Genomic DNA, 71,325 nt, shown 5'->3' on the forward strand with positions numbered 1-71,325 from the left:
ATCTCCAGTACACTCTAGCCATACAGTCCCCCCTGTGGAGGAGGGGCAGGAACTGAGAAGCATGTGTAAAGTTCACAGTTCAGGGGCACAGACTCGTGAAAAAACAGACCTAATCATAAGACTATAGGATGCTTCCCTTCTTCCCACACCTGATCACCACATTACTAAAGGTTATTTTCAGCAGCTCATTTTACCCAGTGCATCATGTCTGGCTCTCGAGAAAAAATTACAAGGCTTACTACAAGGCAAAAACACAGCTTAAAGAGACAGAGCAAGCATTGAAACCAGACCCAGATACAGCAAGGATGTTGGCATTATCAGACCAAGACTTTAAAATAACTATGATTAATAGGCTAAGAGCTCTAATGGATAAAGTAGACAGCATGCAAGAGCAGATGGGCAGTGTAAGCAGAGAGATGGAAAGCCTAAGAAAAAACAAAAAAAGAAATGCAAGAGATCAGAAACACTGTAACAGAAGTTAAGAATGTCTTTGATGGGCTTATTAGAAGACTGGACATGGCTGAAGAGACAACCTCTGAGCTTGAAATAGCTCAATAGAAACCTCCAAAACTGAAAAGCAAAGATAAAAAAAAGACTGGGGGGAAAAAAAAAGCAGGACAGAGTATGCAAGAACTGTGGGACAACTCCATATGATGTAACATAGATGTAATGGGAACATCAGAAGGAGAAGAAAGAGAGAAAGGAATAGAAGAAATATCTGAAACAATAATGACTAAGAATTTCCCCAAGTTAATGTCAGACCCCAAGTCACAGATTCAGGAAGTACAGAGAACACCAGGCAGGATAAATGCCAAAAAACCCCTACACCTAGACACATCATTCTCAAACTGCAGGAAATCAAAGATAGAGAAAAAATCCTGAAAGATGAAACCAGAGAGGGAGAAAACCCCACCTTCTCTATCCAGGAGCAAACATAAAAAATCACATCTGACTTCTCAGAAAGCATGCAAACAAGGAGAGAGTGGAGCAGAGTATTTAAAGCATTGAGACAAAAAACCCATCAGCCTCGTACCCTGTGAAATTATCCTTCAAAAATGAGGAGAAACAGCGACTTTCTCAGGCAAACTGAAACTGAGGGAATTTGTTGCCTGCAAATTCGCCTTGCAAAAAAAGGTTAAAAGAAGCTCATCTGAGAGAGGAAAAATGAGATAGTTCAGAAACTCAGCTCTACATAAAGAAAGGAAAAGCATCGGAAGGGGCATAAGTGAAGGTAAAATAAAAACTTCTATTTTCTTATTGTTCATTGATCTAAAATATAACAGTTTATTCAAAATAATAAAAATATACCTGAGCTTATATATACATACATATATATATAGTATATGTGTGTATGTTTATGAATAAGTGAAATGAAGAACAGCAATGATCAAGGAAAACCACAAAAAGGCAGAAAGATAGTGCGAGACAAAAATAGGAACAAAGGACAAGAGGAAGAAATGGAAACGAGTAACAAATATGGTCGATACGAATCCAACTGTGTCTAATTACTTTCGATGTTAATTGTCTAGATACACCCATTAAAAGACAGAGATAGTCAGAATGGATCAAAAAAAGACTCAACTATATTTTGTTTAGAAGAAACCCACTTTAAGTATCAAGACCCCTTAGATTAAAAGTAAGTGAATGGAGAAAGATATACCATGCTAATGAAAAGAAAGTGGGAGTAGCTATATTATTTTCAGACAGCACAGATTTCAGACCAAGGAATGTTCTGGGAGATAAAGAAGGGCATTCCATAACGATAAGGAGTTCAGTTCTCCAAGAAGACATGGCAATCCTTGATGTGTATGGGCCGAAAGACAGAGTGTCAAAATACACCACAACCTCCAACTTCAGTTCTCCCAGAAATCAACATAGTGCCATGGCTTCTGCCTGCTTTCTTTTGTTCCGTTGCTAAAATTCTCCAGAACCCAAATGGGGTGGAGGGCTTCTATTAGACACAACTCTTACAGGACACGTGTGCCTGGGGTTGGTTAGAAACTCCACACGGATTTTTTAATGCCACACCTTAAGAGTCCCCTTTGAGGGTGGAAACCCAAGGGCAGGGCTCATGCTGTGGTTGATTTTCCATCTCTCTTGATCCCATGCCCAACAGAAAGCCTGGCCCAAAGTAGGCACTGAGGAAATGCTTGCTGATGAGATGATGCTTAAGGGAATTAAGGTCTGGGGCAGGCCTCACTGGGACGGGAAGAGAGGGAAACCTCTGGATTTCCTTCTTTCTATCAGAAACTGGAGTAGGTGTCTGTCCATTTCACCCTCTCCCTCCTCACTGGGGACTGGTGCAGAATCTCATGAGGAGGAATGGAACACCCCATCTCCAAGGCTCCCAGAACTTGGAGAGAGTGGCAGAGCTTGCAAGAAGAGAGACAAGCCCCTTGCTCCGCAGGAGAAGCCTGCTGCATCCAGGACACCAGAGCTGGGGCCTGGTGAGGGTGCCTTGACCTTGGGAGCACAGGTGGGCGCTGGTTCCGGTGCTGACCGCCCCCAGGGAATTGTGGAGGTGGGAAGCTGAGCCTGGAGCAGCTTGAGATGCAGGAGGAGGAGAGGGGCAGCTGGGACCAGCCAGCTCACCCCCTGTTTGGTGGATCAAGCGCCAGTGGGCCCCACGAAAGGAAAGTGGGCTCAAGCCATCATGAGAGCACTTCCAGTGCAGTTAGCCGTAGTGGGGTGAGTCTCCTGGGGCTGAAACTGAGGGCCGTGTTGCCCCATCATGGACCATGTAGGGCAGAAAGCCTGCCTTTACACCCCAGTCACACAGAGGACCTCAGCGGCCAAGCTGTTGTGTTCCTCCAACTCCGGCGGATGCAGCAATAGGAGGGGCAGGGGGATGGAAGACAGGAGTGCGTGAGGCCTGAGCTGAGCACAGGGCAGATGCTTCGAGCTGGGTGTGAGGTGGAAGCTTCCGTGTAGCCTGGACTGGCCCCTTAGATTCAGAAAGCGAGGCACGATTGCCAAAATGGGATTCGTCAGCACAAGCGACAGGAAAGCTATGGACTCTGCTTGGGGTCATTTCAAGGGGCGAAGACTGGGGAGCCATCAGAGCGCGTGGGAAGGCAGAGAAAGTTCTAGCTGAGTTAGCAGGGCTGTGGCCTCCTGGCTGCAGGAGGGGCAGTGTGGCTCCAGGGGGGAAGAGCCCCATGGGAGCAGAGGTGGGGCCACCACGGGGGCCTGCTCTGCAAAAGGGTTCCAGAAAAGATTCTGCTGTCCTTTCTCGCTCTGCTACCTGCAGAGTTTGGCCGCCAGCCACACAGAGAGTGCTCGAAGCCTGCCTGGGACGAGATGCTCCCTCTCCAGGCACCCTCCTCATCTATGTTTGGACATCCTATTAGGAAGGTTTCCTAAATTCACTTGAACTGTCTCTCTGGTTCTGCCCCTGGATCCACACAGGGCAAGCCCGCTCCCTTTGGACGTTGGCATGTGGGGAACAAGGCCCCTTTGGGGTCCCCCTTCTCCCGAAGAACACGGCCCCCACCCCTCTTTCTCCTCCACCTCCTTAGGCAAAGCCGCAGTCTTGGAGAGCCCATGCTAATTTCGTTCTTTTTATTTTGAGTGTAAAGACGTGAGCGCCGACCATCCCCCTCCCCCCACGGTGGCCCGAGGGGGGCGTAGGAATGTCCCAGCTGCAGGCTTGGGACCAGCAAAGAGTCTGTCTTCTCCCCCGTATCCATTCAGAGAGTCGCTGGGTCAGGGGCCACTCTGTCCCGCAGTGCTGATGGGCTGGAGGGCCGAGCAGGGCCCTGGGGCTCCTGGGGATGTGCAAAAGTGAGCAAGTGCCAGGCTGGGGTGGGGCCCGCCCAGCCTGGGAGTGAGGGAGAGGGCGTGTGCCCGAGGCTGGGGGTCCAGTCCAGGCCATCTTGGGGGGTATTGTGGGTTTCCTAGGCCGGACAGCGTGGGCAGGGGGCTCACTCCACAGGTGAGCCCTGCCTGCTCCGTGTTACCCAAGTTTGTAGGGGGGCCCCTCGCGCCCTTCACTCGGCCACGTCGACGGGCACCACGGCCTTGATCGCGGGGAACTTGTTGCAGGAGAAGTCGGCGAGCAGCTGCTTGGTGCCGCTCCTGGTGGGCAGGATCTCAAAACACACCCGGGACCGCTCCTTGGGGCGCAGGGCCGGCACGCTGGCGGGGGAGGGCATGGGTCAGTGTTGATGGGGAGGCTCATGGGACCTCAGGCAAGGTGGGCCCTCTGTGGCCCTCAAGTCCTGTGCTGGTGAGGTGGCCCCCTCTGGCCGCCTCCCTGGGTCATGGACCCCGCGAGGCCTGGGGCCCCTCAGCAGGGGAGGGAGGGAGTTCCGTGAGCTCCCACAGACGCTGAGCCCTGAGCACCAGCTCCCAGCTCTGCTGATCTCGACTTCCCGGGAGTTTGCGTCTGGCAAACCCCCAAACCAGAGGCAAATGTGCAACCCCACACGCAGGTTGTCCCTGGGGCTGTGGGGAGGCCCCCTGGGACGCCCTCCCGCCATCCCCCACTGGCCCCTCAGGCCCGGGACTCACTCGATCCGGAGGCTGCCCATCAGCAGGCCACTGCCCTCCACCATCAGCACGCAGTCTTTCACCGGCTCGTCCAGCGGGTTGGAGAAGAGCATCTGGACGTTCACGGGCTTCTGCACCTGGGCCTGCTCCAGCACCTGCGGGGAGAGGGGTGACCGCGTCGGTGAGAGCCCACCCGGCTGGGCGGGTGACGTGGGGATGGGGAGACATCGTGCAGGGGGTTCCTGGGAAACTGCTATCATCCCCACGCTTCGGACGGGACCCCCGGGGTTAAAAGGAAGAGGCGGCACATTGTGTGGCTGAAAGCACTTTAGCTTCCCCGCCGGGTTCACGGTCGTCCTGGGGAGGGCAGCCCCGCTTCCCAGGAGAGCCGAGCTCCCTGTGGGCTGCTCAGAGGGCTGGGGACTATTTCATTCTGAACTTAGTGACAGTACTTTCCTTGAGGCTCCTACTCATGGGTCCTGTTTCTCCCCTTCTGGCCTGGAAGTGCCCTCCCCAGGAGGCCTGAGCCGGCTCAGACACCCCCTCTCCTCAGAACCTCATGCTCTTCTCCACAGGCCATGGCATTGGGCCCCCACCTCAACTCAGGCCACTCTCCTCCGATGACACCCCAGTCTATCGCTGTCCTTCGAGCCCAAAGCTTCCCTGTGTGCCCTGTGGGGTCTGGACCGGGCTCCTGCACCCCACTGTCTTGGTCAGAGGCCGGAGAAGGCTTGGTTTCCCGTCAGAAAAGCCACCTGGACTATATGTTTGCTGTTGAAGAGAAAGCTACGCTTCTGCCAAGAAACAGCCTTGACTGAGCAGACACGTCATCTCTCTGGGCCTCAACTCCCTCATCTGATAAAGAGGGCTAATCGTCCTTCCCTGCCCTGCATGGAAGGAACCGAGTGAGATCATGGATGCAGAAGAAAACGTCTGGGAAATAGAACCTGGATCGGTGTGGCTACTGGATTTCTTTTCTCCTTCTTTGAGGGATCATCTGTTGTTAGTGTGGTTTTCCTTTTCTTGCCCCTCATCCGCACAGCTACCATTTGGTAGCAATAAAGCTTCAGTTCAGATAAATTCAACAACCAAGGCCTCTCTGGTTCCAGAGCCTTTGCCCTTCTTACCAGGCCCTGGGATATCTACCAATACTTTGTGCATACCATGATCTCTACCGTAATTCTTCCCCTGGAACTCACTCACGGCTGGGACGTGATGCTCAGTGTGAAGCATAATTTTATGCCATTGGGATATAACATGGCTACATAAACAATGCCATATTTTTCACATTGATATTCACTTTGAGATTTTCATGTATTTGTTCTTCATGGTTGCTTACCACTGTGGCCCATTGACCCATATCTGTAAATGCACCCAAAAGAGAGGATAAGAGCCACCAGAAATCTGTGTCTGATCATCAGTGGTTCATGGGCCAACATGAAGGACATCACCCTTTGGAACAAAGTTCACATTTCATGGTCTGATTCCAATAGAACATCCTCAATGTCTGCTGTCAATCAGTGCCAGATCAGATCATGGGATTTCACCCAAATTATTATTTTTTCATAGAGATTACCCTCATGAGTTTAAAAATCTGTGCCTTGCTCCGAGTGAGCTCTGTGCTGATTCTTTCATCAAGACAAGAATGTGTTGATGCCCTGAAGGCTGAAGTAACGGTGAGGTTGTGTTAGGAGGAAATTCACACAAAGATGTCCAAAAGAAGAATGATCAGATGCCTTTTTTTTTTTTTTTAGAGGGGGGGAGAGGGGCAGAGGGTGAGGGAGAGAGAGCATCTTAAGCAAGTTCCATGCACAGCATGGAGCCCAGTCTCACAACCCTGAGATCATGACCTGAGCTGAAATCAAGAGTCGGATGCTTAACCGACTGAGCCATCTAGGCGCCCTCAGATGCCTTTTTTTTTTAAAAAAAGATTAAGTAAGAAAGTTCTTGGTGGCACCTTTTCAGCCTGTTTATATTCTGATCTCCTTTCTAAAGATATTATAGTCTCTTTAAAGACAGAGCTGACTTGATATGGAAATCCGAAAGATGTAGAGCAAAAGTGTTGAATAAAAGATAAAGCTATAAGAATGTTTGAGGATAAAGGAGCATAATGGGGAAAAAACTACCTTCCCTTAAACACTCATCATTTTAGCACGGAACGTTTTCCTAACTGAACTGGTTGCTACCCAGGGTCACCTCCCAGCCTCAGGGGGGCATCAGCCCTTGGCTGTCCATCACGTCTGCAAGGACGAGGCACAGTTCTTGGACCTGTCTTAGGAAGCAGGAGAGGCTTCAGCATGCAGAGGACAAGCACGGACTGACAATGACAACTCTTGTGGGTGGGGCAGAATGCACGAGGGCTCGGCTCCAGTCCTGGTTATTTTACACAATCAGATTAGTTTCCAAGATACCGTACCAGGGATGGCAGTGATGGGCCCGGAATGGGGCAGTGCCTCCCCTGTTGGAGCTGACCGTCTGGTAGGAGACCAAGACCAAACAAGTACATGAATAAAGGTATGACTTCCACTAGAACCAAGTGAGAGGACAGAAGGCTCTCAAGGGCATGTAACTGGAGACCATGCCTGATTTGGAGGGGCTGGGAGGGGGCACGTAAGGGAAAGGCTTCTCTGAGGACAGGACACCTGCAAGGAAGTATTTTATTATCCCCGTAACAGCGTTGGGGCACCTGAGACACAGAGATCAAGGGCCACTCAGTGTGGCTGTTGATTCATCGTGGTGATTCAAGGGCTGAACTCGTGCCCTTCTCTGCTTCCCCTCAAACTGCCTGTCCGGTTACTGGTTCTCCCTCTGAGGTAGGGGACCAGTCCCCATTCTGAAGCACAGACCGGACCAACTGGAACAGCAAAAGAGCTCAGTCCCAGGCTAGCTGCAATGGGAGTGTGCACCCTTGGTCTCTGCCCTCCGAGGTCAAGAATCCCTGCAGCTAGGGTGCAGCTTAGGGAGGGGTGGGACTAGGGTGGCCACAATTAGCTGGCTTCTCTAGAAATCTGGGGCTTGGAATGCTGGTGGCATTGTGATGGGACGGAAAAGGCAAGCACTGTCTTGGCAGCTGGGGCAGATGGTAGATACAGCAGATGTGGGTGGACCCGACCGTGAGGCTCTCCGTGGGACCTCGCAGGAAGATCCATCTCCTCTGCGCATCCATCCTCCTGTCCTTGCCTGCCAGCACCTCACCCCTCAGATCCGTGCCTTCTGCCTCTGGTGGCCTCTGCCCTGGGCTGGCGGGAGGAAAGGGTGAGTAGGTCCTAGGTAGGCTGGACAGGAAGGGACGGGCTTGGAGTCAGCGCAAGTACTGGCCTGGTGCTCAGGAAGGGACAGAGTGGTCCCAGGTGCCTCAGTACACCTCCCCCCCCCCCCCACCTGGGCTCCTGGAAGGACCCTGGGAGCCAAGTCACAGCCAAAAGCAAACCCTAAAAGCAGAGACAGAAACATCCTCATCCTCAACCACAGTGAAGATGCTGTTGCTGGCTGTGGACACACCCAGACACCTGGAAAGGGCCCTGGGCTGGGAGTCCCAGGGCCTGAGGTCCAGCCCTGGCTCTGGGCAGGGATGGCAGTTCTCTTTTCTTCTCTGGGCCTCAGTTTACTCATGTGTGAAGCGGCAGGGTTTGGGAGCATGAGAGTGGGCTCCTAAGAGTCCATGATTCTGTAACTCTGGCGTCTTGAATGTGGAGAGAGGCAAGCGAGTGGTGCCCCATTCTCCACCAACACGGCCAGGGGCTGGGCCGTGGGCTCCCTGCGGGCAGGACCCTCCCCTTGTGACTCTTCGTGATTCCTGAGCCTGGCAGAGCCCAGAACACAGCAGGTGCTCAGAGCTGAGTGTGCGAGGGAGCCGAGGAGTCCCTCTAGCTGTTTCTCAGTGGATGTTCCCGGTGCATCTGGGACCAGAACCAAAGAAGCCCATGGGCAAATGTGCCTATTTATCACAAGGAACAAGGACGCCGGTCTGAGCAGGAACTCTGGCCAATTCATGTGGCAGAGGCTGGACCCGAGCTAGGCCCAGTTCCCTGCCCCTCTCAGCAGGGAAGGAGATTCCTGGTGGCTTGGGCGTGCACCCCTTCACCCCCCTTTACCTCCAGGGTCAGGCTGGGGTTGTCCAGGATGATGTCCCTTTCTATCAACACCTCCGCCTCGTCAGACACCTGGCACACAGCTGTGGTCCGGATCATGTTATCTGTCTTCAGGTACTTCTCATACTGAGCATATGTAATCTTCAAGGGATGCCGTATTTCTGGAAGGAGAAGCCGGCGAGGGCAGAGTGAGAGGGAGGAGGGCTGACTTCTGGAACCTTCAGAGCTGAGGCCAAGCCAAGGAGGCAGGGAGCTGGCCGGGAAGGTCTGCAGCCCCGGGCTTGACTGAGCCCTCCCTGCCTGTTCTGTGGGAAACGTGCCCCCGTTCTGTGCAGCCTCCAGGGCAGAGGCCGGGGAGGCCCTGGGCCTCTGACTGGCTGGGCAGCTTCACAGGAGAATGGGATGGTAGGGACCAAAGCTTCCTCCCATTCTGGAAAATGTCAGAGGGCAGGAAAGAATACAGAGGCTTACGGATTGCCTCATGATGACAACAAATAATAACTAGGAAGGGAAGCCAGGGATTGGCTCCATATGCGCTTAGGATCCTCCCGGGCCAACTAATAGTCTGGTATTCTGCTGTGACAACACCCCGATCTGTCTCCCCACCTCTGGTCTCTCCCGCTTCCCAGTCATCCCCACACACCTGGCAGACGCGGCTTCAGAAGCCTCCCCCGCTCCCCAACACCATGCTCCTCCTCTTCCTTGTCACTTGAAATTTTCCACGACTCCTTGCTGCCTCAGAAATAAAGTTCAGACCCCTCGATCCGGCCCTGTGTCACTGCAACCTAACTCCCCTCTCCCTTGAAGGAGTCCTCGGTGTTTCCCAATGGTCCCTTGGCAACACAGGTATATGGTCACCTCCGTGCTTGGACATGCATGGTTCCCTCACGTGGAAATGCCTTCCCCGGCTTCTGTCCCTTTACCTGGCTCCCCGCAAGCCTCAGGGCCCCTCTCCTGCCTCTGTGGTCCAGGTCACTCCCACCTCTCTCTCTCGATGGTCATGCTGGGTGGCCTGGGGTGCTCCGGCACCCACAGAGTCATCTGCTTTTCGAGGAGGAAGTAGCCTCTGCCGTTCCCACTCGAGAAATTAGCCTGGCCTGCCCTGCGTGGGCAGATGAATGTGCAGAATGGATTTTTAAAAGAATTTTTTTAACCATTTCCCTCATGTGAACTATTTTTGGCCTGCAAAAAATAGCTCTCCCCTTGGGCTTTGAAGGTAGCTAGCAGCCTGGCGGTTGCTTCTGGTGTGGGGAAGATTTCTGCTACAACTCCGCCAGAAGCCAGGTTGCTAGGGACGCTGCCTTCTGACAGGTGTAAAACATCTCAGTTTCCCTACAGACAGAGCTCTTTCAAGATGGGCTGTATAATTAATCAGTTTTTATTTATGTGAAGCAAAGAGCCACCCCACCCTTGTTAATCTGCTTTGTAAGGCTCAATTTTTCATAACAGCGTGGAGGATTTTGCCAGTGTGAGCACACCTGCCTGCTAATCCTCCCAGGGCGCCAGGCTCTTGCTGCTCCACCTCGCTCCTTTCCCAGCAGCCGCGAGTCTCCGTTCCTCCCAAACTCTCAGGCATCACTGCCCTGGGGAATCAGGAGACTCCCCAGCTGGCGGCTGTGCGGGGAGGAACACTGGACAAGGGTGTAAGACCCTGCTGTATGTTGCATCCCTTCCGGGGTCAAACCTGAAAAGTGATTCATTGTGGGGAGGGGGTGGAGAGTCCCTGGGGCGGGGGTGGCAGAAATAGAATCTAGAAGATGGGGGGTGGGCCTGGATTTAGCATTAGGAAACCCAGGACCAAGACCCTGCTTTCGCCACTTACTAGCTATGACACTTAATCTCTTAAGCAAGTCACCATCTCTCCAAGCCTCAGTTTCTGCCTCTGTAAAAGGTGATACTGAAATCTGCCCTTTTCAGTAGGTCAAACGAGAGAGGATCTAAGGAAGCACCCTGTGCGCTGAGTGAAGTGGTGTATACCTCTAAGGGATATCACAGTGGGGCTGTTAACTGCCAAAGCCTCCCTCCTTCCTCCCCCCTGGTGTGGAAGGATTCTGGTTGGCGCCACCCTGATTAGCACTGTTCCCCATGACAACTTTCAAGCCTTCAAAACCCACGGCTTAACCACAGTGATGGTGCGCTCCTCCTCTCTTAGCTGAATCCGTTCCAACAGGAACTCTCCAACCCCAAAAGAACATTAGCCATCTTGGATGAGTGGCGTCCCCCACAAACCACAGGACGAGTTACCTTCTTTGGGTCCCAGGGACATGGTGATGGAGTCCTTCCACACCTCGTGTACCAGCTTGCCGTTGTAGACAATGGTCCAGGCCGTCATGTTCACGGTCACCGTCTTTATGTCACTCGTCAGGTTTTTGAGCAACAAGGCCAAGCTGACTGCTTTGCCCACCTCCAATAGGCCAGTGACCTTGAACCTCCCCGAGATGCTGGGCTGCTTTTCCTCTCCTGCCAAATGTCTCGCAGATGTGGCGCTAAAGGACGCGTGGGGTTTAAGTTTCCCCAAGGCCTTTTCAAACACTTGTCTCTCCTGGCTGGAACCTGCATGGTAGGAAAAGAGGGAAGCTTCTCAGGGACGGGGTGGCAGCCTGGGACTCGTTGGCTCTGCAAGGATTCTGATCCAAGCAAGTGTCCCTGCTCTCCGGGTCTCTCCATTTCATCCTCCTTAGTGCGAGGCTCACTGACGAGCCAGTCTGTGCGCTCTCGCAGTCAGCTCTGCATGTCCAAATGAGCTGTAGGGAAAGCTTTATCAGCACCTGCACCAAGTTACCATATGGCCTGATATTTCTAACTAGGTTAGATTTCGTCTTCCTTTTCTTCGTTTTATTTTTGGAGAAAAGATCTCTTGTGAGAACACACAGCTCCTTTAAACATAAGTAACAAAACATAAGTAACAAAAACTGAGTGGAAAAAAGGTTATAATGAGATTATAAGCAAAAAAACAAAAACAAAAACAAAAGGTTATGGTTTAGAATTTTTTTTTCAAACCACTTTTCCATGTTATTCTGCTTTGTTTCTAAAGGTGCTTCGAGGTCAAAGAGCAGAGCTTCTGCCCTTGTCAAAAAGGAACTCTGCACGGTTCGTTTGGTCCCATGTTATGACTGGTTTAAGTTGTCGAGAGACTTCAGGTTTTAAAAACACAAAGGACGGATTTTCTGACTCTGACTCAGATTGTGAGGGCTGTGGAATGTGAGCATGGCCATGGTATACCCTCAAAGTCATGGCTCTTGGGCACTAAGGTGAGTAACTGCTTGCAAGTCTCTGGGCCCGTGGTGGCCACACGGTTCACATAAGGCTCCCTGCCTTGACCCAAAGACAGATCTACTATTAAGGAGAAGGTGTGTTGACCTTCCCGGAACATGGGCAGACATACACAGAGAAGAATTACCATGTTTATATCTGCAAACCATACTTAGGGCCCCCATCTTCCCCAACTACCGTGAAATTTTGAAGACACCAGATGGCTTATTATAAGCACTTTACAATTTAGCGAGGCCTTTCCGTAAGTTCCATGTAACAACTGGCTGAGACCTCAGAGGCCAACTCATCCAAGCCCATCACGTTAAAAGTAAGGTCCTAAGGACAAGAAGTAACTGGTCCAATCAACTGGTCTAATCTTGGAGTTAGAGGCAGAGAGGGGGCAGCCCCCAGGTGTCTACACCCGTAGTCCAAGGTTCCCTGCCCCCCAACATCCTCCTGAAAAGGAGGCAGGCAGCCAGATTACCCAAGCTGATAGCTCTTGGTGGGCTGGGTTCTTTCTGGTGCCTTTCCATCCTGTAGCAGAGTTGTAAGTCCACACCCAGGGCTGATGTCTGTGCAGGGAGCTGAGCCTTCTGTGCCCGGGAGACCTCAAAGCAGGCGTGTTTGCACCATGAGGCTCAGAGCCCAGATACCTATATAGGTCACCTGATGGGTTGACTCAAGACTAAGCTTCCTGCTGCTGTTTTCTCCTTTGGTGTTGCCATTGCGAAAATGCTTAGCAACCCACTTTATGAGCTTTTCCTCCCTGGGGCCCTCGCAGACAAGCTGGCATCACTCGGTAAGGAGAACAGGCAACAACAGGCAGGGTGACCAGCTCTGCTGTCACGCAGAGAGAGGCTGGTGCATCGCCAAGAGTCTTGCCGGAACCACCCCCAACATGGCCATGGCCTGGCCCCGCTCCGTGGCTTAGGAGATTTGCCTGAGACAGACAGAGCCCCTCAATAAGCACAATCAAGGTATATCAGTAAAGGAAGGACCCCCACAGGACATCTATCCCAGTAAGCAGTGCACTTCAAAAGGCACCTCGGGAGGTCATTATTCCAGCGACGCCGCAGATGTCCGAGTTGATAAGCATCACCACTATTTCAGAAGTCCTCTCTCGGTGCCGGGCCCTGCACTTGGCACTCTCTGTACACCAGCTCATTTAAATCCTACTGAAGACAGGCATTGCTGTTGTCATTTTACAGGTGAAGAAGCAAGGGGTCCGAGATCCTAAGACTCCTCCTTGCGGTCTCCTGGTGATCAGTGTAGGACTGGAGTTGACCTCCAGCCCCTGGTTATTTGTTTCCTGGCCCCTACACTTGTTTTTCTATCGTGACAGTGTTGAAAAAACTTCTCCTACATCTGTGAGCTCGGGCGGGGGGGGGCAGGAGTCAGGCAGGGGCCCCATCTGCCACGTCCCTCATTGCCTCCCCAGAGCCGAGCATGGAGTGGGCACTTGGGTGGGTCTCAGTACGTGTGTATTGACCAACAGAAGGGCTGTCTGACCCTAGCCATGGGAGGGCCTGCACAGGCAGATTGGGGACCACCCTGAGGCCACCAATCTCATGACCCTAGGCCCATGCCTCCAAATGTCCACATGTACCACTCCCCGGAGGGGTTACCTACCTGGACCTGGAGTCAGACCTCATCTCCTGAGCTCTTTCTCCAGCTTTTCTCTTTCATGAACTGTGGCTGACACCAACAGCCAGCAGTAGTGAGAGCTTTGGGGTTCACTTTAGGGTGTGTTCTGGGTGCCTTTAGGAGAGCACTTTGCTTGGCCCCTCAGAACCTGTGTTGTGTGAGGATCAACCAAAGTGTCTATTTCCAAACACACTAGAAAGAGACAAGGGACACGTTACGGAGTGACTGGCTTGCTAGAGCCAGCGTTCATTTACTTTTGGCTGTTTCTACAAATGAACGTCACCTTCACACGTGGAACTTTGTCACTCTGGAGAGTGGCCAGGTTGGGGGTGGTTCCGGCAAGACTCTTGGCGATGCCCCAGCCTCTCTCTGCATGACAGTCCCCAGCGAAACAGGCTGCTGACCCTGAGAGCAGCTTCCAAACTAGAGTAGCTAATGTAATTTGCGGAGAGGCAGCTTTGTAGAAAAACGAGCCTTCCCCGTGACTCATGTGGGTGCTTCAGGCTTCTTGGAGAGACTCTGATGCATGCATGGCATGAGCCCACCTCTTCAGGGTCTTTGTCCATTTCTTTGTTCAGATAGTGTTTCCTGCCTGTCTTTCTTGGAGGCTCAGAGAGCAGACTGACCGAGAAATTTCTGCTAGAGCCCTGGGCAGTCTCGGGGCGGGGTGAGGAGAGAGGCATGTTTCTTCCTGTGATGTCCAATCACAGGGCTGTCACCCCAGTTGTGGGAAAGGGACACAGCTGGAGAAGAGCTGGGCTGACAGCTGCTGGGTCCCATGGCAGAATTCCACCGGCACCGCATCTGCTTGTGACAGTTCTGTCCCCACTGGAGATAGTCTGTGGAGCTGGACGTTAGGTGCCAGGGAGCAGTCCTACCATTCAGGCAGAATGCGCAGAGAACACAGGAGGAGTAGGAGGGATTTTCCCTTCTCCACCCGCAAAGCTGTCTTCCTACCGTCAAGCCCCGGGTCGCATAGCCCCACCAGTGCCCTGCCTACCTTCTGGATATTTGTACTTCTCCGTGATGTCCATGCGAGAGTAGCTGCCCACCGCCTTGGTGCTGATGTACTTGCCAACACTGTGAGTGTCCGAAGCATTCTGCCTCGGAGTGTTGTAGTAGTAGTCATAGATCCAGGTGATGCGGTCGGCGTTTACCTCCGCAAAGACGAAGGGCGTGTCGAAGTCCAGGTTCACATCGCCCTCTCGGACGGCAGCAACGGAAGTGGGGCCGCACTGGAACACCCCTGGTAGTGAGGTGCAGAGACTGTGTGCATGCCAAAGCCAGGTGCCACAGCCCACCCCAGCACCTGTCCCCTAGGAGCCACCCCTAGCGACACCACTCCCCTGCCTCTCCCCCCAGTACCCCTTCAGCCCCCGCTGCCTGCCCCCCTTATGTGGCACTCAGCATGGACCCTCCTGTTATCTTCTGCATGGCACGCCACACAGAGTGTCCTTCTGCAGAAGACTGGCCCCATCCTGCCCTCCGCGGGTGCGCGGTGGCTGCTGACCTGCCACCCTTGGGCTGTCTCCTTTCTTACCTCTTCTGCTCACGGCTGCCTCTTTTCTATCCCTACAAATCATCCTTCCCAATTCCTCATTCCCTATTCCTGGAAGTATTCCCTAAACCCAGCCCATAGGAGTCTTGCTCCTCTGAGCTCCCAAGCCCTGTCTATCACCTTCCTCTTCTAGCACTTGGCACAGAGAGGTCAGATAGATGGATAGACATGTAGATGTAGAAATAGATACAGAAGATAGAGTTTCATTCACGAAGTGCCCAGCTGAAAAAAGTAAGGTGCAGCAGAATAGAAAGAAGGGGATTATTCTGTTTGTGTTTACAAGACAAATAGACAAAAAAGACACATATGGGGCACCTGGGTGGCTCATTCAGTTAAGCGTCCAACCCTTGATTTTGGTTTAGGTCATGATCTCGGGGTCGTGAGATCAAGCCTCATGCCAGGCTCCGCACTGAGCATGGAGCCTGCTTAAGATTCTCCCTTTCCCCTCCCTCTCTCTAAAAACAAAACAAAACCCCCCAAAACCCAAAAAACCACATACATGTATTTTTATATGCCTGGAAGAGTGATTTTCAACCTTTTTTTTTTGATTTTTTTTTTTTGTGCCATGATCTCTATATTATGGCACATAGATGGTCCTAAGACAAAAGTTTTACAGGACAATACTTGTTCTTATTGTGTCCAATGCACCCTGAGATTTTTTCTTTTCCTCTAACCCCACTTTCCATGCCATTTCGCTTCATTTCTTTTTTTTGTTTCTAAAAGATTTATTTTTAAGTAATTTCCACACCCACTGTGGGGCTCAAACTCACAATCCCGAGATCAAGAGTCATACACTCTATCGACTGAGCCAGCCAGGCAACCCCATTCTACTTCTTTTTTTTTTTTTTTTTTTAAGATTTTATTTATCTGACAGAGAGAGACACAGCAAGAGAGGGAACACAAGCAGGGGGAGTGGGAGAGGGAGAAGCAGGCTTCCTGCCAAGCAGGGAGCCTGATGCGGGGGTCGATCCTAGGACCCTGGGATCATGACCTGAGCCGAAGGCAGACACTTAACAACTGAGCCACCCAGGCACCCCTCTACTTCATTTCTTAAAATGATAGTCACAACTCACTAACTTGATTTTATAACCATTAATGGGTTGCAGTGAAAAGTGTGAAATACAGAGGCCTGGAAAATATCTGGAAGGTTACCCCCACCCCAAATCTAGTAATGCTTATTGCTTCTGGTAGAGGGGTTGGGTTAGGGTAGGGAGGTATGACTTAGCTTTTATTGTTAATCCTTTTAGAATGGTTTGAAATTTTTTTAACCATGTGCACATATTATTTTTATAATAATAATTATTATTTTTAAAGTAGGCCCCTCACCCAGTGTGGAGCCCAACGCGGGGCTTGAACTCACGGTCCTGAGATCAAGACCTGAGCTGAAATCAAAAGTCAGATGCTTCACTGACTGAGCCACCTAGGTGCTCCATAATTTTTTTTTTTTTTAAGTTTGAGAGAAACAATTCAGAATGAAGGTAGTGAACAAGATACGCCCTGGAGGTCATAAGAAGGGAAAGAAAACTTCCTGAGTGTCTGGGACCCAAGCTCAGAAGGGAGTGGCTAGAAGTGAGAGCAGAAGCCCTGGGTACAGGAACAGGGACGGGGCCAGACAGCACGAAGGCGAGTTTGGTTTGCCAGAGGGACACCATGGATGGGACGGAGGTGCCGGGAGTCGTGATCACGGAGACCTCCAGCCGAGCGGGGGAATTTGGGCTAAATCCCCGGGCGATGGGGACCACATTGTGTCTGTGCTGGGAGACATAGGCTGCCAGAGGTGGTGTGGGGAAATCACTGTCGGCGGATCGCGGTTTCTTTCCCTTGCTGCCTGGCACGTGCCAGGGCCTCCACAGTGGGGACAATACTTGTGTGGGAGCGGGGAAGCCACTCATTTAAATAGCAGCCTGAGCCAGGCAAAATTAGGATGAGAAGTCTACTCTGAAAATATTTTTGGTTTAATTCCATCGTGCCTTCCAGAGATGGAGAGCCGCTGTCCGCTACTGTAAAGAATCGAGAGGCCAGGACAGAGAGCGAAACCCAGAGAAGGGGGTGGTCAGCGGGGCCAGTAGAGGGTTACCTTGGCTCCTCTCCTGGGGTGTGGCGTCCAGAACCTGCCATCCGTTGTACGAGGGGCCCAGGTCAGTCCGCACAAACCAGCCTTCATTCCAGACGTGGAAATTCCTGCAGACAGAACCAGACTGCAGAGCTTGCCCAGGGCCACACAGCCGGAGGTGACAAAATACCACGTCTCTGGCTGAACAGTGCAGCACCCCCTACTCATGATCGAGTGAGTCTACCCTGCCCCAGCTACAGTGCTAAACCTTGCCGAGCTCTGTCTCTCGCAAGTCCTCACAGCACTGTGAAACAGGTACCATTTTTCTGCCGATCTCATAAAAGGGGAAACTGAGGCTCAGAGAAGTTAAGCAGCTTGTGATGGCAGAGTCAAAGCTTGGACCCAGGTAGGCCTAACCCCCAAACCTGGGTCCTTGACCATGACGTTCTCCTGCCTTTCTGAGGAGAAGAACGCCTCCAGGTGAGAGCTGGCAACCAAGCAGGCCAACAAACCCACACGGCTTTCTCGTGTGCATCCTGCTGGGGAACACCTCTGTGTCTCCCGTCGACTGAGAGTGCATGGGGCTCCAGCGAGGAGGACAGCTCTGGCTAAGAGCCACATGCTTCCAGGCTGAGGTGTGGATCGAAGAATGACATTCACCAGTCCTAAAATGTTCTTCATCAAAGGCGTCCCCTCGTCTCCCAATCTGCATGTCTCAGTCACATCTCCGGGGACAGCCGATTAGCGGTCTTAGGCATTCCGTCCTGTGGTTCTGCCCTCTTGATCTGGTCCTCCTTTGCACACCCCGTGCAACTGCATTAGCCCTGGTTCTGGCAGCTTTGATCCAACCAGAAGCTGTGAGTCCGACATGAACCCAAGTTCCACCCAACGTGAAAACAGATTTTTTTTATACTCAGGAAGTGGAGAAGATAGTTTAACGCAGGGTACCAACTCAGAAACTATAAAGGAAATGACTGATAAATTTGGCTAGGTGACAATATTAAACTTGCATATACCAAACAACCAACCAAACTGTAATTCTGTTTCCTCTATGGAAGAGTGAACTCATAACAGATGGTCCCTTCCGCAGATAACAATAAGCTCCGAAACAAAACCAAAAACCAAAAACCAAAAAAACCCAAGACAACTACTTGAGAGTGAACAAAACAGAAGGATTTTGGAAAGGAGTCAAAACATGGAGGAAGGAGCCAGCACGGGGCAAATTGCACTTTTGGTGACTTGGCCCTAAGGACAGGCCACAGTTGGGGTGAAGTGCAGGGCAGTAAAATCTGTAACAGACAATCCATATTTTTCTGACCTGAGGAGCCAAGAAACAGCCCAGGTCAACCGGGGCATCTAGAGCATGAGGGGGAGGCTCTGGAAAGGAAGGAGTCAGAGAAAGAAGATCCCAGATTAGTTCATAAACTCCGCCCGAGTCTCTGAGCGATTCCGACCCATGCATGTATACAGACAAGCAGTCTGGCTGACGATAAAAGAAGCTGAGCGAGATCTGAGTCGTTGCCGGCTCGCAGTCTGGGTCCACCCCAGGCAGGCTGTTGAAATAAACTAACAGAATCCCGACATACCCAATGCCCAGGATACAGACCCAGATGACTCAACATACGAAGAACCAGAAAAATGGGATCTATCCTTCAAGGGAAAAAAGACAACCAACAGAGTAACCTTAAAATAGTACAGATGCTGGAATGATTGGACAAGGACTTTAAAGAAGCTATTATAACTAAGCTCAATGAAATAAAGGAAAACAGGGCAACGACAAGTGAAAAGAGAGGAACTCTTAGCAGAGCAAGAGAAAAGATGAAAGAAGAACCAAATGGAAATTTTCAACTGGAAAAAAAGACCCCTATCTTAAATGAAATAATTCAGTGGTTGGGCTTAGAACGAGAGGACGGAGGAAAAGTTCTGTCAACCTGAATATAGACCAGCAGAAATTGCCCAAGCTGAAGAAGAAAGAGAAAAATGATTGAAAAAAAAATAAAATAGAGAAGATATATATAACATATGTATAGGCAGAGATTTACTGTAATTAATATTATAAAGTACTTACATATCAATAAGAACAACACACAAAAGGACAAGTGAAACACACCAATAAAGGACGATGGCCAGGCAATTTTTATAAGAAATACAAGTGATCCCTGAACATATGAAAATAGTTTTGATCTCACTACCATGAAAAGGAAATTAAAGTGACACTCATAAGATGACAAAGATGAAAGCCCAGGATGATACACAGGACTATGTGATACTCATTTCCAGGTGTGGGAAAACAAGCACAGTCAGAGCCCACTGGTGGGAGTTTAAATTGGTGTGATATTTAGGGAGGGCCATTTGGTAATGGGTATGAAAAACCTTTAAAAATCTACATTCCCCAGGGCGCGTGGGTAGGAGGAGGGGCTGAGGAAGAGACTCTTCAAGCAGACTCCCTGCTGAGTGTGGAGCCCGCTGTGGGTCTTGATCCCAGGACTCCGAGATCACGACCCAAGCTGAAACCAAGAGTTGGATGCTTAACCGACTGTGCCACCCAGGCGCCCCTACTTTTTGTTATTTTATAATCAGGAAAAATGTGTTTTCCTTTTGCGTGTTTGGAAGAAGCTTCATGTGGGGCCAGATGGGATCTATGTACATGGGGGAGTTGTAAACTCTTCAGCTATTGGAAGAGTTGGAAGTGCCCCATAAGTACTTATGGGGTGCAACCTGACCCAGCTAGTCCTTCAGGGAACAAGGGGAGATATAAAAAAGTCAGCTCCGAAACAAGGCAGAAGGGGATTAGGCCCTAAGAGGTGAACAGATGATTAAGAATAATACCAACCAATGATATGAATGGAGAAAAAGAATACTCTTATTTACTACTAAAATGAAACACAGGTGATCACAATCTTTCTGGAAGGCAACAGTGATAGCTGTCATAAGCCTTTAAAATGCTCATTCCCTTTAACCCAGGACATACCATTTCTAGGAATCTTTCTTACAGGACTAATTGTGGATGTGTTCAAGATTTGCATATACGAATGCCCATGACTGTGTTATATATAACAGGGAAAAGAAGGGGAATAGGGAATGGTAATAGTAACAGTAGGAAAAGAAATAATGGTTCAACCATACGAGGGAATACGATGCACTTAAAATCTGATTTTTGATGATTATTTAATGACATAGGGAAAATGCTCAAAATATAGTGTTTCGGCAAAAACACATGATTTAAAACTGCAAAGTTGGCTTCCAGGTGTGAGAAGAAGTAGGATGCACCTATTATATACTTTGTCTTGTACCCATGCCTTGTAAAATGTGTAATCCCAATTCCAGAAACGACAGCAACTGATAGAGAAAAGATTGGCTGGAAAACTATCAAATATTAAAAGTACATGAACAGTAAGATTACAGATGACTTTATTCCCTATAATTGTGAGGGGGGAGGTCATCACAAAAAATTATCGCTAGCGGGGCTGCCTAGGTGGCTCAGTCGGTTAAGCATCGGACTCCTGATTTTGGCTCAGATTTCGGGGTCGTGAGATGGAGCCTGGTGTAGGACTCTCTCTCCCTCGCCCTCTGCCCCTACCCCACAAACCCCCCTTGTGCACGCTCTCTTTAAAACTATCCCTAGGAAGACCCACAAAATGTCTTTTTGAATGGGTCTTCATGATCAGTGAGAATTCGCCCAGGAGAAAGCATGGAATGTGAGAACATGATCAAGAGACAAGACAGGGATGAGAGAGCACTTTCATGTTCATCTAGTTCCTGGTAGAGAACCCTAGGGGAAGGGTGGGTTGGTAACAAAACTGGTAAGTAGCTGTGTTTTCATACTTACTTTGGAGGCGGGAATTTAAGATGGAGCAGATAACAGGTACTCTTGGTCCCTCCCTCATTTGGAAGCCAGCTTTACTCACAGTTATTTGAGATGCATGTGCTTTTCAAATGTCCAGGGGCGCCACCATGGAAATTCTGGTTGTTTCTGATGGTATGCATGCTCTGTCCCACCTCCCAACCTTGGGCTCTGTTTCTGTCTTGAGGGGTTTCAGGAGGAGGAGCTCAAGAAAAGAATGCACTGTAGGTATCAGAACTACCTGAGGCATTTCCTAAAAGATGTGGATTCCCGGGCGCCTGGGTGGCTCAGATGGTTGAGCGTCTGCCTTCGGCTCAGGTCATGATCCCAGGGTCCTGGGATCGAGTCCCGCATCGGGCTCTCTGCTCCTTGGGAGCCTGCTTCTCCCTCTGCCTCTCTCTCTCTCTGTCTCTCATGAATAAATAAATAAAAATCTTTAAAAAAAAAAAAAGATGTGGATTCCCCTATCTCCCTCCACCTAAGTCAATTCTAATGTAATTTTGGAAGTTTATAAGCCACTGCCCTAGAGACAGCATCTGAGTTATACTTACCTTTGAATTCATGGGGTCAAGAGGCCCTGTCTAGAAAGTGACCTCCAAACTCCTACCCCTTCCACTGGCAAACTATTTGTCCTTCCAAATGCAGCCCAGATACTGCCTCCTCCAAAAAGTCTTTTCCTGCTGGAAGAGTGCCAACCATATGTCTGTGCTATCTCTGAATCCTGCACATAACTCAGTTATTTCACTTTTTCGACTCCATAATTGCCTGTCTTCTTATGCAGCTGTGAGCTCCTCTGGCCCAGTTCCTGCATCTCCCCCCCCACCTTGGTGCCCAGTGCCCGGGGCAGGGTCTAGCACACGGTACATACTTAATCATGTGTTCTGGAGCCTGAGCCACTCTTGGAACTGGCTTCCTTGCTGCAGATCTGAGCGAGGTACACTGGGGCGGCTAAGTATTAGTGGAGGCTGGTTGCCATGGAGAGATTGCATCAGGAGCCAGGGGCCTCCGCTGGGGTGTGGTTGCCAACAGCTTTTCCCCAGAACTAGCCAACTCCACCTCCCTGTGACAGGGCAGGGCAATCTCCACGTGCCTGCTATGAGCTATAGAAAGTCTACAAGTAGAGTCAGCTCTGTGACTCTAGAAATTGGGGAATCAAGTCAAATGAATTAAGAAAAAAACAAGCCAGAAATGTCAAGGTAAAGATAACCTTGGTCCTACTATTCCAAATCGTTTGCCTTGCTTAGTGACTGATCAAGGCCCGAGAGTCCTCCTTTACAGTGGCTCAGAAGGGAACCGTGGAGAAGCAGCATCCCAAACTAAGGTCCCCGCCCCCACCCCAAAGCAGCCTGATTCTCAAGAAGCGGACACTCCAGAGGCTTGTGCCTCTTAAGCCAAACCACTGGCATGAGCAGAATGGTTAAGAAGAAAATGCACTCCAGTGGATGCAGTGAATGTGATTTAAGGAAAGAAGATCTAGAAGAAATTGCTGAGGTCCCCTGATCTAGCCCTTCATTTTACAGATGGGAAACTGAGGCACAAAAAAGTTAAGAAACTTATATAAAGTCATACACTTATTAGAGAGCCTAAATATCTCTCTAATTTCTCTCTGGGGCTTTGTTTTCTCATTCATGAGATCAGCAGGTCCCTCCCCAAGTCCTACGGCTGTCTGACTTGGGAGAGTCCTGTTGGCAAGACTCTGCGTCCTAGTCCTAGCTTGGACACGAATTCACAGTTTGACTTTGGTAAGTCATTTCTCCTCACTGAGCCTGTGAGGTAGCATTTAGTTTTACGGAGAAGTGACATCTGCTGCCGAGGTGTGAACCAAAGAGCCCAGCTTCTCCATCTGCACGGGCTGGATGGCACCCAACCTCACCACAGCTCTGGTTGGTGTCCAGCCAACTAGGAAAATCTCAAGTTAAGCAATGTTCGGTTGCTCAAGGTAACATTAATCAGGAGTAATAACAACGTTCTCTGGCATCTCTCTGGTGCTTTATAGTTTACAAAACTGCCTGGGTTCAAATCCCATCTCCACCATTTGCTGGCTGTGTGCCCTTGGGTGAGTGACTCTGGGCCTCAATTTCCTCAGTTGTAAAATGGGATGATGATAATGGTGCCTACCTCATTGTTTCTGAAGAGTAAGTGCCTGGTAAACAGCAATTGCTCAGCAAACTATTTGCTCCTGCTGTTATTATCAAGAACTTTCAGATGCTTACTCTCACTTGATCCCTACTTTCTATTACTTAGGCAAATCTGGGCAAGCTTCTAAAAGCTTCCAACACGTGCAACACACAGAGATTCAGATCGAAGTGTTTCTGTCCAGACCCTAACTGTCCTTAAATAATAGGCTGGGGAAGTCACTCCAGGCAGAGAGTGACTCGTGGTTTATCTCCCCCTGGGTGGGATCTATGCAGAAGGGTCTGTAGAGGTCCCCTGGGAAGGGTAGCTCTCATACAAAGAGGAGGGTGGGGATCAAAAAAATTAAAGCCAGTAAGAGACTGAAGTGAACACCTAGTTCTGGGCCAACCCTTGTATTTCCCTGATGGAGAAACTTGGAACCAGAAAGATGAGGTGGCTTACACAAGCCCTGGAGCAAGATGGTAGTGGGACTGGAACCAGGACTCAGGACTCCCTGTCCTCATTCCATCCAGTGCTGGTAGGCAGCAGCTTGGGGAGGGACCTCTGGTTGTCACTGATTTCACCAGAAAGCCTGGCGGGGGGGTGGGGCTGAGAGGGTAAGAGAGGAGGAGACCCCCAGCAAAAATCAGAGCTTTGGGGCCTGACATCCTCCAATGAAGCCAAAAAAATGACAGTGGAGACACCGTGGGCCCATACTCATCCCAAGATAATTATATTTGGAATGAATTATAAAGCTAATGTGGGGTGGTAGTGTGAACCAGTAACCAAGAGATCTGAGTCCTAATTCCAAATTCAGCTTAAAAGCCCTACATTTCTGCTCCCAGGAAGCCTTCCTTGGTGACTCCTTCCCTGAGCTCCCATGGGGCTTACTGTCTGACGCACCTCCCTGGTCACTAAACATCCTCGACTAATGGCTTCCCCATCCCCTGTCTTCCAACAGCACCAGAATGCTTTCAGTAGAGGACTGACTCTCCAGCTTTCTGGTCCCTCTGCGGATCCTAGCACAGAGGATAATCCCAGAAGGGGTACGCCCAAAGGGATCTTCCTTCCCAAATGATGTTGGACAAATCATCACCTCTTGCGAAGGAAACCAAGGCCAGGAATGGCATTACCCCAGCGGTGAAAAACAGGTTGCAGTGATTTGGGACACAACAACAAAAGAAAAAACCAGGGAGGAGGAAAAAAAAAAAAGACTCACTTATGAGTAGTTGGGAAACAACATCTTGTTAACGCAGCAATGTCATTAGACAGAAAGTTGTATGTGTGCAGATCAGGAAAGAAGAGCCTGAAACAAGCCTTCTCTTCCTCATTACACCCTAGAAGCCACGTGACCTCGGGTGAATTACGTAAGCCTTACTCTCCTTCGGAGGTGAGGGGATATTTATTTTACTGAGTTCCCATGTTAGTGTGGGGTTGTTGTTGACTTGTTTTAACAACTTTTTCCGTTCATATTTCTTTTCCTTTGACTTTATTCAATTGGTTACACTAAGCACATTTCAGAAAAGTTGGACCTCCTTATTCTGGGGATATGAAGTAATAGGAAGTCTCTTATACAGACTATCTCAGAATTGAACATCTGGAAATAAGATGGCAACCGCTATCAGGTTATTTAGCCCTATATGCGTGTGAGTGATTGTGTGTTTGTGTGTGTGTGTGTGAGAGGGGGTATCCTTGGAAATGGATTAAAAACAATAGATTGTTGGCATATATGCACATACTTCTTTGCATATATAGGCACATAGAATCTATATGTACATGCAGATATAGACAGAATCATTTTCAGTTACCACTTGGTAATAACTTGGCATATAGTATGATCTCAAATAGCTATAATAATATTTATTTTAGGGCGCCTGGGTGGTTCAGTCGGTTAAGCGTCTGCCTTCAGCTCAGGTCATGATCCTAGAGTCCCAGGATCGAGTCCTGCATCGGGGTCCCTGCTCAGTGGGAAGTCTGCTTCTCCCTCTGCCTTTCACCCTGCTCTCTCTCTCAAATAAATAAATAAAATCTTTAAAAAAATAATATTTATTTTATGTATATATACTACTATATGAAGTTATAGATACATGTCTATAAATTTTATACAACTGACTTCCAGGTACCACCCATTAGCCATTACATGTACATATGTGCATAAAGATACATGTGCACGTGGCATATTTATGGTTAGACATATATATGTTCAATTACACACAAGGCTTCTTCTTTTCAGTTGAAATCCAGAATAAACTGACTTTTTATTCTATCAATCAAGGTGCATAAAAAGTCCACATGCATAAGAGAAAATGCACCGCTTTCCTTTAAGCAAGCCTATAAGTCATATGGGTTGCCTGAAACAAGATAAATTTATATTCGGTACCAGAAAATCAAGAGTTTCTAAAGTAGCTTAGGGTCTAGCGGACCCTCTAAATTCAGAGCAGTTGCCCAGAGCCCATGAGCCACGGGTATTGGACCCTTCATCCGAAGGCGAGACAGTGGACTCCCAGACTTCGCAGAGCCCTGGGAAGCATTGTTTTTGGGTCTTACGAGAGGTCTCATCAGCATTGCCAACATTCCCATTCTAAAGCTTGCGCTCACGTGTTACTTGCCTCCCAGCTCCTGTTTGGACCAGGGTCCCAGGACCTGGGGGACGGGGGGAGGGGGGGAGCAAGAAGCCGCTCAGGTTCGATGCTCAGAAAGGGTCAGCTACTCACCACACGCTATCACTGCCTTTGTCTATGGGCCTCCCGTCGCGGTCATAGTACACGTCCACACTGAGGTTGTGGTTTGTGTCATGAGCTGAGTTGAAGTTGGTGACCACCCGGGAGGGAATCCCGAAACACCTCAGCACTGCAAGTCAAGGAACAGTATGAGGACCCGGGCTGCAGCGGAAATGGCACCTTGGGCCCCCCGCCCCCCACGGTTGCCCACCGTCCCCGAGTACCTGTGTTGAGGGTCCCAGCAAAGACCCAGCACTGGCCATATCGGACTGGCCGGAAGCCCCAGTTTTTCCATTGCTTGAGGATCTCCACGCTGCCATTCCAGTTCCGTGGGTCCAGGCCACCCCTGTAGTTGCCACTCCAATTCCCAGAGATCAAGCCATTGTCATCATTGCCATTGACCTGAGCAGAGGGAGCCCCAGATCAGCGGAGAGTTCGGGGGACAAGGTGGGGAGATGAGGAGGGAAACCAGGGAGATGTCAAGTAGATTTTATGTGTCTGCCTGGGTGATTTGGGGATGATAATTGTAATAATGATCCTCTAGGGGTCTTGAACAGTTTATTAATCTAAAAGTGTTTTGCTTAATGGGCCATGATCGATTGCCCCTAACCCATCTATCAATCCCGTGAGCAGGCTCACAGGGTAACCTGAGGCTCCACGGCTTGTCAGGGGCAAGGCAGGGTCCGTAGGCCAGCCTGCTGGTGATTTCTTGCCAGGACTCATGGGCTGTCTTTGATGTCTGACTTGGGAGTCCATGCTTTGAAACTCAATCTGGGGATACTGGTCTTCTGAAAAGGTGCCTTTAGAACTTTAGCAGCTAACTTTTTGGAACGCATGAAGATGGAATATTGCTTTTCATTCATTCACTCACTCACTCATTCGTTCAACTGAAGGCCTAATTCTTGTATAAGCAGCACAGGCAGGATGCAGTGTGAACAGAGCACCAGATTAGGAATCAGGAGACCTGAGTTCCATTGTCTTTTAGAGACACATGTTGTAATATTTACAGATGAAATGATATAATGTCTGTGATTTATCGAATACTCTGTAAAGGAGGGGGTCAGCACTGAAACCAGACTGGCCTTGAGAAGGGGACCACAAAAGCTGGTGGTGGGTACCTGGGAGATTGTTTTACTGTTTCCTCTATTTTTGTGAAGGTCTGAGCTTTGCCACAATTAAAAGTTAGAAGAGAAAGAAAGGAGAAACCAGGTTTTAAGCCCAACTTTGCCACTTGTCAGCTGGGTGACGGTGGGCAGGTCAGTTCACCTCTCTGGGCCTTTGTTCTTCACCTTCCTTCCCAAATAGGGAAAGTTAGAAACAAATGGGCTTCCAGGAACTGAGTGTTCAGAGTTAATGAAACTTGGACCAGCATTGATTGACCCCAACCGCCCAGTGAGAGGTCCTGAGCCCCGTTCCCTGTCTTTGTGGGGCTCCACATGTGGCGAGGCCAATGAGAACAGAGTCTGGACACAGAAGGATCCTTGCCCAGCACAGGCCGGGCCAGCCTTCCCCAGCCCCTCTGCGGGAAGGGTGCACTCCTCCCCCCACTTCCAGCAAGGCCTGGGCTATAATCACAGAATCAAGGAAGATGGGCCTTCTCCACAATGGAAGATTACGTAGCCCATCCCATCTCCTGAGTCAGAGGTGCTCCAGCCACCAAAGTGGTAATCAGCCGGGTCATCTCTGGCTGAAAGCTGAGCATTTCAAAGCCCCATCCATACAGGCCGTAATTAGCTCAAGGCAGAGAGCGCAGGGAGGTGCAGCTGAGGAACTTGGCACTGAAATAACGTGGTTTGTCCCCAGGGTCAGAGTGAGTCAGCAGCTGCTGGAGTCAGCTGGCCTCCCCCACCCTCTCCTGGGCGTATGAGGCTCAGTCTTCCTCAACCTCGGCCTCGGCTCCAACCCACCTCTCCCAGGCCACTCCGTTTCCAAGGGTCAGCCCAGGCCCCACTTCCCTGGTTCTTGCCCGCTGCCTCCGTGGCCCCACATCCCCTGGGCCTCCCCCTCACTCCTTTCCTGCCAGGCTGGTGTCAGTCTCCCTTCCTTCAGGAAGCCCTCTGGTTATTCAGCAGTCAGAAGATTGCCCTGATGTCTAGCAACCTATCGAGCTCGTTAACTCAGGTATGTTAAAAGGAAGGAGACGGAGAAAGGCCTAGGCCATTAACAATAACAAAAAAGTTAGACGCTTCTGGGCCATGAGTTTCAGAGGCTTAAAGTTCAAGAACGCTTCAGCTTTGCGCTTTTTAATTTAGAACTTTTGAGCAGGTGGTGACCATGTTTGGACACTTTCTGAGGGAGGCCTTGTCAACACACTGAGTAGTGAGAGATAGACTCCTCCAGGGCGCAGCGTGTGTGTGTGTGTGTGTGTGTGTGTGTGTGTGTGTTCGGGGAGGGGGCAGGTCTCAGGTGGAAGGACTGAGTGACTGCAAGAGGCCCTGGGCAGGCCTTTGGAGGACTTGTTCTGGTTTGACTCAGAGATGCTGTGCTGTGAGCCAGTCCCTTCAGCAGCTCGGGGTTCCCCATCTAGGTGCTGAGTGGGCCAGCCTGCTTCGGCCCAGGCTGGCATCTGAACACTCGGCTGTGGAGGGCAGGGATCAAAGCAAAGGAGGTTAATACCTCAGGCTTGCTTGGGAACTTACCCTTTTCCCCAGGAGGCCCAGTGATGGAGCAGAATTTCAGCTTTGTATCCTCCTAGCCTGGGAGACACCAAAAGGGCAAGTTCCCTTAGCTTCTGAGAAAGGCCTCAAGATAGAGCGGACAGGGCCTTGAAGCCTGGCAGGCCCGGGTCCAGCTCAGCCTCTGCTGTTCACTCACCAGGGGGTCGGAGGCAAGTGCTTTAATTTAGAGGAGTCTCATGCTCTGTGTGTGCGAAGTGGGATGGTCATAACCACCAACCATATTTTGTGCGGCTTCCATGAGATGACGTACGTAAGGAACACATGTACCTAACCCGTAGTTGAGTTCAATCTGCGGTAACAACTGGTTACTATGGTTTTCCTATAACTCACCATGGCACTGAGCACTCGGCCGACGTATTTGGGGTCACTTCTGCGGGCCACATCAGTAGCAGGGTCACGGCGGAAATTCAGGCTGTGATCCAGGATCGAGAGGCAAATGTTCAGAATGCCTTGTTCGAACTGTTCAAAATGGGACCATAGGGGATGGTGAAAGAAATGACATGGACTGTTGGCTAATTAAGGGTACAGGAGCTAAGCGGCCGAAAACCACAGGAACGACCCGGGGCCTTCCACTCTGTGGCCCCCCGGGACAGAGAGCTCCCGAGGAGTAGCCGCCCAGCCTCTAACCCGCAAATTCAGCCAGAGCCCTGGCTATCCACCAAGCCCTTTGTCGAGGTCCCTAAACTGAAGGAGACTCCCTCACTATGGTGGCCTTGGGAGCAAATCTCTTAGCCTGCCTGGTCCTCGATTTCTCCATCTGTATAAACAGGGGATCAGGCCAAGCTCATCTCAAAGTTTCCATCTGACTCTATGGTCTTGAGCATATTATTTAGACTTCTGGGAAACTAATCATGAAGATAAAATAGCCCACTAAAAGAAGACTTTGAAGCCATTTTCCCAAAATAAGACTTATTTTTAGTCACTGCTTCTCAAATGGAGAAGGCTCCGCTTTCTCTTGCCTTAGGGTCTTTGCATGTGCTGTTCCTTCTGCCTTTGATGCTTTTCCCCAAGACATCTATTTAATTCCCCTGCCCTCCTTCAGGTTTCTGATTAAAAGTTCTTTTTTTTTTTTAAAGATTTTATTTATTTATTTATTTGAGAGAGAGAATGAGATAGAGAGAGAGCATGAGAGGGGGGAGGGAGGGAGAAGCAGACCCCCTGCCGAGCAGGGAGCCCGATGCGGGACTCGATCCTGGGATTCCAGGATCATGACCTGAGCCGAAGGCAGTCGCTTAACCAACTGAGCCACCCAGGCGCCCTGATTAAAAGTTCTGATTGAAAGGGAGGCTTTTCCAGACCACGCCATCAAAATTAGCCTCCCTTCCACCCTGAGGTGCACTGCATGCCCTTACACTTTTTTTTTCTTTTTTCTTCTTTCCAGTGAAACTTGGCCCAAAAATTCCAACATATAAAATATATAGCTGACTTGCTCTGGTTGACTATAGATCGGGATCTGGAGGCCCATGCTCTGCCCTTCCCCTCCTGGATATCCAAGGCACCCCACCCATCCTAATATCTTCATTTATATGCTGGAAAGAAGGAGAGGTGGAGGGAATCCCTGAATGTTTTCTAGGAGCTCTGTGGATTCAGATGGGGGGGGGGGGGTGTTACAGTAACGAAGGACCAGGAGGCTATGGCTTTAAGAGGCCAAATGCTCCTACCAGGGAAGTTCTGTCGTATTCTTACATGGAATGAATAACAGAAAGTACACTATTATCCCAAGTGGCTCTTCTAGGCCTTATTCTCATCTGTGTATCATGGTACCAATAAAAACCCCATTTGTATTGATTTAGTTATATATTTGTTTTGTCCACTAGAGGGTGAGTCCCTCAAAGAGGAAAATGTGTCTTATCTGTCTTCTGGGTGCAGAAGTGTGCAGCTGGGGCCTGGCACATAGTAGGTGGTCAGTAAATGTCTTCTGAATGAGTAAGTGAATGAATAGAAGGGCAGGCAAATAGAGTTGGGAACTTCCACCTCTCTGCAGGGCCAGCCACAGAGCTTCTTGGGTAATAGGAACAGTATCCCCAACCTCCTCATGACCCTTTTACCTGTCCGAAGTTCCAGCCAACCATGCTGATTCGATTCGTGTTCCCCACATAGATGACGCCGGCATCCTCCTGAACGTACTCCTCTCTCTCAGCGTGGTTACTCATAAAGACATCATCCTCTGTTTGATACAAAAATCAGATGTCATGAACTAGAATCTTACAGAGGACTATAGAAACCAGTCTTCCTCCCATTCCTGAGTACCGGCTTAGTGGCTGGGGCAAACCATACCTGCAGCCCTTCCCTCAACCTCCACTAAGGAATGAAGCCTTGAACTCTAATGCTTCCAACTCATATTGTGGCAACTATGAACTTGAAGAAGCCGGGATGACCTGAGGGTCTGAAAATGAGACCCTAGGAATGAAATACTTGCTCCTTCAGGTGGGAAGCTGTCTCCATGCTATGGAATTGTACTGTGGTCATTGTCCCTTATAGTTATACCATATTATGCACTTTGTAAAAGCTCATGAGATCCCCACAATAGCTCCAGAGGAAATAGCAGGGTTTCCATTTAATGGTAAGGAATTTGAAGCTCAGAAGGATAGACTGCCCAGACTTACAGAGCTGGTTAGGTGGCAGAGCTGGACTCAGATCTATGGCTTCTGACTCCTAGCCTCTATGCTCTTTCCATAGCCCACAAACTTCCCCTAATCAAGCTTGAGCCTGTAAAAATCATTCCCTCAGCTCCTTTCCATCAGTACGGCTTAGCCGATGGCCGCGAGTGTGGTTGGTTAGGTGCCTACCTGGCAACCAGGGGTTAAAGAGCAATATGAACATCCCAAGTTTCAGAGTGAAGTCTTTGCCCTGGGAGGAGATCTCAGTGCTCAGCGTGTACCATCCTACAGGTGCACTGGCAGGACTAGAGATGGAGATGGTCAGAACATTGTCCTGTTCGGACACGAGCTGGGCACTCCAGCCCCCATGACTTGTCCCACTGGAGAGTGGAAACACAGCCTTTGTCCTGGATGACTCTGAGGGGTACGGCCCTGTAAAAGAAGACAGAGAAAAAAAAAATAAAAGAAGACAGAGGACAATGGGAACCAAGGAGTGCCAGCCAGACTGTGGGGAAAAATCCAATCCTGATACAACCGCAGGGGCACTTTGGGGGGACATCATCCACAGAAGTCCCACATGATGACACGGGAAGCAACCAGAGAGGCCAGGTAGGCCAAATCTCTCTGGACTTGAATAGTAGGACTCTCGGGCTTATAGACAGGCAGGAACTAGCCCAAGGTCACACCAAGTCAACGGCAGGGCTGGGTTGGAGCCCAGGGCCTAGTGACCCCAATGTCACACCACCACCCCTTGGGTGGACAGCCCCAAGGGCTGCTTCGGTGTGTGTGTTTGTGGGGGCGAGTGGTGAGCAGATACCTGTGGAGACGATAAAGCCCAGGCTTTCTCCATTGTCAAGACTTCGGTTGAAGCTCAATGAGAAATTGAAGGATTGGCCTCTCCGCAAGATGAGTTCCTGGCTGGAGAACCTGTCTGTATGATGTGCCTGCCGGTTGGAGGTCACCTGCCAGTTAATGCTCTGCGGTTCTAGAGCTGTAAGACAGAGGGGGGACCTGAGGTCCTGGAAGGCAAGGGATGGTGGCGTGGGGCAATTACCAAAAGGACAGCTTTTGGGTGGGGCTGGTTGGGGAAGAGCCAGACTTCTAGGAAGAAGCACATTAAAATGCAGAGACCTTGACTGAGCATAACAAACACTTCATAACCTGTTCCCCATGCTGCCCGTCCAGGCAGCTGAACCTCTGCGCACACTACCCCTGAGACTTTCTTCCCCTCCACTTGGTCACCTGTCACTCGGCTTTAAGGCCCCAAGGCCACGTGCTCAGCGTAGCTTCACCCAACCAGCCAGGAGAACCATGCAACCAGTTCTGTGTAAGCACATTCTGTCGCTTCAGCATCATTACTTTGGTGGGGGCGGGGGGATCAGACTGACCCGGGAGGAGGCTGTGTCTCTCAAATCGACCACCCACCAAGGGAAAAATCTTGCTTGCTTTTTCCCTTTGCACCTTCCCAGACACCAGGTGCTTTTTACCCACTCCAGGATCCAGCAAGTGCTTATTCATATATTCTTTACTTTCTCTAGCTGTGTACCCCCTGGGTGTGGGATGGGCCTCTTCTGCTGGCTGGTGGTGGGGGGGTGGCATGACACTGAGAAGCATTTCTAGGCCAAGAGATGGGGCAGTCACTGACCTGGAGGGGACTTTCAGATGCTCACTGGCAAGAGCGGTATATAGGGACCAGTCAAAGCCCCATGAGACCTTTGGATAAGACCCTGGGGACAAATACCTCGAACCTCCCCCTCCCCGGTCCCAGATTCTTCTTATGTGATTGTGGAGCTAAACTGAGAAGGGTTTATGATGGATGCTGTGATGTATAAGGAGGGTAGCCTAGCTCAACCTTCTGAGAAATGTTATTCCTTCAAGTTGCATTTGAGATGTTCTATCATCCTTCTTCTGCAGACCCAACCGGTTTCTGGCTTTATGATGGGAGTGTGATGACACGTCCCAATGCCGGGCACAATTTTTTTTTTATATGTGTCTGCCTCTCTCCATCAGAATGTACCTTCTTGATCTTCATATTTTGATGCCTAGCACATTGCTTGATTGTGTTAGGACAAACAGATAGACAAATGGATGAAGGAATAAATGAACAAATAGAGACTCATCATGCAATGACCATCATGACTACAGCTCAAAATTTAGTCCATAAGGAAAGGTGAGTATGGGGCATTCATTCAATAAACATACATAGAGCATTTTTTGTTTGTAGGACACTACATTAGGCGCAATGTTGGAGGTGTAAAACTGTATGAAAAGTGGTTTTAACCCTCAAAGAGCTTCAGCCATGGGTAAGACAAGTGGGAATGAATGATGTAATGGGGTAAGTCCACCGTCCAGAGTAAAAGGTGCCTAGGAGATGCAGGCAGAAAAGAATCCCTCTCAGTTGTAGGGATCAGAATAAGTTTCATTGAAAATGTCGGGTCTTCGGGGCGCCTGGGTGGCTCAGTCGTTAAGTGTCTGCCTTCGGCTCAGGTCATGATCCCAGGGTCCTGGGATCGAGTCCCACATTGGGGTCCCTGCTCGGTGGGGAGTCTGCTTCTCCCTCTCCCTCTGACTCTGCTTGTGTGCTCTCTCTCTCTTTCTCTTTCAAATAAATAAATAAATAAAATCTTAAAAAAAAAAAAAGAAAATGTAGGGTCTTGAAGAGAATTTTGTTAGATGCAGAGGCAGCAGCCTGCATCCCAGAAGATTCCTGAGGCAGGGCAAGCAGGTGTTTTGTTTGGCTAGCCCAGTGGCTCTGCACGCAAGAGAAAGGTGAGGTGGGAGAGAATGGGGCTCTAGGGCAGGCCCGGCGCCGGGGGCTCCCACCCAAGCAGTGCAGGAGATGGGCAAAGGCTCCTCATAGATTCTCTCTCAGGAGAAATGCAGACTGTTTGGGGTGGTGAGCCAAAGACTGCTGCTGGAGAGGGGGTTCAGGAAGTGTTCTTGCCACCCACTCAGGGTACGAAAGATTCATTCACTCACATCTGCCATTCACTCATTCATTCATTCATTCAACAGAGAAGTATTGAAAGAATAAAGTGATAAGCTTTTGCACAAACTCAGGGAAATGAAAGCACTCATGCAATCAACAAGTATCTATTGAATAAAGGGAGAGCAGAAAGAAGATGAACGTTCCTGTACATAAATACTGAATGACAGCCCAGATCTGAGACACTCTATACACCCCCGTATAACTGGGCAAACACTGAGCTCTATATGGCTTGTATAGAGCTAGCTTGTCAGTTGTTTGGTCTTTCTAGGGCAATGGTCCCATCGTTTTAAACCTGTTTCCTACCAACTTGCTTACTACCTACCGTGCATCCCCGCCAGATGTGATCTGGTAGAGCTTTACTCTCTGTCTTGTTTTAGAAAAAAGAAGAGCCTTAAGGAACATGTAGCTTCAGATCATATGAGTCTCCAGAGATTCCTCACCCCCCTCCCAAACCCAAAAGGAAGCATGCCTTTCTCCTCCAGGTGCAGCTCGCTACTTTAGACCATGAACCTTTTGAGAGCAGAACGTATGTCCCCAGATAGCCCTCTACCAAGCACAGGGGTAAGGAAAGAGGGGTTCCATGTCTGTAGCTTGCATCTGCTTCCCCTCCTTCTTTGTGCCACCGGGGGTTATGCACTATTTGCTGAGTCCCTAGTAGGGTTCTCCCTTTCATCTCAGAAACCAATGGCTTGTTTGTAGGGAACATGACAAAGAAAAGGCTGAGCTGCAGGTACTTGGCTGCAGAGATCCCAGAAGGAGATGAGGAGCACTGTGCATGCCCCAGGAGGTGAGGCCTCGCTCAGAGTGACTGTGATGGTCATCTCTGCATTTCCTGACCCCAAGCATGAGCCATGGCACAAAGGAGCCAAGCTCCCCATGAGGGCTTGTGGGATACACAAGGCTTCTCTGAGCTGGAAGGTGAGGGGAAGCAGGCCTCACATTTGACATCAGTCTACTGCATGTCAACTGCTGTTAACAATATACAGAGCACTTTGCATACATCATGGCTGGAATCCTTATACAAATTGGAAACTGATGCTCAAGGAGATAAATGTCTTATTTGAGGTCTACCTAGTAACCGGCAGAGCCAGGTTCTGAACCCAGGTCTTACTGGCACTCTCCTGTTGCCGTGGTCCCCAGTTCTCTGCCTGGAAGGGAGACCCATGTAGGACCTTCAGTCTAGAAGTTACCCAGGGGTGAGGGAAACTCACTATACATTATCCTCCCTGCTGCCGTTTGTATTCTGACAAAGAGGAGAGAGGGAGCATCTGGAAGAGAAGCGTCTTCCAAAAGGGCATTCATTCTACGTGGGAGGTGGATAAAAGGGGAGCAGCCTATCCCTGCATCCCCGAGTGGACCGGTAGGTTGAATGCATGCTCATAAAGCCTCTGGTGTGGTTTCGGAGAAATTTCCCCTTCCACAGCTGTCCCCTTCAGTCACTGTCCTGTCTCTGAACCCTAGGATTGGCTTTGCCAGCCCCCAAATCAAGGATCTGATGATCCTGTCCGTGGATTTCCTAGTTTCCTTTGCCCCCCCACCCCTTGAGAGAACATTAATTACAGCCCCCTCTGCCTGAGTATAAGGGAAGGGAAGGGTAGGGAAGGGTAGGGAGAGGGGGAGAACAGGAGAAGTAAGGTTCTTCTCAAGTTTACAACCTCATGGACATTTATGAGGCTCAGAGCTATATTCTGCTCCAGTCTGGAAGGAAGGAAGGGAGGGAGGAAGGGAGAGTTACATGACTCCTACAATTGACTTATGAACCTACACTCTTAAAAAACATCAGAGGGAAAGAAACCATGGAGATAGATGATCTACTCACCCTGATTCTGGATGTGAGCACATGGAGGCCCGGAGAGTGGCTTGCCCACAGTGGGACATCTCTGGGACTCTCATCCCAGTGTTCTCACGTTTCCATGCCACCTCCTTGAGTTACTGCTTAACTCCAGGGCAGGCCTGGGGCAATTTCCCCAATTCTTCTATTCTGAGAATATCAGTGCCACCAGCAGTCCCAACGTGGTAGAGACTACTAAGCATCTATCTCGATAGTCCCTCGTCCCTTCTTTCTTGGTAATAAAAGCCCCTATATAACTGGGCACTGCATTTTCCAGGCTCCCCTGCAGCTGGCGGCGGGGGGTGGGGGGGTGGTCACGTGAATGAGTTCTGGCCAATGGCCTGTAGGCAGAAGTTATACAGCTGCCAGGAAACCTCTTTTTTCCCCCCCTTAATTGAGCTGAAATTCACAGAACATACAATTTACCATTTTAGCCATTTTAAAATGTACAATTCAGTGGTGTGTAGTACGTTCACCATGTTGGGAAACTATCACCATGGTTTGGTTTCAGATCTGCTCATCATGCCCATTAGCAGTCATTCCCCATTCCCCCTTGGCAACCACGAACCTGCTTTCTGTTCCCATGGGTTTGCCTATTCTGGACATTTCATATGGAAGGAGTCACACAGCTCTGTGGCCTTCAGGATTGGTTTCTTTCACTTAGCATAATGTTTTCAAGGTTCATCCATGGGACAGCATTTATCCGGAGCTCATTCCTGCTTATGGCTGCATAATTGTTATATGGCTGTAGCCTATTTTGTTTACCCATTCATCCACTGAGAGACATCTGGGTTGTTTCTACCTTTTGGCTCTTGTGAAGAGTATCGCTAGGAATGTGCTTATGCCAATATTCATTTGAATACCTGTTTTTAATTCTCTTTTTAAAAATGGTTGGCAAATCATTAAGAATCTGCTTACCTCCCTCTTCTTCCAACCTGCTGCCTGGAGTGTGGGTGTGATGGGGACAGAGGCCATCTGAGACCATGCAGGGCCATCCCCTGGGGATGGCAGAGCGGGAGCCTGGACAGAGTCAGGCCGCTGCCTTACCCGCCCAGAAGGGCCCACATCTAGACCTGTTGTTTAAGATAGAAGCAAGCTTCTGTCTTGTTTCTCTAAGCCATTGTTATTTGCGAGTTCACTGTCATTCATAACCAAGCCCAATCCCATATTTCTGAAATGTAACTCCCACCCACTCATTCTGCGGTCCACGTTGGGCAGAGATAACATGAGAAGCACAGAACAGATTCTAGGTCTCTCAATCTTCATCAGCCTGGCTCTGTAGCTGAATTACCGGCTGCAGACCAGGGTTGCCCCCTGTGTGTCTGGGGTTTGCACGTGTCCTAGTTCCAGGAGGACCGCACCATCCGCTGCTGGCAGGTGGGCTGGCATGATAACTGATACTCCAATGGCTGGGTCTTCCCCACCTGCCCAGACCCTAGTCCCCATCTCCCCTCCCTAGACAGACTTTAATCTTACAGGTTTCTAGAGCTATTTGGGGCTGATAGATATACTAAAAATCATCTAGCCAAGTGTCTTCAAGCGTTTTGTTAGAAACCACATTAAAAAATTAGAGTGTTTAAATACATGGGTCTATAACAGAGTTTCACTGATATTTTCTCTTCTACTTCCTCTTCCTTTTTTTTTTGATCGCTGGTCACAATACACTAAACTGAGTTTACAATCTAACGAATGACAACTGGCAGCGTGAAAAACAGCGATGTAATCCAATATTCCCATACTATAGGAAGAACACTGAACCTCCAAAAGGTTACAGAGTAGTTTGGAAGCAGAGCATGGCCCAGAAACCAGGTCTGGAATCCTGGTCACTGAGGGGCTGTGAGCCATTCCCAATTCCCCCTCTTCTCCCCACCGCTCCCCTCCTGGCACCTGGGACCCCTAGCTCCTGGCCAGCCCCGCATTGGCCCCAGGCACACAGGGCTTTCCTCTCAGATCTCAGCTCTCTTGAGCCTGGGCAGTTTCCCTTTGTCATTCCCCCACGTTCAGACATGTTTGATCCCTGTGCAGCACGGCCGGGGGGTGGGGGGGTGGGGGAGTAGAGTTTCTTGGCACCCAGGTGGTGGGGAAGACGGGGTTCCATTGGCAGCTGAGTGAGAGCCTAGCAAGGTCCCCTGGGGTCATGAGGAATGAACCCTGGACTGTTGTTCTGAAGGGGTGAGGGGCCTCGGGCGAGCTCTCCACATCTCTGAGCGGTGCTCTCTCCATCTGTAGAAGGGGACAGTGAGACCGGAACGTCCTCCCTGGTAGGGTTATTATCGGGATCCCATCACTAGCGCCTGGGCCCCCAGAGGTGAGGGTGGCGAGGACAAATCCCTTATTATTATCGCACACATAATGCCAATAGCAGCAAAGGATAGAGGAGGGTTTGAGCTTCTTTCCTGGCTGCCACTGAGAACCTCAGACGCACTAGGCACGGTGCATCTTACCTGCATTATGTCCCTCAATAGTGACAAAAACCCTACGATGTCATTATCCCCATGTCTCGGATGAGAGATTTGAAAGTCCAGTCAGGTGACGTCACTTGCCAAATAACATGCTCAGGCAGAGCCTGGACCCAAGCCCAGGCTGGAAGCCAGTTTTGCTTGACCACACGACTCCTAGCTGCCACCCGGTAGCCAATCAAGGGGACTGTGGAGTCAATGACTTGGGCACAGTTCCAGGAAGCTGTCACGGAGAAGGGGCCACCCGTAGCCTACTCCCTGCCTTGATGTTACATGGTCAGGGGGAGGGGAAGGAAGAAGGATTCCGTGGCCCCTTCACTTCCAAAGAGAGGTCAGAAGCTCCTGAACCAGGGGTTCTCCACCCTGGCTGCACATAAGAATCGCCTGCAGAGTGTTCTATTGGCCTGAGCCCCTTCCTAGACTGACTCAATTAGCGTCTCAGGCATAGGTCAGCATTGGTGGTTTTGTTTTTTTTGTTTTATGGGTTTTTTTTTTTTTTTTTTTCTGTTGTTTTAAACTTGCCTGGTGATTCTAACAGGCAGGCGGGACTGAGAATCCCTCCCTTAGACTTATTCACCATTTAGCACACATCAGCACCCTCTCCCACCAACTGTCTCACCTGAGCCACACGGCTGCTCTGGGAGGGAGGTGGGGGGAATCACAGGCTCCTGTTCACGGAGGAGGAAACTAAGCTAAGAGCAGTGAAGGCAGATGTCTTCTGAACCCATCCCTCAGGCCCTACGAGAAACCCTGGGGCCTTGTTCCCTCCACTCCTAAGCGATAAGGAAAAGAATTTCCTACTTTGCCTCACACCCCAGGCCGGCATGCGGGCCCTGGGGAGCATGATTGCCCCATGTGTGGAGTGCAGCCCAGCAAGGTGGAGACAGATGGAGAGATTATGGGAGGTGAAGCAAAACAGCACACAGACAAGAACTGGGGACTTGAGAGGGGCTGGTGAGGGGGCCGGAGGGGGAGAGGGTCCTGGGAAGTCCTCCTTGATTAAAAAATGGACTTCATCTCATGGGGTTTTCTTCAGACCCCAAGGCAATGAGAGAAGAGGTTCACGAAAGAAGTTTCCAAGTAATAATAAAATATGTGGCCTAAGCACCCATGAAGTGGATACCAAAAGAGCCGCATTTTATTTTAGACTTATTTATTTATTTTAGAGAGATCGAGAAATAGCACGAGTGGGGAGAGGGGCAGAGGGAGAGAGAGGATCTTGAAGCAGATGCCCCACTAAGGGCGGAGCCCGACACAGGGCTCGATCCCACGATCCTGAGATCATGACCTGAGCCGAAATCAAGAGTCGGACACTTAACTGCCGGAGCCACCCAGGTGCCCCTAAAGCAGCCCCATTTTAGAGAACCTGAGACATGGGGTTAAGTAGCCTGCCCACGTCACTCAGCTGGTAGGGGCACATCTGTGGATGCGCACTTGTAACCCTGGGGCTGTTCTACCTCCGCATGGAATCCTAGGCAGCAAAAGTGGAACTCTGGGCAGCCCTCACCGCAGGGGGATGCAGCTGCTGGCCGGTCTGGGTCCAGGGAACAGGGAGCAGGGGCTGCCCCAGGTGACAGGAAGCTGGGCGGGGGGCTGAGCCAGAGAAGGGGCAGCTTATTCTCATTCACCCGCTGAGCCCCTGAGCCCCTGAGCCCGTGAGCCCGCAGGGGCGATGTGCCTGCAGAGGGAGCCTAGGTGTCACTCTGGTCCAGGGGGCTGAGACAGGAAGCCAGGGCCCCCCTTCTCGTGAGGCGAGCCCTGCACACTTCTGGGTTTACAGAAGCGGGGCAGGACCCCAGGAGGAATTCCTGGCTGCTTCTATAGCAGAAAGAGCCGCCAGTATTCCAGCTCCAAGGAAAAATGTGTTGGGGCCGACCCACAGCCCAGAATGGCACGAGTCCTCGGCAGATGGGGCATGAGCCCAGGGAAGCTCTGTGCTCTGCCCAGGAAAGTAGCTGGCAAGAAAAGCTCACCGCCCCAGGGGGACCGAGGGTTAGTCCCCAGAACAGAGGTCCTGGCCGCCCGCAGGTGTGGACCCTGAGGACTCTGCCTCTGACCCAGGGCCCCCAAGTCCTTTGGGGGTGGGGAACAAGGCTCCCCCTCCAGGGTGGGCTCCAGGACGCTGCTCCACTTTGTGCAGAGCACAGCCAGCCAGGCCTTCCTCTGCCACCGTCGTCCCCACCACCGTCCCCACCACCATCCAGGCTCAGGAATACCTGAGCCCCTGCTGATTCCAGCTAGAACCTTAAGTTAGGAGCCAGGCGTGCACCTGGGACCCTGGCTCACACCTGCCGACCCACCCACATTCATTTTCCTGTTCCCTGTGCCCGAAACACTCCTCACCCCACGAGGCTCCTGACCACGCCTAACTCACCATCCGTGACCAAATGCCATCCGCTTCCCAGGGCCTCCCCCAGCCCAAACCCTGGCTGAGCTTAATGTCCTCCTCCCGCCGGCCCCCACAATGCTGGGTTTGGATTTGCAATGCAGCCTAATGACAGTCTGCCTTGCGGGTCACTTGCCGGTGAACTGGTGTTGCCGAGCACGGTCAGGCTGTGAGCTCACTGAGGGCAGAGACTCCAGCTCCGGTGGCTGGGTCCCCCACTGCACCTGCCGTGCCTCCTTTCCCTGGCTGTCCTATGCGTAAAATTCATTTATTCAAGAAACTTCTTCTGAGCACTGCCTGGCTGAGTGACTTGGTGCTGAGCTAGGAACTGCATGCGTGACAACGTGACAAATCCAAGGGAATGAAGGTATCCACCTGTCTCTCCCCTGCCTTTTGAAAAATTGAATTTTTTTCCTAACTGGCTAGTGTCTACATTCTGTCGTGACCTTAGGACATCTCTGGTTGATTTAGATGTTGAGCTCTTAGAGCTCAGAGTCTCCATGAGTCACGGGCACTGACACGCTGCGTGCGGCTGTGGGGTGGTCTCACGGCGGGCGGGCTATTGGGGGGTCCCTGCAGGGCCTGCGGATTGATGGCCGTGCGCTCGCCCCCTGGGGTGAGCACGTGCCGGGGCCCAGGCTCCCTGCTCCCGGTTTCCTCTCATGGCGAGAGCGGTCAATACCAGAAGGAGCCCGGAGTCTGTCTACTCAGGCCTTGCATCTTGCAAACTGGAACCTGGGGCATGGTGATGTCAAGAAACACAAAGGCAGTTGGGAAGAGAGCTCAGAGGAGAAACCAAGGTCAGTACTGTTTTCCCGCGTCCCAGATGTCACACGTGCTCATCTCTGAGCTCAGCTCTGGTAACAGGACAGAGTGGAAAGGGCACTGTGGGGACCTCATCTGGGCTCTGCTCCCAACTTCCTATGTGACCCCGGCAAGCCTGCCCACCCGGAGGAAGGGAGATGGCCTAGGTCACGCTGACATCCCCTCATGCTACAGTCTGTAGGGTCCAGAGCTCTTGTTAGCAACCCGGCGCGAATGCATGTTCACAGGAGCAAACGGGGGACAGGGGAGGGGCTCGTGTTTACAGCCATCCTGCCCTGGGCTTTGGGTACCCAAGTAACCAGCATTCGCCTTTTGCATCATGCTGAAGGGTTTCTTTGGCAAACCTTCCCGAGGTCCCAACGACCATTCACGGTATTTTACAGGTTTGACTCATGCCCTGTTTGGGTTTGGCGTCGCAGTCAACCCACGAGGCTGAGCACCCCTGACAGGCAATAATTAGCACGCTGCCCGGCAGGGGCACGGACTAACGAGAGCCCAGATCCTCAGCAGTGACCACAGGGCCAAAGAACCCGTACTCCCCGTAGCTCTTTCTCACCCCCTTCCCCGGTGTTGCTGGAAGGGACGGCCTCATGGCACACCTGCTCCTTCTGCCACGGGAGGTTTCAGCTCATCAAGTCACTTTCAAAGAGCCTGCGGTACTTCCGGATGTGTGGTTTACTTAGGAGCATTCCAGCTGTGCTAATGATTTTTTTTTTTAAATCAACTTACATGCTGTCACTCTCGCTCTCCTTTGTGGTGCTGAGATGTGCTTTCCTTTGCCTACGTTCCTGACAGCTGGAACAATTGCACTGAGAAATAGGGGAAGCAGGGCTCAGCTGGCTTGAAAAGGCCAGACGTGTCCATTTGTCTAAGGGATGTGACATCCAGCTGGGTGGAATACCCGGCCATTACTCAGGACTACATTCCAAACATGTCCTACCCCCGGAATCGCGCTGGAGGGAAGAGGCAGCCCCTGAGAAAGAGGCGCCCGTGAATACACCATCCTTCAGTACTAAGATCTGGCCTTCAGGGCCCCCCGGGGCAGATGTCCCAAGCCAAACACGGGCCTCTCAGGCTGGCCCGGGAGAAGCTTGGGCTTCCAGCAGGGACCTGGAGGGAAGATGCCATGCACTCACCCGTCATGTTCGCCTTCCTCTGCCTCTTCTGTGGGAATGGCACGGACAGATGGATGGAAGGTGTGGGGAGATGGCTGGGGATGTCCTTACCATTTATAGCAGCCTCTCCTACACATCTAATTAGAATTCTAATGATGTGGGCGAGGCACCAGGTCATTCCTGTAGTGCCTGTAAACGTTTCCCTTACGACATATTTGTCATCCAGTGGAAGGTCATCCTACTTGTGCAAGACCAGCTTGGGCAGAAGAAGGGAGATAAGAAATGCCAGGGGTTCGCTTTTGTGGTTTTTTTTCGAAGACGAACTTCCTGGATTGCAGATATTAGGAAATGATGTCATGCTTTTCTCAAAGGACCTTGCCCAGAGCTTGTGCTAAGAAGTCCTCTGGGGGGGCGCCTGGGTGGCTCAGTTGGTTAAGCGACTGCCTTCGGCTCAGGTCATGATCCCAGGGTCCTGGGATCGAGTCCTACATCTCCCTCTCCCACTCCCCCTGCTTGTGATCCCTCTCTCGCTGTGTCTCTCTCTGTCAAATAAATAAATAAAATCTTTAAAAAAAAAAAAAAAGAAGTCCTCTGGGGGGAGGGAGGGGGGTCAAATGGATGTTTCTACAGAATCCAGGAGCAGAAAACGGCGTAGTCCTTTCTCCACGTACAGTGTTGGTGTTTTCTGCTTGCACAGGAGGAAAGAGACGCTCTACACGGCCGGCTTGTTGAGGTTGCAGTGCTGCAGAAAGAGCGCTTGGTTGGGAGCTTGAAGCAGTGGGTTCTGATGCAAGCAGGGCCCTGGGCCATCACTGAACCTCAAAGCCTTGGAAGACCCCCAGTGAACCGGGGGGGGGGGTCATTGTGTCCACCCTTCTCCGCTCCCTAAGTGCTGGGAACGATCAAATGAGGTGGTACAAGTGCGAAGTGCACGGATGTGGACTGTAATGGAGTAAATCCAGACCGAGGGGAGACTGTTCTTTCTTTTTTTTTTTTTAAATTTTATTTTATTTTATTTTATTTTATTTTAAGATTTTATTTATTTATTCAGGAGAGACAGAGAGAGAGAGAGAGAGAGGCAGAGGGAGAAGCAGGCTCCCAAGGAGCAGGGAGCCCGATGTGGGACTCGATCCCAGGACCCTGAGATCATGACCTGAGCCGAAGGCAGACGCTTAACCATCTGAGCCACCCAGGCGCCCTAGACTGTTCTTTCTAAAGAGGCAGCCAGGACAGCCACAGAGCTAGTCGTGGTGACACGGTTTCATCCCGGTTCTGCCCCACAGTATCTGCAGGAGGGAGGGTAGGTCATGGTCGCTCTCTGAGCCCACGTTCTGCAAGGGTTTAAAAAGGGTCGGGGGAGGGGGATGACTCTGACCGTCTGCATTTTGCATTCGTTGGTTTGTCATTTACACATTTTTCAAAAAATCCTAGTGTGGATATTTACAAGTACCGAGGTTTCCTGTGATCGACAAAGGAGTTTAAAAACATCATAATGGAGTCATGAGAGAGCAGAGATTGCTCAAGGCATTCCCCAGGGGTAGAGTGAGAATGAAGATCGAGCATCATGATGACAAGATCGGGTCTCTAGGGAGAAGGTGGGAAGACTGGGCCTCGAAGAAGGTGAGACTGGACAGACAGGCAGGATGTAAAAGAGGAATCAGCATTCTCCGTCTGTTCTTTCGGCTCCCACAGCATTTCGTACCTGGTGCACTTTGGGCCCCCAGTGGCTGTATGTGTCTCACTGGGCTGGTTCCTCTGCTTAGGTCTGCCCCCATCCCTAGACTGAGCTCTTGAATATACAAGTTGTGTACCATTCGCATCTTCTCTGAGCCGAGTGGAGGGCTTGGCGCACAGCGGGAGCCACATATTTTTGAATAAGTGAATCCATCCATCACCATAAACATGGAAATATTAACTACCATCAATTTAGTGCTCCCCATGGGCAGGTCAAATACTTCACATCTATTACCTTTTCTCATCTTGAGAGCAATCCCATGACATAGGTACTATTATTGCTATCTTGCAGTGGGGAGAAACGGGTGAACTTGAGTCTCTGCAGCCTGGAGATTCACACCCATTTCTGAGTGACTCCAGAGCCTATTTGAAGTCGGCTGGCCAAGTGCGGTGGGAAAGACTGAGTTCTCTGGAGGGTCCAAGTAAGGTGGCACTGTGCCCATGCCCATGCAGAATGCAACCCCCTCTTGGCTCTGGCGGATGACTGAGAAGAGAGCGGAGGGCAGAGGGGTGTATGGCACGGAGTGTTGGGCCCCAGTTGTGGGTCTTGGCCCTTGCCATGGCACTGGCCGTGACTGTGAGCAAAGCCCTCCTTATGCTGGGTCAGTCCCGTGGAAACCCGTAGAACTGTGTGCATTGTTTTGGCTGAGGGTCTGAAAGTGCGCTATACACTCTTATCTTACCATAGATAATGGCAGTATGACATGAACCAGGGTCAGTGGACAGGGAGGAGGCTGGCAAGGCCCGTCTGATCCAAGTCCTCCCTTTGTCCCGTCGTTCCTGGATGGCCCAGCCAAGATCTGCTCACCAAACCTTTACCTGTCCTGTTCTTCCCGTGCCTGGCCTTCCTTCCCTCTGAAGCCCCAGACCCTTTAGTCCTTAGCCCAGAATGACATAGATACCTCATTTTGCCTGACTGTCTTTGGAATCTCTCACATTTATGTCGGTTTCTGCATGGATGTAATTAAATTTGATTTTCTCCTGTTACTCTGTCTCGTATCAATTAATTCGCACACCAGCCAGAAGAACCTTGAGGGGCAGAGGAAGACTTTTCTTCCTCAGTAGTTGGCCTAACTGGCAGAATAGACTTCCCCGGCCGGAGACGCTGCAGAGGAGAGATCCTAGGACGAACTGCCAGCAGAGGTAAGAATTCCTACCCTGTCAGCAACCCGGACTCTCTTTCTGCGGGGTCTGGTGGAGCCAAAGTGGGGAGAGTCCTCTTTCTCTCTCTAAATTGAGATGAGCAGGAAAAAAATGTTTGTGGAAGTAGTTCCTTGGGTTTAGTGACTCTCGTAAATTTGGGTTTTACGGATCCATTTCCTCTCAGAAAGAGTCACTGCTTTTCTCTGTCTGTGTCTTTCGTGTCATTTGTCGTAAGAAGGAAAAACTATAGGGTATGAACGCAGGTGTAGGTCCTCTAAGTCTGCAGCTGGAGCAGCCTTATAGACTCGGGGAGCTCATGGTTCTCACCAGACCAGCGTCTGTTTAGACAGACGTGCCGTGGGTCAACGTGCACATGAGGTAAAGGCTGTTGCTAAGGGACATCTTGGAAGCCAAAGTCACAAAATTGGTGGGCACAGATGGAGCACTTACGGGCTGTTAGAGCACTTGCAACCTAACCCCGAGACTCCCCTGTTCGGATAAGTGGGCCACAGAATGGGTTCCGGGGACACTAGGTCACCTGACAACCTCAAGGACACTCCCGTGGGTCCAGGTGCTCTGTAAGACAACACACAGTCCCCCACCCCACAGCGCATGCCTCCGAGGGACCAAAGGCTTAGCGAAAGCTGTTAATGTGCGTATTAAAAAAAACTGGGTGAGGTTTTTCCTTTCGTCTTGTTCTGGGTTCTGAGGGCTTCACTTTGTGACCAGCAAGGATACCCTCTCTGGTCTCCATCCTCGAGAGGAGCACTTACTCGAAGTGGAAGAGGCTGGTGCTCCAAGATCTCCTCTTTGCCCAGCTGTGCCAGCTCTCAGGGGGGAAGAGAAGACTTTAGGGGCGCCCAGCTGGTTCCGTCGATAGAGCATGAGACTCCTGATCTCAGCATTATGAGTTCGAGCCCCACGCTGGGCGTAGAGATGACTTAAAAATAAAAGCTTAAAAAAAAAAAAAAAGACTTTAAAGCCACAATTCTTGCTTTTGAAACCTGAATCTTTGGAAAGGCAAAAGCGTGACTCTGAGAGAATGCAAAGCCCATTCCCTACCTGCCTCCAGACAATTGCAGATGTTGCAAGAACCTAGAACATTAAAAGAAACATTGTGCTGGACTTAAGAAAAAAGGAGAGTTTGGGGCGCCTGGGTGGCTCAGTCATTAAGCGTCTGCCTTCAGCTCAGGTCCTGCTTCGGGCTCCCTACTCAGTGGGGAGCCTGCTTCTCCCTCTCCCACTCCCCCTGCTTGTGTTCCCTCTCTCGCTGTCTCTTTCTCTGTCAAATAAATAAAATCTTAAGAAAAAAGAAAAAAGGAGAGTTTAAGAAGCAATTTCCCTAAACTGCATCACCCTCAGAAAGTTCATTTCTTCTCCTCCTCAATTTCCCCTCAAATGACAGGTCAGCTGAACTTCAGCCACACCCCAGAGCCCACCATTAAGCCTCAAATAGAGGATGGGGAAAAAGATTTCTTAATTGACACTGGTGTGATTTTCTCCGTCATCTGCTCAGAAGATTTCCCTCCAGCCGTCCCGTCCGATTCCATCCAGGTTGTCCGAGTCTCTGGGCAGCACGTTTCATTGCCCACATCCCAGACTGCCCCAATATCTTAGGCTCTCTTAACACCATTCGTGCCTTTCTAGTTTCTTTTTTTTTTTTTTTTAATTTTATTTATTTGACACAGAGAGAGAAAGCCCAAGCAGGGGAAACGGCAGAGGGGGAGGGAGAAGCAGACTCCCTGCTGAGCAGGGAGCCCGATGTGGGGCTCGAACCCAGGACCCTGAGATCATGACCTGAGCAGACTGAGCCACCCAGGCGCCCCTTGCCTTTCTAGTTTCAAACTGCTCACCAGCAAGCCTTTTTGGTAGAGATGTGTTATGTAAATTTAATGCCACTTTAAACTGTAGTGAAAAGGGCATTTTTAGCTCCCTTCCCTCAGACCAAGCCCCAAATCTCCTATTTCCTTTGCTAGAAACTAATTCTGATTTTAATTCCTCTGAAAATGTCTTTTTTTTTTTTTTTAAATTTTATTTATTTGAGAGAGAGAAAGAGCATGAGCAGGGGGAGAGGGGGCAGGAGGAGAAGCAGGCTTCCTGCTGAGTGCAGAGCCCAACGTGGGTCTCGATCCCAGGACCCTGAGATCATGACCTGAGCTGAAGTCAGACGCTTAACTGACTGAGCCAGCCAGGCGCCCCTCAAGAGGATGTGTTTAAAAGACGTTCTAATTAGTCCCTGGGCTACACACGCAAATGGAGTTGGATTGAGTGCCAAGCCTGTGTGCATTGCATTAACTTGGAGAAGGAAAAAACGGATTCCATCAGTAGCTCAATATGGGTTTCTACTACCATAGATAAGTAGAGTGTCCCTATGAAATCTTTCACAAGCCAAAGGGGCAGAAAATGAAGAAAGCAATTGCTATCAGTTTATGTGGAAAAATATTTTTGAGTGTTCCCAGACCCCAAGTTAACCTCTCTTTAGCTTTGATGATACCTTAGGACACATCTTGCTAACAGATGCACAGAATAAATCAAGACAAAGCACGGATGCTCACAGACACACTTCGAAGCTATGGTGTCTTGATGCTGAGATGCTTTGTGCAGGTCCCTGGGAAGGAGCTGGGCGGGGCCGCTCTCAGCGCTGGGGGCGTGTTTGGCCTCTACAAGGCTCACTGCGCAACAAACGGTGAATGCTATTTTTGCTTCTCACCTTTTTTCTGTAAAAACGAAAATCCTCTTGGGATTTCTTTCAGTTAGCGAAAGCAGGGAGCAATGTAGGTCTTTCATAAACGCCAAGTGGTGTAACGCAGACTTTTGAAAAGCGGGGGCCACTTGGATCCCCTGTCCAGCCTGGCCGAGTGAGGAGTTGAATCTATAATAGACTTTCTCTTGTAACAGGGTGTACTTTTCCTTACTTCTTCACCCTGGAATACTCCAATCTTGCCAGTAAAGAAAGAAGGTAAATTTGACTGAGACTGGAATCAGATCGATTGGTGCAAGACCTAAGGGCCATAAACCTTTGTTCTTCCTCTGCATCCTGCAGTCCCAGATCTGGCTATTATTCTTAGTTCGATTCCTGCTGAGGCAGCCTGGTTTATAGTAATTGATCTCCGCTCAGCTTTCTTTTCTATCCCATTGCACCCTGACTCACAAATTTCTTTTTGCATCTACATTCAGAGGGAGACAATTAACATGGACTCGCATACTTCAGGAATACCGTGAGTCTCCTTCAGTATTTTCCAAGTACTTAAAGCAGACTTGGATTCTATAGCCTTTACCCAAGGCTCCATGCTTGTTCATTCTGTTTGATCACTTTGTGATCAAACTAAGCTCTTACAGACCCTCATTCTGCTAAAGGCACTAGCTGAACTAAAGGCCAGAGGGTCTCCGGTCCCAACTTCAATGGGTGCAAACAACTATTACCTACTTAGGACATGAGATAATCTTGGGGCATTTGAAAGCTCACCCTAAAATGCCTTGAGTCAATTTTGTCCATCTCTTTTCCCAAAACGAGAAAGCAGTTACATAAATTTTTAGGGGCAGCTGGCTATTGCTGCCCATGCATCCCTAATTTTGCAACCCTTGCTAAACATCTGTATGCCCTTCTCCTAGATACCATATACCCTGGCCCTCGGAGACATGGACGTCCTTCGAAGCCTTGGAACCAACATGTCAGCACCCCCAGCTCTTGGCTTGCCAACTTTTAACAAATCTTTTCACTTATACTGCCATAAAAATCGTGGGATTCCTACTGGCATTTTAGGATAATCTTGTGCCTCTCAGATATATCTTATGGCATATTTCTCGTGCCAGTTAGACCTTGCGGCATCAGGGATGGTCCCACACTTGCATGCAGTAGTGGCTTCTGCCAATGTGATTGACAAATCCAACGCACTTACATTAGGTTCCCACATCCATCTCTGTGTTCCCCATGCGGTGTCTGCTCTCTTTAAAGTTCATAAAACCCAGCACCTCTCTACAGTGACAGACCCCTTGTGAACAAGCTCTTGACTAACCCTTCCGTCATCTTAGATGGTTGTCACACTTGAAATCCAGCTACCTTACTGCCCCCCGATGATGGAGAGCCCACTCTATTCCCCATGATTGCCTTACGAGTATAGAAAGGGCCTCAAAGCCACAAGAGGATCTCTCAGACAACCCCTGAAACACCCAGACTGACTTCTATTTTGTGATGGCTCCTAGAAATGCTATTTCTGGAGAAACATAATAACTGGGTATGCGATAGTTTCCCCACGTGAACAGTGGAGGCATATTCTTTGCCCATTAAAATCAGCCCACGCGGCTGAACGCCTAGCTCTTACTAGAGCTTGCACGTTGGCAGGAGGGAAAACTGTCACTATTTACGCAGCCTGCAAACATGCTTTTGGAGTCTGCCATGCTGTTGGCATACGTTTGCTGGTACTCCAGTTGCTAATGGGCATATAACTGTTGGCCTATTACAAGCTATTCACCTCTCTTCTGAAGTCACCGTGGTTCATTTGTTCATTGTTCCCAAATTAAGGAAACGGATGCTATATCTTCAGGAAGGGATAGGACTAACAGAGCTGCTAAATATGCAGCCCCAAATGGACCCCCTTATCTTCTCTCCACCCAATTTGCAAACCTGCCTTTGTCCTTGACAGATATGATTAACTTGCAGGCAGACGCCCCACAATCTGAAAAAGACAGTAGCATACAAATGGGTGCCAAACAATCATCAGATGGATTATATATTTATCAGGTCAAATGGACTTCCTATAGCCCTCCCCCCCCCTTTTTTTAACCCTTTGGCTTGTACTTTTCTTCCACCAAATGGGACATATGGGCTGGTAGGGGATAGTTAAGGAACTAAAATCCAATTGGTTTTGCCTTGGCATCCACAAAATTCCTGACCAAATTATTTTCTTGTGTACTACTTGTGACTCTCACCAAATTTCTGGAAGAAATCGATATGCCCCAGGAAGTCCTCCTAGTCCTCCCGTGTTGCCCTTTGTGGTACTTCTGATGGATTTTGTACATTTGCCCCCAGCCTTGGGCTATTCTCACTGTTTGGTTATTCTCTTCACATTTAGCAGATGGACTGATGGCCATCCAACTAGACCAGCTCGTGCCACAACAGTGGTAAAGAAGTTAATAATTGAGATTGTTTCTCATTTTGGCATCCCTTTAGGGACTGAATCAGATCAAGGAACTCATTTTACAGCAGAGATAAACCACTTGCTTGCAAAAATTATGGGGTACTCATTAAGATTTCATACCCTGTATCATCCTCGATCATCAGGGTAAGTGGAACGTAACAATCTAGACAAAGAAACGACTTCAGGAAACATCTGTCAAGAAACCAGACTTAAATGTCCAGAAGCATTGTCCTTGGCTCTTAGAAAGATCCAGAAGACTCCAAAGAGGGGACATGGATCAACTCCTTTTGAAGTAGCATTTGGGTACCCAATGCCTACCCAATGGGCATCTCTCAAACTTCTGTGGGTTAAGTGAACATTACAGAGACTGAAGTGAACAATTTAATGCCATGACTAGCTATCTGGGGGAGCTAACTAGTATACTAGAAGCATATCACCAACAGGTAAAAGAAGCATGGCACACACTGATAGACGAGACTTGCCATCCCTTCCGACCGGGAGACTGGGCGTGCATCAAGGTCTTTAGAAGCAAACATGTGCTGTTACCTCGCTGGGACAGACCTTATGAGGTACAGCTAACCACCCACGCTGCTATCAAAATAAAAGAAAAATCCTCCTGGGTTCACGCAAACCACGCCAAAGCAGACCCGGATCACCGCTCTCAAGACCACTGGAGACAAGCCTTACGGGTAACCTTAACGTGAAGCTTTCCGGGGCCAGTTCCCAGGCCCCAGAAACGGTCAGCATCACAAAGTAGACAGCTTTTCCTAAGATCACGGAGCAGGTGACTTTGTTTTCACCTATCCCTCCTTTAAAACGAACAAGCAAGCGAACAAACAAAAGCACCCTACATTCACACTCCAACCCAACAACAACGACAAAACCAAACACTCCTTTTCTTATTAAGACTTTTCCGTATTCATGAATCAGAAATTTGGCTGGAGAGCACGGGTCTCCATCTGTTCCATTTCCTGTCTCTAAGTGTCCACTCTGGGTGCCTTTTCAATCTGTATCTTGCCCTTATTAATAAGCGCTCCTTTTCAACAGGTCGCGTTTAGAGCGCACATCCCCTGGGCCAGGTGGCCGCACCCAGCCCCACTGCCGGATGGCCCTGCTCCTGGGACTGGGAGCTGCTCTAAGGAGCCGCGGGGACATGTGTTTCCACTTGTTCTTTCCTGTTTGTCCTCGTTATAATCCTTGTCTTCCCTCCCGTGGCGGCTCCCTCGCCACTCAGCGACTAGCCCATTTTCTCTCTCCACAGTCACAGGCTCAGCTTTTAAGATGTGAAACTTCCAGGGAAGTTTCAGAGGCGGGAACCCTGGAGGTTCAGAACGAGTTGCCCTAAGATGTGCTACTTTGGCATTTGAATCATTTCGAACTGCAAACAACCAAGGCCCACAAGACTCAGGAAGAAACGTCGACTTCCCTACTTCCCCAACTGCCTACAATGTTTTTTTAGAGAGGACCTGCTCCAGGAAGGGAGCTGTCACCATAGATAATGGCAGTATGACATGAACCAGGTTCGGTGGACAGGGAGGAGGCCGGCAAGGCCCATCTGATCCAAGTCCTCCCTTTGTCCCGTCATTCCTGGACAGCCCAGTCAAGATCTGCTCACCAAACCTTTACCCGTCCTGTTCTTCCCATGCCTGGCCTTCCTTCCCTCTGAAGCCCCAGACCCTTTAGTCCTTAGCCCAGATGACATAGATACCTCATTTTGCCTGACTGTCTTTGGAATCTCTCACATTTATGTCGGTTTTCTGCAGGGATGTAATTAAATTTGATTTTCTCCTGTTACTCTGTCTCATATCAATTTAATTCATAGACCAGCCAGAAGAACCTCGAGGGGTGGGGGACATTTTTCTTCCCCAACACTTTCAATGACCTGGCGAGGCCACTTGCAGAGGTGACAGGGAGGTGGTGCCGTGGAGGTCACATAGATGTGGGTCCATATTCTGGTTCTGCCAAGTCATCTCACTTCTCAGAGCCTCCATTTCCTCATCTGTAAAGTTGAGGTTAAGGTGCAGCAAGAATCAAAATAGACAATCAATAAAAAGTGCTTAGCACAGTGTCTGCCTGGCATAGCCCAGAGCAAGCCGTTAGTGTGGGCATTATTAGTCTTCTTATTACCCTTATAGAACCCTCCGGTCCTGAGTGGTGCAGATTTTGCCCTGGGACCCACAAGCGTGGACAGTGGTGCCTGCCCACTTGGTCTTCCTTTGCAAAGGTCTATGGCTGATCAGTCTTAACCCTGGTGTGGTAGAAAGAAGCCCAGGTTGGACTCAGAAGACCGATGGAAAGCCGGGCTCTGTGGCATGCCCACCGTGGGAACTTGATGGAATTCTTTTACTTCTCTGAGCCTCAGTTCCCTCACTGGCCTCTCTACACACCTCCCAGGGCTGTAGCAAGGCTCAACGCCATGAAATCCTGAGTATGACACTCCTCTGTAGATAACGTGGTGTTGCAAAGATGTCAGGGCTGGGCTTCCTTCCTCCTCTCCCTGCTGCCCTGGCCAGCTCCCTTGCAACCTGCTGACTGACCAGCATCAGGGCCCTGCCTGTGCCACCCAGAGTCTGCCTTGAGTTGGCCTAATGTTAGCTGCTGGAGGATTGCACCATGGCTGTAGCCACAGGCCCAGTAATTTGCATGCTTATGTCACAATTGTAGCTAAATGACTTTCAGTTCATAGGTGGAGTCACCCAGCTACAAGAGGATGAAATTCTTGCTTGGCCACACTCTGCACCTTGGACTCCAGTTAAGATGGAACATGCTCATATGGGCTTTATTTTTTTTTTTTTGTAAGATTTATTTATTTATTTGAGGGGGGAGGGGCAGAGGGTGAGGGAGAGAATCTCAAGCAGACTACCTGCTAAGCGTGGAGCCAGACATGGGGCTTGATCCCACGACCCTGAGATCATGACCTGAGCCAAAACCAAGAGTCAGACGCTCAACTGACTGTGCCACTCAGACGCCCCCAAGTATGGGCTTTTTAAAAAAGGCAACGCTGGGTGATGGGAATTAAAGAGGGCATGTGGTATTATGAGCACTGGGTGCTATAGTCAACTAATGAGTCATTAAACAGTATATCAAAAACTAATGATGTACTGTACCTTAGCTAATTGAATTTAAATAAAAAAATAAAAACGAAATGAAAATAAAACCGGCAATGTTAATTAATCATTTGCCTTTTTCTTCCCTTCAGTTAAGGGATTTAGGGCAGCTGGAGATTTGCAACCTGTGGAGAGGCACAGCATCTTGTGAGATGTCATCAACCCAGCCTTTCTCCAAGCCCAAGGATCCCCTTTCCTGACAAATTTCTCTTGAAAACTCCAGTGGTGGGGAACTTGCCACTCTCAAAGAGCCCAGCCTTGCGCTAGCTAGGTCTGGCTGTACCAGTCATTTCTGGGGTGCTTCTTCTGTTCAAGGAGTATCTTCCCCCATTTCATAGGAACTGTATGAGGGCAGGAACTGTCTGCATCCATCACTGGCATCCGTCAGTGCATCCCTGTGCCTGGGATGTTTACTCTCAGTAAACTGGGGTTCAAGTGCGTTGAAAGGACCAGAAAGTTCTTCCTCATTTGAACTGAGAATTTGTCCTCCTGGAGCATCTACCCGGTGATCCTCATTGCTTCCCCTGCAACCCCTCATTGAGCCCACGTAAAAAATAAGTCCGTTCTCCCTTCACCCAGCCATGACCATGTTCTCCCCCAGCATGGGGGCAAGTCTGGCAAACACCTCCCCCACACCCCGCAATAAGTTTTCTCTTTTCCACGTTCAACGCCCGTTTCTTCAACCATTCCTGATGAGTCCTGATTTAGAGATCGCTCCCCATCTTGGTGAGATCACGTTACTCACCTCCCCTGAAACCTTCAGTGGCTCTTCACGGGCTCCTGCAGCCCAAATTCCCTAGTCTGGCATTCAGGGCCTTTCAGTGGATATTCAACCTTAATTCCGTTGTTTTCTCCTCCTCAGCAAAACACATCGAATCCTTTTTCTTAGAACCCGGCCTGCTTGTCCCTGCCTCTACACTAAAATGCCCTTGCCGGCAACACCTTCCCCATTCCTTCTGGCTTGAGATCTCTAGATTACCAAGGCCCCAAGCGAGTCCCTCCCTCCCTCCCCATCCTGCCAGTGTATTGTGGAAAGAGGGTTTGCAATGAAACAAGCAAATCTAGGTGTCAGTCTCAGAGACACATTTTCACTGATCATGAGCGTGAGCGTGTATTTTTATAAGCACACCGACCCTGGGCAAATCACTTAAACTCTCTGAACCTAAGGCTTCTCCTTTGAAAAATGTAATGATTCCCGCACCCCTCACCCTTTAGAGCAGTCTGAAGAATCGGGAGATGACCTACGGAAAGCCCTTTGTAAATGACAAGACGCATCGACTCCCCCCTACCTTGGCGCCTCTCGAACATGCTCTGTGCCATTCACCAGACGCTAACAACACACCATCTAGACGTGTCCGTGATGCTTCCTCGGGAGGGGAGGCGGCCAGCCCACATGGCTGGCTGCCATTTCCTCATGCCAGGCTCCGTGCTAAGAGTTGTAGCAGTTTCCGTTTAAGCCTCCTGACAACAAGGAGATATTCCTATTCCATTGCATAGATCAGAAACCGGAGGCTGGGAGAAGCTACAGAACTTACCAAGCTTCCACAGTTAACCAGTCGCAGCACCAGGGTCTGAATTCAGGTCTGCCTGGCAGCTGAGGCCTCGTCTCTACCACCCTGTCTCTGACAAATTCTCCAGTTCAGTGAAACCGGGGTCTTGCATTCAGGAGACTATCCCTGATCTTGGTGATGATGGCATTAATAACCCAGGGCTGAACAGGAAGGTGAGCCCATTTCCAGGACTAATATCAAAGCTTCCACTTTAATACGTTTATGCCCCAATTTTCCAATCCCGCCCAAACAAAACCTTGAAGGAAGAGATCTGTAAAAGTCCTTCTAACTCCTGTTGTTCTCATTTCATCAAATGCCTGCTCGCATGATGTCCAGGGTCAGTGCCAAAGGACGCCCAGCCCCGCCCCCCCAGAAGATAGATGGGGAACAATGAGACTTGTTTTTTAAAAGAGAGAAACTGGTAAGAACTAAAAAGGTGTGCATACTGCTGATGGAGAGAGTTCAGAAGGAATGATTTATACCATTGTGGAGATAAGAGTTATTTACCGAGGAGGATGCCTTTGGGGCATACCCTGAAGGTCAAGATCACAGGGAGACATTCCGGGTAAGAGGAAAGTGACTTGGAGGACAGCACACAGCTCTGCCCAGGAAGTCTGCAAATGAGTTCATCGGGAGCGCTCGGCGCCCAAGGACAGTGGGAGGGGACCACAGAGACCCCCGCTGCACCGGGAAACAGAAGGAAGGCGTGGGGAAGGTAGAGAGGTGGGCAGCCCCGGCTTGCCATGTGTCGGGGGCCTCCTGAGGGACGCGTGGTTTCCTCTGCCCAGCTGTGGCTCGGCTTTGTCTGCGAGCCAGCCTCGGAGAAGCCCGACAGCGGGGAGAGGAGAAGCCACAGCCCATGCTGTGTGGGCTCGCAGGCCCTGACCAGGAAGGCCATGTGGTGGTTTGCATGGGACCAGAGGCACGGAGAACACGCTGGAGGACAGGGCGGTCAGAGAGCAGGTCACCGGGGTTGTGCAAAATCCCAAAAAGGGAATGATCTGAGAGATCATCCAGCCTGACCGGTCATTTTAGAGATGAGGAAACAGGCCTTCAGAGAAAAGACCTGCCCAAGGTCACAAAATTACTGACTGACCTGCGTCTCAGAGCCAGAAGAGCATTTAGGGGTCAAGTTGTCCACCTTGTCCACTTTTACCGATGAGGACCCCGAAGTCCGAATCACCTGGGACTAGTGCGCGGCCTTTCTGGCCCTCTGCACCTGCTTTCCTCTGTGCAAGCTCAGTCTGTCCCTTCCTTTCCGTGGAGAGACCCACTGTAGAAAGGCCTATGGGGTGGCCTGCAAGAGTGGGGAGGGTTTGTCCGTGTTATCAATAGCGGCAAATATTATTAACATCTCTAAACACTCGTACAACGGCCACAAAATTTGCTCTGATAGTCACCCTCTCCCCTGATCCTTACCCAGCTCCTAGGAAGCAGCCATGTTACGGGGGAGCAAGTGAGTGCCCGGGGGGACCACAGCATCTTAGAAGAAGCCAGACTCAAATGGGAGACTCTGGATCCCAAATTCCGTACTCTCTCCCCACTTCATGTTAGGGCTAATAATAAGTGGGTTTCAGAAAAATGTAGTTTTGGATCACACCCATGCTGGCTTCCCATATGACAGAGCATAAGCCGCTTGAGTGTAAATGTGATCTACGAAGAAGCCTAAAGGCTAGGGAAGGGGGTGCAGGGCTGTCCAGGGGAGTGTGGTCAGTGGGAAGGCACAGGCCAAGCTGGGAGTCTGCTGGTGCAGGGAGCCCGCTCTGGCTCCAGCCCTGAGGCTCCCCTACAGGCAGACTGGGAACCAGGCACCCCCTCTCAGGACCCATCTCTGAGGCCACCACCACTGAGATAAGAGAATTGAGGTGGCTCGTTCATGCACGCCCTGCCTTTAATCTGGGTCCTTCCCAGCGAGACTGAAGAATCAGTAGATCTTCCTCTGAGGTCTCAAAAGAAAAGAAAAAAGATCTGAGGGAGGGGCAAACAATCGCTTCTGGATTCTATTCATTCATTCCCTCCCCCCCAACCTTTATTACGTCCATTGTGCGCAGGGCTCTCTTTTGACATTTTGGGAGATTAAAAAATGAACGTGTTTTATGGAGGGCAATGCCTACCAAAACCTGGAAAAGGGTACATATACAAATACATATAAAACAACAGTTGATGACATTTGTTAATAAAAGGAAATATTTTAGAAAAAATGTGTTCGGTAACAGGAAGCTTATTAAATCGTGGCAGAGCCATACATGTTAGAAAGGATGATGTAGATATTTATGTATTTGACATTGAAGGATGTCCATGATATGTTCAGTAAAAGCCAAAATTATGGGCATGAATGAACATAAACAACTGTATACGAATGGGATACATATATACATACTTGCTCTCACAGAAAAGATCTAGTATGTCTAGTATACAGAAGACTGTGCTACCACATAAACAGTCGTCTCTGTAGTGTTATTAAAAAATGACCTTGATACTTTATAAAATTCTGTATTTTCTCAATTTTTATAAATCATATTATAAATCATATCACACATCTTTAAAATCAGAGAAACAAATTTCCATTTAAAAAAATGACCAGGGGCGCCTGGGTGGCTCAGTCGGTTAAGCGTCTGCCTTCAGCTCAGGTCGTGATCCCGGGGTCCTGGGATCGAGTCCCACGTCAGGCTCCCTGCTCAGCGAGGAGTCTGCTTCTCCCTCTCCCCCTGCTTGTGCTATCTCTCTGTCAAATATATAAATACAATCTTTTAAAAAATGACCAGATAACCACAGATGTTAATGATTTATAGAAATATAAAGTAGATTCAAAAACTATGTACGAGATGATCCAATTTTGATGCATCTTTATAACGAATGTAGGAATTTTAAAAACCTAGTATGTCATTCAATAAAATGCAAATGGTTTGTATTCTCGATTTTGCTTTGCTGTATTGTCTGGTGTCTATAATGAATATGCATAAACTAGGTAGCAAGAAAGAAAAAGAAGTTTTTATTTTTTGAAGAAAGTATTAATAAAATAGAGTTCCTGCCTTTAAGAGCTGATAATTTAACAGAGGAGGTGAGAGCAGAATACACCTGACTGAAGTAGGGGCTAGGGTTCCATAAGTTCACCTTCTGTAGGAGTAAGGGCTCAAGAAAAGATTTATGGAAGAGAGAACATTTGGGCCCTGGCTTCAAAGGTAGATATGAAGAAACAAAAATCGGAAGAAAGGCATTCTCAGCCAAGAAAAGGCTGGGGAGTGGCACACTGGATCAACTCTTCCTTATGAGCCACCTGCCAGGCCCACCTGAGCATCATGCTTCATCATCAAGCTAGCTCGTGTTTTTTCAAAGGAGGCAGCTAGGAATGAGCAGTGCCAACGGTCCGCTTTCCAATCTGATCTGATCTTGTTACATTGAACAGCTAAGTAAAAATGGGTTCAGCACTAGATGACTTACTAATGAATTATTTCACAGTTTTAGCTAGATTTGATTGGCAGTTTTGGTCTTCATCAAACTTATCCAAACTGGGACTTCTTGAATGCTCAAGGACAATTAGGAAGAACCCATGCAGCAGATTTAGATCTTGGTTTCATGCACCTATAAAAAAAAACTATAAGGCTTGTCCTGGCATAGCATGGGCCTTCATAGCAAGGAAGTTAGTAACTTTGCAATGGCAGAGCGACTTGCAAATGATGCTAGAATGCTCTCTCCCGGAAAAGAGTCAAGATAACCAGAAGGGTGGGGGTAAGTTCTGAGAATGCTTTGTTCACCTCTCTGGAATGTAAAGGTCTGGAAAGTCCAAATAAGGCTGGCTCTTAGAGATATAGGAATATTCCACTAAATCTCAGTAGGAATAGTAGAACCTGTGATGTTTGAGCCATGACTGTCTCCCCTCTGGCTCCATGTGATGAGAGCTCTACTCCCAGGCAGGTGATTCTTCCTCCGTGTCAGTCCATCTGTGTCATGGAACAACTGGCCCCTTGACCTTCGAGAGTCTGGATTTTAGAGGTATTCAGTCCCACACCTTTTGGTTTGGTTTTGTCTTTAATAGCAGAACCCATTTTTTTTTATTCTTATGTTAATCCCCATACATTACATCATTAGTTTTAGATGAAGTGTTCCATGATTCATTGTTTGTGCATAACACCCAGTGCTCCATGCAGAATGTGCCTTCCTCAATACCCACCACCAGGCTAACCCATCCTCCCACCCCCCTCCCCTCTAGAACCCTCAGTTTGTTTTTCAGAGTCCATCGTCTCTTATGGTTCCTCTACCCCTCCGATTTCCCCCCCTTCGTTCTTCCCCTCCCGCTACCTTCTTCTTCTTCTTTTTTTTTTTCTTAACATATATTGCATTATTTGTTTCAGAGGTACAGATCTGTGATTCAACAGTCTTGCACAATTCACAGCGCTTACCAGAGCACATACCCTCCCCAGTGTCTATCACCCAGTCACCCCATCCCTCCCACCCCACCCCCCACTCCAGCAACCCTCAGTTTGTTTCCTACAATTAAGAATTCCTCATATCAGTGAGATCATATGATACATGTCTTTCTCTGTTTGACTTATTTCACTCAACATAATACCCTCCAGTTCCATCCACGTCGTTGCAAATGGCAAGATCTCATTCCTTTTGATGGCTAGCAGAACCCATTTTTAAAGGCAAACTTTGGTTCTTCCAGGACTGTAAAGTCCAGATTCCGCAGTATGGCAGACAGCAAGGAAACAGGACTAAGAATCAAGATATTTAGTGTCAGGTACTTACTGTTTTCTTGGGCAAGTCACTTCCCCTTTCTGGGTTTCCACTCCTGAAAGAGAGAGAGAGAGAGAGAGAGAGAGAGAGAGGGAGAGGGAGAGGGAGAGAAAGCCCATTTAGGAAGACAACTCAGTACTGTTCCAAAGACTCAAAAGTCATGATCAGACTCTACTGTCCCCACAACCTGCCCCTCCTAGGTTCTTCTTCTCTCCTCCATAAGTAACTCTCATGCACTCTCTGTCTCTCTGTCTCTGTCTCTGTTTCTCTCATGTCTGTTACAATGTTTATCTCCTGAAAAGCTCTGGGAGACGTTTTGGAGTGTGTTAGAGATGAGGACTAAGTATAGGTGGTTAGAGCTTCTGATACCTGAAGATATCCAAAGGCTTAAGGCAAAAAGAATGTCCTGATGGGAGAGCTGAGAGCTGGGTCTGGGAGGAGACACAGGTAAGGGAAGCAATTGGTATGTAAAGGGAAACTTGGAGCAGAGAAGAGTGGGGCTGAAGTAGGCTTACAAGTCAAGTAGGCAGGTAAGTAAGTAGGTTTGCTTCCCCCCTCATTCCTCCCTTCCTTTTCTAGTCTCTTTCCCTTCCACTCCCGAAAAAGAAAGGATGAAATGAGCCTCAGTGCTTGCCACATGCCAGCCGCCATATTTGGTCCTGTATCAACTCCGAGTTTCCCATGCTTCAGCCATTCACATAACATGTTCATGGGTTTTGCTCTATCTACACACCAGCTATACCATCATTTACTTAATATTTCTTTAAATTGGGGCACCTGGGTGGCTCAGTTGGTTAAGCGACTGCCTTTGGCTCAGGTCATGATCCTGGAGTCCCGGGATCGAGTCCCTCATCGGGCTCCCTGCTCGGCAGGGAGTCTGCTTCTCCCTCTCCCACTCCCCGTTTGTGTTCCCTCTCTCCCTGTGTCTTTCTCTGTCAAATAAATAAATAAAATCTTAAAAAAAAATTTCTTTAAATTAACTCTCTTTTCTTTTTTTCTTTGCCTTACATACCTACTTTAGCCTTGTACCAATCAATAACATCCCTAAAAGGGTTTGGTATGTTAGTTACTTTTCTAATGTACATCTAAACCAACATATAACTATTAGAATTTAAAGATGTTTGTCTCCATGTCAGAGTTACATATGCCCCACTTCAGGATACATCTAGATTAGCTCATTTGGTCTTCCCAACTACCCTAGGAAGTAGGGATGATTGCTTGTCCTACACATGAGGAAACTCATACCCAGAAGGATCAAATCACACACCCAATGTCATGAAACAAGCAAAGACAAAGTAAGACTGGAAGCTACTTATGTCTCCAAGGCCCGTGGTCCTTCTCTGAACACTGCCCAACAGTGGGCAGGGAGGAAGAAAAGAGCTGTACAGAAACAAGATCAGTCCAAAGAGATTCCAATGCATTTGATACAACCAGCTTGTTCAGTCTCCATAGAGCCAAGCCCCATCGCCCGTTCTTGCCTCCCTGGCAGAATCCTGGTTTCCTCCTCCACAATCAAGCCCCGTGTCTGGCACAAACCTGGTGCTTGATTTGTGTTTGTCAAGTGGTGGCTTCTTTCCAAGGGCAGATCCCACAATGAATGTCCTGGTGCCAAAGCTCCTAGAAGCCACCCCAAACCCTGCTCTTTGTGCTTGCCATCACTCAGATCATGACTTTTGTTTCAGTTTCTTGCCCAGGCAAACAAGCCAAGGCTCTGCCCTCAAGTTGGGGCTTGGGAAGAGTTTGCTATTTTAGGTAGCCCATTTATGACAGTGGGTGTTCATTCTGGAACAGTTTGAAAGCGTTCTTTCATCTTCTCTTTTTACTGACAGCATCTAGCTGCCTGGAACAAACACCTTGTTTGGCAAAGAAGGGCAAGATCCTCTGCCACCTCCCCCTTAGCCCCTTCACCTTGGTCCTTTTGGGGTGTAGTTCTTCCGTGAAACTAAGAGAACATGGTCAGGGTCATGTGGGGAAGATCTGGACTCGACATAGCCCTCTGCTACATTCTCCGCCCTACCAGTGGCTGGCTCTGGTTTGGGGGGCATAGGGGAAAGAGGCAGAAGAAGAGTGTCAAGAATAACAGAGCAAAGGAACTGGTATTTCTTACAGGCCTATTATGTCTCAAACAGTGTACTAGATACTTGATGTCTGTTATCTCATTTGATAGTTGGTTTAAATAAAATTAAATAAATGTCTGTAGGATTTTTAGAGTCTTCAATATTCTGTGTGTATGAATCTCCAAGAGGGAGCTATAGTGTGCAACAAATGACCCAAGGAGACTCTATTTTCCTACCAAATACCCAAGAAACCAGTATTTTACTGGTCTCCCAGTCACTGGGTCCAACATGGTGTGCCCACTCTCTTTGTGAGCCCATGATTTCTGTGCAGTATGATACCTAAGCTCTTTGAGGTGGGAAATCAGAACATAGTGCTTGTGAGCCTGCATTCCATCTGTGCAAAATGGGTGAAGGAAGGGAAGCACTCAGATCAAGTGCCCTCCTACAAGGGAGCCTTCATGGTCGATCCTAGAAAACAAGAGTGGCTGCTCTAGGTTCTAGGAGGTGGGTTTTGGGTCCAGCCTCTGCCTCTGCATCACTATTTGCCCTTGGGTGGGTATCACTTCCCCTCTCTGGACCTGTTGCCTCATCTACGAGAAGGAGGAAGTTGGGTTTGTGATGTTTCTTTTAGCTCTAGAGTTCTGTGAATGTTCCACGGGAAGGAGCTTCATGTCAAAGGCCAAAGCATGGCTGACACCTGATTGCCTCTCAATGTCCCTGCTCTATGGTCTCACCCCTTTAATCTCTGGACATTTACTGAGCACATTTTCTCACTTGAGATTATAGAACCTGTGTATGAGAGACCCAAGGCCTGAGATAGGCAGGCTGTGCGGCGGGCAGAATATAAATGACAAGTAACTTGCCGTGGCAAGAGTGGCCTGATGAGCCTGCTGCCTGAGCTGCAGGGAGGGAGGGTCCACCTGCCCCTGAGGGATCTTCTGGAGAATGCTGTCCCACCCCTCTGCTGGGTCCACAGCCACTGGCTTCAGCCAAGGCCAAGCCTTGATACAATGCTGAGCTATTGACATGGTGCTGCCCGTTGCCTTGGCAAGCCAGAACAGTCCTGGGCTATGGACCCCACTAGCTCTAAAGCTTCCAGCTCTGAAATCAGAGATCATCCTTTCCATCCTGTACTGTCTCCTTGCTTAGAGGGCATTTTTCTGAGGTCAGAGGTAGAGGTCAAGTAATTATCCTAGAGGAAGTATCCTCTGAATTCAGGCTATCTCTGGTATCCAGCTGTCATTGCTAAAATTTGGCCAGGACGCTGGCCAAGGTGATAATGGGTCTGGGAACCCAGTTCTTCTTGGAATGTTTTAAGTGACTACTCTCTAACTGGAGATATTTAGCTTAGAGACTTTAAGCTGCGTGACACAGAAGCATCATGATTATGGTCTTCAGAACAGATGGGCTGTCACATTGAAAGAGGGATTGGCTTTGTTTGGAATGGGCTCTGATGTAGAAGTACCTGGTTGGCAGGTTGAAGTTCAACATAAGGACAACACTTTCCAGAACTCAGGTAAAGAGAAACAGTACGTCAAAGGATGGTGGATTTGTCCATCACTGAGGGACAAATGGAGGCTTGATGATCATGACAGGAATGTTTTGGAGACAGTTGGCAGATCAGCCAGGGTCAAGGGCATTACACTAGACGGTCAACTTAAGGTCCCTTTCAATTTGGAGGTGTGATTTCTGGAAAAATCCTGATAAGAAGACGTTTGCCCTTCTGGGCACAGGTTGCCCAGTAGTGCCTGAATCCTTCCTGAAAGAAAACGATTTGTACATTTCTCCAAATACCTCTGGATTTGTAGAAACCATATCTTCTCTCACCAATAACTCTGTCATGCCTCCTTTTAGACTAGGTAATAAACGCCCGGAGTTCTAAACTTGTAAGATTTCTCTCTTTTATCTTGAACTTCTTGGAGAATAAATAAGCATTCTTTTCTCTGTTGAGACACCTATCCCATAAACTGGGATTTCAGTACTCTGTGCTGTGTGTGTGTGTGTGTGTGTGTTTCCACTTTCTTTGCCAAACTGACATTATTTTACACTTGGGGCTGATGGCTCATAAATTAACCCTTCTACTTTGGTTTCTTGATGAGATGATTAGAAATTTGGCTACAGTTCACTGCCATCTTCACTGCCTTGGGCTGTTTGGGAGGTGGAATGTCAATTAGGTCTTTTCACTGCTGTTGCAGAGAGAGTGAATGGTGATTTAATTTATATAAGTATCAGTGATTAGGAATGATTGGAGAGGCCAATCCTGACCTCACAAAAAGTATGACTATTTCCCCTAGTGATAGTCCATGATACGTGTTTGGAAACCAGATCTCAAGGGAGAATCCATGTAAGAACATGATCAGACTTGAACTCAGAAGATGTGGGTTTTAGTTATGGTTCCCTCACTGGGACAAACCACTCAACGTCTTTGGATCTGAGTTTTCTCATCTGTAAAATGGAGATTCATCCATTCATTCACTCAACAAAGCACTGGATGCAAGAGATAATAACTGCTCTCTACTTGTGGAATTGCTACGCATAAGAATTGATGGAGATCTGTCTGGAAAAGTTTCATAAATTATAAAGTGCACCCAGAAGAGAAAGGGTTGTATCTTATATATAAGATGGGATCTGGAATATTTTTTCCTTCCCAATAAAGCCCATTATGTTTGGTTCTAAGAAAGTGCTTCTTGGCAGCGATCCTACTTCTTTTGTGGCTGATACCACTGGAAATATAATAGATGAGAACAGGTATTTTCCTTTTTTTCCATCCTGTCCAAAGTGAAAAGTCTATGCACTTATGAAAGAATGGAGGTCATCCTTCTTCTATGCTTGAATTCTCTTTAGTTAGCTGAAAAGTCTGCTCAACTGTTACGACCTCTCTAGATGTGCACTCTTCTACAAAGTTCTGCACATGCCCTAAGTTGCATAAGGCACCAGGGCCACTTTTCATTTCTGGAGATGCTTAGGAAGGCAGTGATGAAAAACAAAAACAAAACAAATAACCCCCTACTCTTATGGACATCTTGGCCGTTCGCTATAAGCCTCTGTCTCCTTATCTGTAAAATAAGGATTATAACACACAGCCTACCTCCCAGGCAGAGCAGAATTGTGCTTCTCCCATAGGACAGTGCTGTGAAAGCACTTTGCAAACTTAAAAGGCCACGTACCAATGTCAGGGATGACTTTGCGGGGCTTACCACCTGAACGTGCCTTAACAGTGCTGGCTCAGGCTGCAGCCGCAAGTGATGGTGTCTGATTTTATGATCATTATCTATTTAATGAGTTTTCAACACTTGTGTATTTTCTAGAGTCATTCTCTCTCTCTCTAAATTCCTGTACAGAATCATTCTCCCAACCCAGAAGTGGAAACCCGACTTTACCCGATAGTCCAGCTGTATGGCTACCTCCAACCTGTTTCCAGGAAGTAGAACTCCATTTCCTTTTGCTGTTTAGGTTGCATTCACTCCAAGGTCATGGCCACCTACGAGTTAATGAAGGTGACTTTATTTCCAAGCCTTCAAGTCAGTCCCAGCATACTCCTTGCAGCACCTCCTGTCTATCCTCCCACAGTTAAATCTACTGATAGACAGGAATGATTACTTAGCATTTATAAAGCACTTGGTGTCACAGAGGAATTTATGACTTGTTTTATTAGTTCTCCCTTAGAAACTCCCTAAAAGGATGGCCAATAAGACTGATGAAGAAATTGGGGTCAGTATGCTAAACTGTTTCCATAGGTAAGACTTGTATGATTAATTCTTCCAGTAAAATCCTACGGGGTTGATCAAGTTCTGACATTAATAATAAAGGGATTGTGAAAACTCCAGCAATACCATCAACAAAAGTGATTGGTTCTGATGGCCTTTCAAAACTCCATCAGTAAGCTAATGATTTCTAGGTGCATATTCCCCCCAGCTAGCACAAATATTTCTCTCTTTCCTATATGGGTATCTCAATTTTCTCAGACATGGAACAGGGAGTCTGAGTGACTTGCCCAAAGTCACCGAGTGAATTGGCTGCAGAGCCAAGATCACAGCACTTGGCACAAAGTAGGTGCTCAATAAACACTTGATGAATGAGTGACTGAAAGAACCCAAATTGAGTACTCGTTTTTATCCTTCCACTATACTCTACAAGGAGCTAGTTAGAGTCCTGTCATATTTTCTATTTTTCAGAAATGAAGTTAGTTTCCTCAAGCTTACTTAAGTTCTAGTTCTTATCCTGTACTGTCCAATGCCACAGCCGCAGGCCTCGTGTGGCTACTGAGCGCTGGAAATGTGGTGGACAAGGGCTATGAATAAATCCCAAATTCTGAAGGATTCATGTGAAAAAAATATTGTAAAATACCTCACTAGCAATTTTTCATGTTGATTACATGTTGAAATGATAATAGTTGGGATATGCTGGGTTAAAAAAAGTATTACAATTACACTTTAAAAAAATAAAATTACACATGTTTCTTTTTACTTTTTTAATGCGGCTACTAAAATTTTTAAAATTCTGCTCATGGCTTGCATTTGTGGCTTGCATGATAGTTCTATTAGACAACATTGTAGCCTATAGAAGTTTTAGAAAAGTAATTATATATGAATTTTTAATCTTTCAGTAAAAATGATCTTTTTATTTATTTATTTATTTATTTATTTATTTATTTTTAAAGATTTTATTAATTTATTTGACAAGAGAGAGAGAACACAAGCAGGCAGAGCGGCAGGCAGAGAGAGAGAGGGAGAAGCAAGCTCCCCACTGAGCAGGAAGCCCGGTGCGGGGCTCAATGCCAGGACCCTGGGATCATGACCTGAGCCAAAGGCAGACGCCTAACCGACTGAGCCACCCAGGTGCCCCTGATCTCTCTTTTTAAAAAGATTTATTTATTTATTTGAGAGAGAAAGTGAGAACACAAGTGGGGAGGGGCAGAGGAAAAGGGAGAAGTAGACTACCCGCTAAGCAGGGAGCCCAACATGGGGCTTGATCCCCAGGACTCCAGGACCATGACCTGAGCTGAAGGCAGATGCTTAACCAACTGAGTCACCCAAGCGCCCCGCACCCCCCCCCCCCCCGCCCATATAAGTGATTTCTTCAGGCTAGCCAAGAACTTAGGAAACAAACAGGAGGTTAATTAACTTTCTTTTGCAACAAAAAGGAAACATTCCTCCATCTTTTTTTTTTCCCCCTACCTAAATCCTTCCCCTGAAGTTTCTACTGCATTCTGCTTAACCACATGCCTGAAAACCTGGGAGAGCCATGGAAGTCCGGAGCTGGCTGGTGCTAATGAAAAGAGCATCTACCCCCATCCTGACCTCCATAAGGCGCAGAAAGTCATCCCAGAGACCCGGGACGCGTTTTTGGAGCAAACTCTTGGTGAACAAGTTTTGATAAAAACAATTACCATAATAATTGACATTTTTACAGCACTTTGTCACACATAAAATACTTTCACATCTACCATCCCATTTGACTCTCCTAACAGATCCATAATATGGACATGATTAAGATCCCATTTAACAGATAAAGGTGCAAACTTCGAAGAGGTTAAGAAGCTTGTTCACAATCCCACAGCTAGAAAGTGATAGATGTTGTTTTAAACCCTGGTCTCCTAAGAGAGGGGTTAGATTTTATCTGAGGGCACTCCAGAATCCAGCATGTGAGCTCTGACGGCCCGACCCAGGACTAGGTGGCCCCGAGGTCTTGTGCAGTGCCTTGCTGACACAGACCGACAGGACAGGAGGAAAAGGAAGATGTGAGAAGCCATAGAGAGGAAAGTAATCCAGGGAAAGGGATTACATGTGTAATATCTTGAAGAGAAACTGCCCTAGTGACAAGCCATAATCCCCACTGTAATGAACTTTTATGCCAATACACAAAAGGAAGCTCTGTACTGGCCAAATCCTTATTGGTAGAAGTCCTACCTACTGTTGAGCAGAGGAGAGCATTATTATTTCCATTGGAGAGATGAGGAAACTGAGGCTCAAATGTCCAATGTCCGTTCCACTGCCTTAAGTTGGTTTGTGCATCAGTATGTAAATCACATGGGGGCACCCGGCTGGCTCAGTCGGTAGAGCGAGCGACTCTTGATCTCAGGGTCGTGAGTACAAGCCCTGCCTTGGGCGTGGGGCTTACTTAAAAAAATAAAAAAATATATTAAGAAAATATATAAATCATATGTATTTTTATTCTTGCCATTTATTTTTTGTCTTTATGCATTAATTATTCAATAATTATCTTGATTATTTATATCCCAGTTTCTCTGGGTTTGTTTTCTTTTCCTGGCTTTTAAAACAGAACACTTTAGGTTCTTAAAAAAAATCTTTGTTTTCTAGTAAATGCATTTAAGATTATGAATTTTCCTCCAAATACCTCTCTCATTGCATATGTGGGTTTTGTTTACTTCCATTATGTATCAAAACCCATTTCATTACTGTTATTTCATTAATAATTTCATTATTATTCAGATCTAAAGATTTTATAATTTTCTTTGGGTTTCCTCTTTAACCTATGGATTATTGGAAGTGTTTACTTTGTATCTCTCTCTCTTTTTTAATAGATTTATTTTTTGAAAAGATAATATATACAGATGGCACAAAATTTAGGGGGTACAAGAAGCGTACAATGAAAAATCTCTCAAAAGCTACATCTGTATGATTCCATTATGTGACATAACAGAAAAGGCAACTATAGGGACAGAAAACAGATCAGGAGTTGTCAGGGGCTGAGGGTGGTCAGAGGGGTTGGCTCTCCAGGGACAGGAGAAAATCTGGAGGGTGACGGGGTGGTGTTATACCTGCATTGTAGTGGCATTTACATGGCTGCATTTGTCAAAATTTGGAGAAATGTCTACTGAAAACAGGAAATGCACTGAATGTAAATTATACCTTAATTTTTAAAAAAATTTAAAGTCTCTCTCCCCTCTCCAGAACTTAATGGCAGTTTTCTCATTCATCTAAAATTTGCAGCCATGGTTTTTCTCTTTATACCACAGCAACCTTGATTTTAATTACAAAGAAACTTCTAAAACTAAGTTTTCAAAAGCTGCTTGACAGAATGATATTCTGAACTAGGACATATCCTTCACAGATCTTCCTTCATGGATCTCTGCATTTTACTGGGATTCACTGGGAATAAGTCATCTTGAACGCACAAACCCCTATACCTGGGAGCTACCGTAGCTGTTAGAATATACTAGAACTGTCTGGAAAACACAGGGATGCCAGCAAAATTCAGCACCCATCCATCTGGGTTACTGCTTGAGATCCCAGCTGAAAAGTCAAGTTGACATTGTACTCAAAGCCTGGATGTCATTGGCTCTGCTCTCACATCTGAGTTACCATTAGGTGGCCATGGGAGAAGCTTACTACGATGGCATGTTATAATTATTCATAGCCAAACTAAAACAATCTAATTGTCATTAATATTGCTGGCTTGTGATAGTCAGACATCTAGGATTAAGCAGGGGAGTAGGTAAGGTAAATCATCATCATGAATAATAATAATCGTCCCTCTCTGAAGTCTGTATGTAGCAGGCAGATGGGGTAAAAGAAAGCCCTACTCTATCTAGAAGGACTATTTATTGATGTATTCTTTCCCTGAAACCACAAAGTATTTAAGGATGCTGAGTCCTTACTTAGCCTTTAAGTACAAGAGTGTCAACGGAGCAGTCAACCTCTCTAAGCCTCGGCTTTCTCCTCTATAAAATAGAGAACATTCCATCCATTTCACCAGTTCCCGGAGAGACCGAGGGAGATAATGGTCAGAGAGACCAGCTACTGAGAAGATTCCTTCCTCAGTAACCACCACGTTTGTCAAAGGAACCCTCCGATCCGCTTTCCGTGATGATGAGGATAGCCTTCCATCCTCGTCCCTCGAGGCAGGGGAAATGCCCAAGAGAAAGTATCAGTCTGTGAACTTCCCAACCAGAGTCATATTAACACCAAATGAAATCATAAATGTATAAGGGCTTTAGATTTGATAAAACACTATAAATGGCATCACAACCTCCCTTACACATCCACACACCCCTTTCTACCTGGATAATTCAAACCCGTCCTTCAAAACTCAGCTCGAGGGCCAATTCCTCCAGGAAGTTTTCCTGATTGCTCTTTGTGAGCATCAGTGACCCTCCTCTGGGCTCCCAGAGTCTCTCACACTGCAGCACGATTGCATGTATGTTTGTTTGTCTGTCACCTCCGCCGATCTGGAGGCTAAAGATCCAAGTGCCCCTCTTTCTTGTTTGCATCTCGTGGGACGTTTGGAGCCTGGCGTAGGGTGTGCACGCAGAGGTTTTGGCTGGCAGATTCTCACTGAGGAGATGTAAGGCGTTCTTAAGGCTTATCTCATGAAGTACTGCTTTCCCAAAGTCTCCCCCATCTCTCGATGAGGCGTAATCTCGCTTTATTCAGAATGACCCAGAGTATCTCGTGCCTTCTTTCTTCACAGAACTTGTGGCGAATCACCTGGCGAGTCACCTCCGGGCCAGACAAAAGCAACCGGACCCACGCTGACCGACCGCGCTGTGTGGAGCCGATGGGAAGTTGCTCTGAAGGGGAGATGAGCCACGGGCAAAAGGCTCAAACTCCTGCTTCATGTCCCCTCCCTGTCCTTTCTCTGAGGCCCCAGGAACACATTTGAGAGTCCGAGTCAAGATTAACTCTCAGCCATGCATTCACTTCCCTCCCTGCTCAGGAATGCCTGACTCCTGTGATTTCTCTTCTGTGGAGGCCACCGACTCTTCCCACTGGCTTCCTGTGGGTGACACAGACCTTGGTGATTGCCCAGAGTCCTCAAGACAGTGGTTTCCAGTCCTGGCTACCCGCGGGGACTGCTAGAGAGCGTTCAGAGATCTTTCTCTGCAGCCCCACGCTGTAGAGTCTGAAGGGACCCCTGTGCCACGGGGCCTGCGGACGCCCAGCTTACCTGGGTCCCAGCTGGGACCCCTGTGGAGAGTAACGTATCGCATAGAAAGTCGGACTCTGTGGTCTCCAGAATGCCTCTAGCTTATGACCCTCCGTGTTGACACACATTCACGCACCCCAGACACATAGAACCCCAGAAGTCGACGGGCCCAGCCCCCCTCATTCTCAGATTCGGAAGCCGAGGCCCAGAGAAGGTATGTGAGGTGGGAGGGCCCGGACCTGGAGTGTCCTAACCGAGGCTAGTGATTCTTCCGTGACCGGGGCTGCCTTCTAAGACAGTGACCGGCTCTCTGCACCAG

At 48.8% G+C, this 71,325-nt stretch overlaps 1 protein-coding gene across 1 annotated transcript; it reads right to left on the reverse strand.

Moving 5' to 3' along the window:
- Positions 1-3,557: 3,557 nt before the first annotated feature.
- TGM3 (transglutaminase 3) lies at positions 3,558-42,800 on the reverse strand. The gene is made up of 13 exons (XM_045885531.3): positions 42,673-42,800; positions 31,864-32,037; positions 31,236-31,478; positions 30,495-30,613; positions 28,777-28,905; positions 25,993-26,170; positions 25,763-25,898; positions 17,114-17,217; positions 14,479-14,724; positions 10,827-11,135; positions 8,586-8,743; positions 4,513-4,646; positions 3,558-4,137 (listed from the first exon to the last, which is right to left on the reverse strand). Exons 1-13 carry the CDS (start codon positions 42,677-42,679, stop codon positions 3,990-3,992), a joined length of 2,085 nt encoding a protein of 694 aa, XP_045741487.1. The 5' UTR covers positions 42,680-42,800; the 3' UTR covers positions 3,558-3,989.
- Positions 42,801-71,325: the final 28,525 nt, after the last annotated feature.

Source organism: Mirounga angustirostris, unplaced genomic scaffold (genome assembly GCF_029215605.1).
Source record: "Mirounga angustirostris isolate CCGP_5_RB_7025 unplaced genomic scaffold, mMirAng1.0.hap1 SCAF_10, whole genome shotgun sequence".
Classification (NCBI taxonomy): domain Eukaryota; kingdom Metazoa; phylum Chordata; class Mammalia; order Carnivora; family Phocidae; genus Mirounga; species Mirounga angustirostris.

Excerpts from the sequence above, each read along its gene's own strand:
- TGM3 (XM_045885531.3), bottom strand. Across the intron at positions 26,171-28,776 it reads GCCGAGTGCTCAGTGCCATG|GTCAATGGCAATGATGACAA; the intron begins GTGAGTTATAGG and ends CCCTCTGCTCAG. Across the intron at positions 25,899-25,992 it reads TGCTGGGACCCTCAACACAG|TGCTGAGGTGTTTCGGGATT; the intron begins GTACTCGGGGAC and ends CTTGACTTGCAG.